General features: G+C 40.4%; 1 long non-coding RNA gene across 1 annotated transcript; it reads left to right on the top strand.

Moving 5' to 3' along the window:
• Positions 1 to 36,891: 36,891 nt before the first annotated feature.
• Positions 36,892 to 65,629, top strand: LOC133634867 (uncharacterized). Its single transcript, XR_009821983.1, has 3 exons — positions 36,892 to 37,085; positions 47,745 to 47,875; positions 64,470 to 65,629. It is a non-coding gene; the product is annotated as an uncharacterized LOC133634867 (long non-coding RNA).
• The last annotated feature ends 6,460 nt before the right edge of the window (positions 65,630 to 72,089 follow it).

Here is a 72,089-nt window from a genome sequence, read left to right as displayed (position 1 = left end):
AAGTAATAATTTCTTATTTTAAGCATGAACAAAAAAATCATGACTTTGACACAATTGTGTCTCATAATTAAAACAGATGACAGCCAAATGGACTTTGCAGTTTTATTTTCAATAAAACAATAGAAAATACTACTCACAGTTGGCATAGTACAGTAAACTAGTTAATAAAGTTAATATTTAAACATTTAACATGTGACATTTCTAACAATTTTGAACAGAAATAGTTCATGCACATTCAGATAAATTCTTCAAAATTACAATAAAAAAATGTTTGTCCGGGGGCCGGGCTGTATAAATGCGCACTAATTGACTGAAAGAGCACGCACTTGGCGCGATGATGTCATGTTATCGATGGAAAAATGCATTTTTAGACCATATGATTTGCCTGAGCGGCTACGAGACCCTGAGAGTAACAAGATGTTGCCTTGTTGCCTTTCCATTAAGAACAATAAATTAGTTTTTAGTATAAGTTTGCTGGTTTCAAGAAATGTAATGCCGAGCGCATATCATTATGTCAAGGTAATGGCACTAGCATTTACTTAATTTAAGAATATTTTTCAACATATTGAGCAAAAAGGTCTCTTTTTTTTTTCTACCAAGAAAAGTGCACTTGTTATTAGTGAGAATATACTTATTTTAAGGTATTTTTGGGTTCATTGAGGTTAGCTAATTTCACTTGTTTTGGAAAGTCTTGACAAGCCACATTTTCTTGTTCTATTGGCAGAAAATGTTGCTTAGTTCAAATAAAATACCCCTACTTTTTGTATTTTTTTTCTTGTTTTTGAACACTGACTTTTTGCAGTGTATAGAGTGTGGAAGCCAACCCAGGTAGATGAATGCATAAACTACTTTGGTGAAGCATGGACTTAAGAAAATTGTAAATATATATATTTTTCATTCAGGTGATTTGAATGGAAGAACGAGTAATAATACAGTAAGTAACATCTTTTACTAATCTTGTCAGGCGCAAAGACAACAATAAGCCAACATCAGCCTGCTTTGCGCGCCTCAGTGAAACACATTGCCTGTCAACACCCAATTAGAGCCGGAGGGGGCAAATTAACACAACAGACAAGAAACTCCAATTAACACTGACACATTGATTTGGTGGTAGGCTGATCATTGTCTTAAAATTAGAATTAATCAACACGATGCCAGTTGCCAAGTCGAAGGTCTGGCTAGAAGCGTGCCATTGTTCACAGGAGGCTAATGTGGGCTGAGCAGAAATGATTAAGATGATTTTTTTTGATTATGGTTTAATTCACACCCCGTGTGTTCCCCACATGCATCTGGCTCAAAGTACGCGTAATGCATTTTTCCACTATTTTACGGCACAATGGGGCCGGCAGCAATAAAAACAAAAATGAGTGGATAATGTCATTACATCCATTTGCAGTTGAGTATTAAAATTAGAATTGAAAATTATTGTTAATGCCATGCCTGTTTTTCTGAGAGGTAGGGAGTACAATGCTCCAATTAAACCACAAACGAGCATACACCTGCATGTTTGTCTAATGCGTCCTGTCACAGTATGAGACTTTTTAATCACTCTTATCTTAACTGATTTCAAAGACCGTCTGGCTCGCCACAGCTCCCTCTCCCTTTGTTCGACATTCGATTAAAATCTTTACACAGTATTTATTAGTGCTGCCAAACAATCCATTTTCAAAATCAGATTGATCTCACTTGTGATTTTTGATTAATCGCAGTAAATTGCTTGCATCAATGTTTGGACACATGCAATTTTATTGTCAGAATGTCATACACAAACACTTGAAGCACGTTTTACTTAAAGGCCTACTGAAACCCACTACTACTGACCACGCAGTCTGATAGTTTATATACCAATGATGAAATCTTAACATTGCAACACATGCCAATACGGCCGGGTTAACTTATAAAGTGCAATTTTAAATTTCCCGCTAAACTTCCGGTTGAAAACGCCTTTGGATGATGACGTATGCGCGGGACGTAGCCAGTGAAACAGGAGTATCGGTAGCCCATTGAAGCCAATACAAAACAGCTCTGTTTTCATTTCATAATTCCACAGTATTCTGGACATCTGCGTTGGTGAATCTTTTGCAACTTGTTTAATGAACAATGGAGACTGCAAAGAAGAAAGTTGTAGGTGGGATCTGTGTATTAGCGGCTGGCTGTAGCAACACAACAAGGAGGACTTACTTGGATAGCAGACGCGCTAGCCAACGCTAGCCGCCAACCGCATCTGTGATCGGGTGAAGTCCTTCGTCGCGCCGTCGATCGCTGGAACGCAGGTGAGCACGGGTGTTGATGAGCAGATGAGGGCTGGCTGGCGTAGGTGGAGCGCTAATGTTTTTGTCATAGCTCTGTGAGGTCTGGTTGCTAAGTTGCTAAGTTAGCTTCAGCGTCGTTAGCAACAACATTGTTAAGCTTTGCCAGGCTGAGAATTATTAACCGTGTAGTTACATGTACATGGTTTAATAGTATTGTACGAAAGCCTATTGTGTGCCTTTAACCAGTTTTGTAATGTTCCTATGCATTTAGGTTGATAGGTCAATCTGTGACGTCATTTCCCCTTTAAAGCACGTCTTTGTCAGAATAGCCGGTTTCAATCAGTGGTGGCAGCCAGCCTTGTGTGCGTTGACGACTAAATGTAAGTTTTGTCACATACTGTTACAGCATTTGAACTGACTGTCGTGCCTTGCTACTTCTGCAAATGTTTGGTGCATTGTATGCTAAGATCAGTTGTTTTTGGGTCGATTGAGAGCTAATTAGTCTCGTTGACGGCGTTTACATTTACGTGTAGTTTATTTAACGTCATTGCAACTGCGATGGCGGAGTTTGGCCTTTAGATGGCGACAGAGACCACATAATCGCCATGTATGACTCTGAAGCTTAGAAACTTGTTGGAAGTTCATACATAGTTAAATGCAGTATATATGTTGTTGTTATGCACACCTTTATATTATATTATGTTATATTATGTATGCATATCCATGTATATTGCTGCATATTAATGAGTATATAATTGGATTGTAATTTTTCCTCTTTTCTTTGTTTGTTTAGACCACACACACACAAAACCACACACATTCACATCTACCTTTCAGCAATAAAGATGATTAAAGGATTCTCTGGCCGGAATCTGTCCATCGTGTCCCAACTCTAAAAGAACTACTATCCCTTCCTTACATTGGTCCTTCGAGCCGGATAGAGTTCCACCATCAGACACTATGGAGTCATCACCTGCTGATCACCAGCCCTCTGTCAGGCCAAAGAGAGACATTCGACTACCACAGCATTTGGCCCTTTACGATGTCACCCTCCTTCCCTCTCAACTGCCTGCTGCCCAAATCTCCTCACTACCAGTAGGACAACACGGTGAAGCAAGGCCAACCAGAGCTAGGAGTGCATCAGGGTACCAGTCATCTGCTTCATCACGTCGATCCTCTCGGCGATCGCATGGGCTTCAACTGCTCCAAAATATTCCGGATGTTCAAACAGCTGCCCTAGAGGAGCGAATTAAAGGTTTGGAGCTTGCTGACCTACAGCAAGAAATAGAGGAGGAAAGGAAAGCTGACTTGGAGGCGAAGAGATTGGATGCACAAGCTAAAGAAGGACAAAGACTACAAGAGGATGCTCACCTTGCCAAGGAGAATATGGCAAGGGAAATGGAACGGCGCAGACGCTTAAAGAAACTGGAGAAAGACTTACACATTGCCCGTATTGTCAAGTCTTTCCTGTCAGAGTCTGAAGATGATGCAATGTCAACAACGTCAGCTCCGCCCGCTGCTGACATGCTTCAGCTCCCATCAATAACTCCAATGAAATTCGCTGCCGCTATCCCGATTACACAGCCATTGACAACAATTCCCATTCCTGTCCAAGGTGCAAAAACTTGTGTCCCGACTTTAGTAGGCCCCACTACAGCTCCTGTCTCTGTCACAGCTCCTGCATCTGTGTCTTTCACAAGTCAACATATGCCAGTCTTTCCCACATCTAGTTATGCATCAACAATGACACATGCAGCCGCAGTGCCACAAACCATGCAAACTTTTGTGCCACAACCACCAGTTCCAGCTGGTGCACCTCCTCCTGCTGGGCAGAATGTTCAATACACATTACCATCTGCTACTCCTACCCCGGCAGCACCACCCTGGTCCTACCCGGGCATCGAGACGCTGATCGCTACATCCTATGGCATTCCCAAACCAGTACTTCCAAGGTTTGAGAGTGGCCGGGAAAGTGATTTCGCCCTACTCAAGATGGCGTTAGAGAACTTGATGAATAGTCATCCTCACCTGAGCGAGCAATATAAATATCAAGTTCTACTGAATCAGCTCAAACTCCCTAACGCTCTGCAGTTAGCCAAGTCATTCATGTATGACCCAAACCCGTACACGGCTGCGCTAGGGGCTCTACAAGACAAATATGGCCAGCCTAGACAACTAGTACAGAGTGAACTAGGAGCTATCCTGAACTCACCAGCCATCAGAGTGGGGGATGCAGAAGCTTTCGACACCTTTGCTCTCTCAGTTCAGACCTTAGTTGGTATGCTGCGGACTTTAGAGGGACCCCTTGGATGCGAGCTCAAATGTGGTTCTCACGTTGACCGCCTCATAAGTAAAATGCCTCCTGCTCACCGAGACGGATTTATGGAATACTGTCTTTGTCGAGGCATTCTACAGCCAGGTACCAACCAAACTTACACCCTGCCCGACCTGGCATCCTGGCTTCAAGTTAAAGCTCAAGCTAAGCGCCTCGCCAGCCGAGTCACTCACCTCTACAACCCGGGGCCTCCTCCTGCCAAGAGGGATTATAATAGTCCATGGCCCAAACAAAGGACAGCATCAATTCTCTTATGTTCTGGTGAAACTGGTAGCAGCCAGAGCACCAATCTGACAAAGTCAAAACCCTTTAAACCTAGTCCTTATTGTCCATTTTGCAACAGTAAGGAACATTACCTCAACTCATGCCTGGACTTCAAGAAACTGAATACCAGTGAGATCAATAAGTGGATCCAAGAAGGTAACAGGTGTTGGAAGTGCGGTCGTGGCCACAAAGCTGCAGCATGTACGCTTAAACGCCCTTGTAACTTATGCAAAGAGACGCACCTCACAGTACTGCATGACACGATCCAAGAGTCATCTCAACAAGTCCTGATGATGAGTAACCAAAAACCCACAGTCTACCTGGAACAGCCTCAAAGCCCTCAAAGAGTTTTGCTGAAAGTTGTTAAAGTGCTCCTACAAAATGGAGACCGCACTCTAGAGACATTTGCTGTGCTCGATGATGGTTCTGAGAGAACACTCATCCTCCCCTATGCAGTAGAGCAACTACAACTTGCTAAGCATCCTGAAACCCTTCACCTGAGAACTGTTCAACAAGAAGTGAAAGTGCTCAATGGTTCGTCAGTCAGCCTTCACGTCTCCCCCATCTTCAAGCCAAGCAAGAAGTATTGGATTAAAAATGCCTTCACAGCTGAGAATCTGAGCCTATCTCAGCACACATATCCAGTAGCGGCCCTCCAAAAACGCTACGAGCACCTCAAAGACCTTCCTTTGCTGCCAATCCATCGAGCGCAACCGCTACTCCTCATAGGTTCTGATATGTCCCAGCTTCTTGCTCCTACAGAGCCGGTGCGAGCAGGCCCATCTGGCGGCCCCATAGCAGTCTGTACCAACCTAGGCTGGTCCCTACAAGGTCCGTCTGTGATTTATGCATTTTCCCATCAGCCTTCCTGTCTGCACGTTACCACTGAATCCCCATATACCGAACTTTTCAAGAATGTGGAACGTCTCTGGCAGATCGATACTCTCCCTTACGTCAGCGAGAAGATTGCATCTCGTTCCAAGCAAGACCAACAAGGTCTCTCTCTTTTACAGACTGACTCTAAGCGTGTACCTGTTGATGGTATCCAGCGCTACGCGACACCCCTGTTACGTCGCCAGCCAAGCACTATGCTATGTGCACCTTCAGATGCTGTAATGCCAAACTTGCGCAGCATTGAACGCAGGTTGGCCAAAGACCCTCACCTTGCAACCTCTTATCGTAGAGAGATGGACAAACTTATCAAAACAGGATACGTTGCTGAGATTCCTTCAGAGGAGGCAGCAAAGAGTACTGAGTCGTGGTACGTACCACATCATATGGTGCACCACAATGGGAAAGACAGAGGGGTCTTCAACTGTTCTTTCTCCTACAATGGCCAGTCTTTGAATGATCATCTCCTCCCTGGACCAACGTTGGGCCCTACTATGATTGGAGTCCTCTTGCGGTTCCGATGTCATGCAATAGCCATAAGCGGGGATATCAAGTCAATGTTTCACCAGATCCGCTTACTTGACCATGATAAACCACTCCTTCGATTCCTGTGGCAGAACATGGAAAGGGAATCTAGAGCGCAGATCCTTGAATGGCAGGTCCTACCTTTCGGAACAACCTGCAGCCCCTGTTGTGCAGTGTACGCCTTACAGCAGCACGTCAGGGACTATGAGCCACCAGACTCTCTGCTCATGCAAGTGGTTGAGCACTCCTTCTATGTGGATAATTGCCTCCACAGTCTGAGTAAGGTTGAAGAAGCCAAAGCTCTCATTGACACTCTGCGTGAACTTCTTAGCAAGGGAGGTTTCGAGATCCGACAGTGGGCTAGCAACATGCCAGAAGTTGTGGCCCATCTACCACCTGATGCACGATCAGCAACTAGTGAGCTGTGGTTATCCAAAGCAAGTGATAACCTCCACGAACCCACTCTTGGACTATGCTGGGATTGTTTGAATGACACTCTGAGTTTCAAGCGTCACACAACAGAATCATCAGCTGCCACTCTTCGAAATGTCTACAGTGTCCTGGCCAAGCTTTATGACCCCCTAGGATTCATTGTACCATTTACCACTCGGTGTAAGGTGCTCATCCAAGATATGTGGAAGTCCAACCTTGGCTGGGACGACCAGATCCAGCCTGCAGATCTCCTTGACAAGTGGTCAACCTGGGAAATGATCCAAGAGCACCGCTGGAATAAGGGCCCGCACTTCCTTTACCTGCCAGAAAATGAGTGGCCCAATTTGCCTACATCCGACCTGGAACCGGATGCCACAGAGCTGAGGAAACCCGCCTTCGTTGGAACTATTTCCTGTGCTTCATCCACTCAGCTTACTGATTTCAGTAAGTTCTCCACATGGAAACAGCTTCTACAAGAGACAGCTAGCTCCCTTCATGGGGCGGCTGTTGCTGGTGCTTCATCCCCACCTTCCGCCGTGGATTTTCTGCAAGAACGTAACAAGTGGAGGAACGATGGCAAGACCCTTTTGGCTGGTCAAGTTGTCTTGATAGTGGATCCTCAACTCCCCCGAGGATCGTGGCCTGTAGGACGGATCACTCAGACACATCCAGGAGCAGATGGACGGGTCTGGACTGCCAGAATACAAGTGAAGAATCGCACCTACCTTCGCCCAGTCGCCCGACTGATCATGCTTCCACCTCTTGATGACGAGGACACTACCTCATAGACTTTCTTCTAGTTTCAACTGCCATACGGACAGTTGGGGGCAGCTGTGTACGAAAGCCTATTGTGTGCCTTTAACCAGTTTTGTAATGTTCCTATGCATTTAGGTTGATAGGTCAATCTGTGACGTCATTTCCCCTTTAAAGCACGTCTTTGTCAGAATAGCCGGTTTCAATCAGTGGTGGCAGCCAGCCTTGTGTGCGTTGACGACTAAATGTAAGTTTTGTCACATACTGTTACAGCATTTGAACTGACTGTCGTGCCTTGCTACTTATGCAAATGTTTGGTGCATTGTATGCTAAGATCAGTTGTTTTTGGGTCGATTGAGAGCTAATTAGTCTCGTTGACGGCGTTTACATTTACGTGTAGTTTATTTAACGTCATTGCAACTGCGATGGCGGAGTTTGGCCTTTAGATGGCGACAGAGACCACATAATCGCCATGTATGGCTCTGAAGCTTAGAAACTTGTTGGAAGTTCATACATAGTTAAATGCAGTATATATGTTGTTGTTATGCACACCTTTATATTATATTATGTTATATTATGTATGCATATCCATGTATATTGCTGCATATTAATGAGTATATAATTGGATTGTAATTTTTCCTCTTTTCTTTGTTTGTTTAGACCACACACACACAAAACCACACACATTCACATCTACCTTTCAGCAATAAAGATGATTAAAGGATTCTCTGGCCGGAATCTGTCCATCGTGTCCCAACTCTAAAAGAACTACTATCCCTTCCTTACAAGTATTGTTGATCTTCTGTCTATCCTTCCAGTCAGGGATTTATTTATTTTGTTTCTATCCGCATTTGAGACGGATGCTATCACGTTAGATCAGTGGCTAAAGAGCTTCGCCGATGTATTGTCGTGGAGATAAAAGTCACTGTGAATGTCCATTTCGCGTTCTCAACTCTCATTTTCAAGAGGATATAGTATCCGAGGTGGTTTAAAATACAAATCCATGATCCACAATAGAAAAAGGATAGAGTGTGGAATCCAATGAGCCAGCTTGTACCTAAGTTACGGTGAGAGCAAAAAAAGATATGTATTGCACTGCATTCTAGTCCGTCACTCTAACGTTCCTCATCCACAAATCTTTCATCGTCACTCAAATTAATGGGGTAATTGTCGCTTTCTCGGTCCGAATCGCTCTAGCTGCGTTGAAAACAATAGGAAAATATGAGGAAGCGAACAACAGACTACGTCACGCTACTTCCGGTAGGGGCAAGGCTTTTTTTTATCAGAGACCAAAAGTTGTGAACTTTATCGTCGTTGTTCTATACTAAATCCTTTCAGCAAAAATATGGCAATATCGCGAATTGATCAAGTATGACACATAGAATGGATCTGCTATCCCCGTTTAAATAAAAACATTTCATTTTAGAAGGCCTTTAAATGCACTTCATTTATTGTTAGAATAATTGTATCTAAGTTATCACAAAAACTTTGTGTTTCAATGAGTTCCCAGCGAGAAGCAAAAACATGTCTTCGAACCTACCAAGAAGAAGGCTTGTAAAACTCCACTGTGTAGGGGAGAAGCAACATGAAGATGTTCTGTTTTCTTTCATGTATTGTAATCAACAGAAATATATTGTTTTAACCCAAGGACTACAAAGCGGAGAGAAGGCAGGATCTGCCCAAGTTCCAAACACCGCTTTTTTTAACTCTTTGACGAACCTCTTTTTTAAAATCTTTTACGAATCTTTCTCTGAACTGTTTTTCGACCTCTTCTGTGAAGTGTTTACGACCTTTTCTTTTGAACTGTTCTGTAACCAAAGGCAACGCTGTTTACGACCCACGTCCCTTTGGAAGCAGCTGTTGCCATGTGGTCAGGGAAAGTCCAAATAAAGGAGGAGGCATACAATCTTTCGCCAGAGCGTGCTGGAGACGGTACAAGAGTCCAGACCAGACGTTTCTCCTCAAATTGAGCCAAATTTAATTCTGTCTGTTCAATTATTTGCTTCTTGTCTTGTTTAATAGATGTCATCAGTGTTTGAACCTGAAATTTATTGCCTCAGAACTTGGTAATATTTTTATCCAATTTCCCGTCTCGGCGGGTTTTGAAATGGGAAGTTAAGTTAAGTTAAAGTACCAATGACTGTCACACACACACTAGGTGTGGTGAAATTATTCTCTGCATTTGACCCATCACCCTTGATCACCCCCTGGGAGGTGAGGGGAGCAGCGAGCAGCAGCGGTGGCCGCGCCCGGGAATGCATTTTGGTGATTCAACCCCCAATTCCAACCCTTGATGCTGAGTGCCAAGCAGGGAGGTAATGGGCCCCATTTTTATAGTCTTTGGTATGACTCGGTTTGCCACTCATCAGAGTCTTCTCACTCATCTTTGCACTGACCTGATCGCTGACCGTATAACAACCTCTGGCAGCTTTCAGGCAACCATCCGCGGTTTAGGTAAAAGAGGATATGCCCTAAAAATAAATGTATTAATCTGTGTTTATACATGATTACTTAATGCATTAGTTAACACATTACATTTGATAAATTATATATATATATATATATATATATATATATATATATATATATATATATATATATATATATATATATATATATATATATATATATATATATATATACACACACATATATATATATATATATATATATATATACACACACACACATATATATATATATATATATATATATATATATATATATATATATATATATATATATATATATATATATATATATATATATATATATGTGTGTGTGTATATAGTTCGGTAGGTTGGAAGTTCAAACCCCAGCCGAGTCATACCAAAGACTATAAAAATGGGACCCATTTCCTCCCTGCTTGGCACTCGGCATCAAGGGTTGGAATTGGGATTTAAATCACAAAAAATGATTCCCGGGCGCTGCCACCGCTGCTGCTCACTGCTCCCCTCACCTCCCAGATGGTGAGGGTGATGGGTCGAATGCAGATGTTAATCTCACCACACCTAGTGTGTGTGCGTGACAATCATTGGTACTTCAACTTTTTAACTGTATTTTAACAAAAAATATTATGGTACATTAAACATATGTTTCCTATTGCAAGTTTGTCCTTAAATAAAACAGTGAACATACAAGACAACTTGTCTTTTAGTAGTAAGTAAGCAAACAAAGGCTCCTATTTTAGCTGCGGACATATGCAGTAACATATTGTGTCATTTTCTATTATATTATTTTGTCAAAACTATTAAGGACAAGCGGTAGGAAATGAATTATTAATCTACTTGTTCATTTCCTGTTAATATCTGCTTACTTGCTTTTTTCACATGTTCTATCTACACTTCTGTTAAAATGTAATAATCACTTATTCTTCTGTTGTTTGGATGCTTTACCACTAATTTAGGTACAGTATCAATCCGATACCAAGTCGTTACAGGATCATACATTGGTCATATTCAAAGTCCTCATGTGTCCAGGGACATATTCCCTGAGTTTGTAAACATAATATACAATTTTAAAAAATGAAAAAAAGTTTGTGTGATGCCAAAAGGGAGACCAGTACTTTTTAGAGGCGGTATAGTACCGAATATGATTCATTAGTATCGCGGTACTATACTAATACTGGTATACCGTACAAAAGAAATATATATATATATATGTGTGTGTGTGTGTGTGTGTGTGTGTGTGTGTGTGTGCATGTGTGTGTGTGTGTGTGTGTGTGTGTGTGTGTGTGTGTGTGTGTGTGTGTGTGTGTGTGTGTATGTGTGTGTTTATGTGCATTGCTTTCTTGTCTATTTTTCCAGTAAGCTTTGTCTCATGTATATTTAATATAACAATGTCGAGTTTCGCCCGGTTTAATTAATTATCGCCTAAGCCACATACGCCTGGCATCCTGTGCTCCTTCCTTGCATTTTCCTTCAAGCTGACGTTTGCACACATTAACATATGGCACTTTGACACAATTACTATGCCTGGCCATGCCTGGCTGCTGCCTGCTCCCGACATTCCATGCATCCTGCGGGCTTGTTCACTGGAAAGATTGGTGGTGGGCAGGTAGGCTGCAAGCAGTTTTGATTTGCAGCGTGAGTTGAAAAAAGATCAAAAGTTGCCGGCTTACCAGGGAAGTTAAAAATTATTATTTTTTTGCTTGAAATAAGAAGAGTGAAGTTGGAAATATCGTAAAAGTAGGGTTGTCAAAAGTATCGATACCAAGCCGTGAACAACACACAAAAAAATACATCGCCACCTGCTTTTTTCAGTATCGTCAGTACGAAAGCTGTCTTTAAAAAAAAAAATCATCAACTGTTTTCAATATATTTACTTAATCGTGGAAGCCTGTCAAGAATGCAGATTTGGCACTCATAAATAATAATGGAAGGATAGTATACACATCTAGAGAATAAGACGTAGCAGAAAGGATCTGTGATTAGGGATGGGTACCAAATCCAGTTTTTTTTTGGCACCGACCGAATCCCACTGTTTCTACCAGGCACCAATTCACCTAGAATCCAACAGTGGCATGGTACGGTACCTGGGTTGCGCGTGACGTCACGCCCGGTTGTCGACTCAGCCAATTCTTCCCAAAAAATGCATTAATTTAAAAAACTTACAACATAAACACTGCAAAAAGTCAATGTTCAAAAACAAGAAAAAAAAAATACAAAAGTTAGGGGCATTTTACTTGAACTAAGAAAAATTATCTGCCAAGAGAACAAGAAAATTTGGCTTGTCAAGACTTTCCAAAACAAGTAAAATTAGCTAACTTCAATGAACCCAAAAATACCTTAAAATAAGTATATTCTCACTAATAACAAGTGCACTTTTCTTGATAGAAAAAACAAATATGAGACCTTGTTTCTCAATATTTTGAAAACTATTGGTAAATTGAGTAAATGCTTGTGCCATTATCTTGACATAATAGTATGCGCTCGGCATTACATTTCTTGCATTTTTCCATCGATAACATGACATAATCGCGCCAAATGCATGCTCTTTCAGTCAATTAGTGCGCAAGGAATACATATATATATTTACAGCCCGGCCCCCAACCACATTTTTTTTATTGTAATTTTGAAGAATTTATCTAAATGTGCATGAACTATTTCTGTTCAAAATTGTTTGAAACGTCACATGTTAAATGTTTAAATATTAACTGTCAGTTTGCTGTACTGTGCCAACTGTACCACTATATGAGTATGTATGTTGTATTGTTTAATTGAAAATAAAACAGCAAAGTCCATTTGGCTGTCATCTGTTTTAATTATGAGACACAATTGTGTCAAAGTCATGATTTTTTATTTCATGCTTGAAATAAGAAATTCTTACTTTAAAAAAGCAGCTTTATACTTGTGAGTGTTGATGACAAAGCTTTGCAACACTTGATATTCTAGTTTCAAGCATGTTTTATTCAATATAGGTCATAAAATCTCAGCAACAAGCTGTAATATCTTACTGAGATCATTTAGGACCAAAACCCTTAAAACAAGTAAAACACTCTAACATAAAATCTGCTTAGTGAGAAGAATTATCTTATCAGACAGAAAATAAGCAAATATCACCCGTATTTGAGATATTCAATCTTACTTAGATTTTAGTTTTTGCAGTGAAGTAAAAAGAAACACGTCAATAATGAATAAACATAATCTGGACAAAATATCACTCCATATTCTCTACTGCTCGCTAGTGTTACCATATCTGAGTTATTGTGTAGAAATATGGCGAAACAACTACAAATGTGCGCTTCATTCACTAACTGTGTTACAAAAAAGATCAATTAAAATAATACATGATGTTGGATATAGAGAACATACAAACCCTTTATTCATTGAATCACAAATATTGAAATGCAACGACTTGGTGCATTTGCAAACAGCTAGAATGATGTACAAAGCAAACAATAACCTGCTACCCAAGAATGTACAACACTTATTCTCAACAAAAGAGGAGAAATATAACCTTAGAGGAAAATCTAATATAAAACATTTGTATGAACATACAACACTTAAAACCTTTAGTATATCTGTATGTGGAATTAAATGATGGATTGGAAATCAAACAAAGCACTAATATGATTACGTTTAAGAAACTGTTCAAACTACAAGTGTTCACAAAGTACAAAGAGGAACAATTACGATGAACATCTTGAATCTTTAAAAAATAAAACATGAGAAGGATTATTTATGTATCTAATATTTGATTACTCATTTGTGGTATATTTATTTATTTATTCATTGTTCTGTTACAACAGAGAAAATGGGACAAAACTTGCTATGATATGAAAGGGGTAAGATTAAATAAGCTCTGCTTCTTTCTACTCCTTTTCAGACGAGCTGTAATGAAACAACGGGAAGTATGTGACGCATAACAATATAATTGTGTGCATGTTCGAAATCAACTGAAACTGAACTAAATTGTTGTTATTGATGAACGTATTCATAAGCACAGTATTGTTTTCATATTCTGTATGCCATTGCTGTTGTTTTTGTATGCAATTTCCTGGCAGCTAATACTACAAATTAAACGCCGTGCAAAAAGATATTGAAGCACAGTGTTTTTGAATACTTGAACATTTGAAACAGTTTTCAATAAAGTAATGGGTTGAGTTTTTTTTTCCTGGTTTGAATTCTGGTATCGTAACAATCCCATATGAGAATATAAGCAGGGGCGGACAGGTGGGTAGGCTCTCATCTCTCCTGAACACCAAATGGCGATTTACAGACTGATTACTTTGAACAGTACATCTTTTCCGAGGCTCATACATCATTCTTCAAGTCTCTGTAGACCCTCAATCATTTCCTGTGACATTTCTACCTCGGGTATTTATTTCCATGGAACCGGACTACATAATGGGAACCTACTCACATGTCAAATATGAATTTGGATTCATTCCCAGCTAGTATTTGTCTGAAGAGTAGAACAAGCCTCCTGTACACGAGCTGTTTGGTTTTTCAGACTGCATTCGCTAGTAAATAATCGGTGTTTCATGCTGTCTGGAGGGAGCACAGCTGAATATTTCCATTTGATCAACCCAAAGTAGCACCCAGTAAAGAGCACACGGTACCTAAAACAAAACGGGTCTTATACTTTGGAAAACATTTCTACTTAAAGCAGCAACATTAATTTAAAGTTGTGTCATTTTAATAGGGCTGAGCGTATCAATCTAGATATGAATAGTATCGATACCAAGATGGGTATTGGTATTTGATCGATACTAGCATAATGATATGGATAATTTTTTGGAATGTGTCTCTTCTATACTTCAAATTACTAGATTTTCCTCCCATATTTATGTGACCGCAGGGTCTCTTGTCTGTCACGCTTTGCCACTCCTCGTCCCTGATCTTATTACCATTGACGTTATTTTTCACAAAAATCTATGGAGGTTATTTCAGGTGTTTTGTTTACTTTGATGTTAACTTGCGTCAAATCGCTGCTTTTTCATTATTTTTTTAATAGTTGTTTTATGTCTTTTACAAATGCGTGTAGTGGGATTTGTATTTATTCGTATAATATTACAATGTATTTCATTATAAAAACATGTTTTGCATCAAATAGTTTTCCTCTGTTATCATTGTCATAGTCAACTAACGAGAGGCAAACTTGAAATATTTTCAACATTTTTTGCCAAAAGTATTGGTATACCATGAATTGATTACGTGGACCCCGACTTAAACAGGTTGAAAAACGTTTTCGGGTGTTACCATTTAGTGGTCAATTGTACGGAATATGTACTGACCTGTGCAATTTACTAATAAAAGTTTCAATCAATCAATCATTATCGGCCATACTAGCCCTGTATTTAATTAGTATCGCATTGACACCAAAATGCCCAGAATCGCTTGCTCCTACATTTTAAATGCAATGCTACTTTTGGACTAACTAACTAACTAATATTTGAGAACTGTTTGTGTTTGCCCATGTCAGTGCTGTAATAATGCAAAACTCTTCAAGTAATACCTGGACATTTTTATTAGAATCCAATTTGCACTAAAAACTATTTTTATACTGTTCAAATTATCAAGAGAGTGTTTGATCCTTCAGTAAATGTGTTCATGTTTATTATATGTTTATCCGGGGTGAGTTTATGTGAGTCAGAGTGTCTAAATGTTGGTTACATTTTGCATCCAAATTAGTGACGATTAAATACAATTAAAATATTATTTTTTTAAATCATATTAATCCCACTTTTGCATTTTGAATGATCACGATTAACCACGGTAAAATACGCTGAACAAACATACGAACGCAACACCTTTGTTTTTGCTCCCATTTTTCATGAGTTGAACTCAAAGATCTAAACTTTTACTATATACACAAAATACCTGTTCCCCTCAAATAGTGTTCACAAATATTTCTAAATTTGTGTTGGTGAGCATTTATTATTTGCCAAGGTAATCCATCCAACTTCACACGTGTGGAATATCAAGATGCTGATTAAACAGCATGATTATCCCACAGGTGGTGCCTTAGGCTGCCCACAATAAAAGGCCTCTCTGGAATGTGCAGTTTTATCACATAGCAAAATGCCACAGATGTCACAAGTTTTGAGGGAGAGTGCAGTCGGCATGCTGACTGCAGCAATGTCCACCAGAGCAGTTGCCCGTGAATTGAACGTTAATTTCTCTACCATAAGCCGTACCAAAGGCGTTTCAGAGAATTTGGCAGTACATCCAACCGGCCTCACAACCGCAGACCACGTGTAACCACACCAGCCCAGGACTTCCACATCCAGCAGGTGCACCTCCATGATCGTCTGTGACCGGCCACCTGGACAGCTGCTTAACGACCGATTCTTGAAAATTATGAATCGATTCAGAATTTTTATAAGTTTTTGTTATTCATTAATGGCTGGTATAAGCTACACTCCAAAACATTACGCACATACTGCACTGAAATGGTTATATTTTTAAGAATTTAAATTCATACATATTTAACACTTCCTTGTGGTCTACCATCTTCAAGCCGCTTTCTGACTGTCTCTTCAGAATGCGCTGTTTTGTGGGCCTCCAGGCCAGGCCCCCTTCAACTGCGTCGCCACTCTGTCAGCCATGTTGTAAGTTTCAGCGCTTCCATATCGACTATACTCACCGACACAAGTTAAAACTATACGCTACTTTCTATAAGAAATGGCAACAGCGGAAGATTTCAGCATGCATGTTCATGTACGAGCCAGTCTGCCCCACAACATAGAGGATAGAGAAAAACAAGGAATATTTCCTGAGTTTATAAACATAATATAAATGTAAAAAGACCGAAAGAAGATGTTGTGATGCCAAAACATATCGACGTAATCATAGTAGTATCGATTAGATACGCTATTGTACTTGGTATCATTACATTGGATGTTAGGTGTGGATTCACCAATGGCGTTTGTTTATGGTGGACCGGTACTTTTCAGAGGCGCTTTAGTACCGAATATGATTCATTAGTTTCGCGGTACTATACTAATACCGGTATACCGTACAACCCTAATACATACTAACATACTGTCATGTCTGTGTTGATCTTGTTTTTGTTTTGCTTGGTTTTTGGACACTTTTTAGTTCTTGTCTTCACTCCCTTGCTTTGTCACCATAGCAACCATTAGTTTCACCTGGTTCACATTGTCATGTCACGCACCTGTTCACGGTTAGTCACGCACCTGTTTTCACTTATCATGTCACTATATAAGCTTTTCTGTTTCTGTTGTTCATCCTGGCGACATCACACCTTCTCCACACAAATTTATGCTCTGCACCTGTTTACCATAGTTCTTGTTTCTTCTCATGCCAAGTAAGTTTTGATTTAATGTTTATAGTTTTTATGCCCAAGTGCATGTCTTTTGTTTCATAGCCAAGTTTGTTACCTCCTCTGTGAGCGCCTTTTGTTTATTCCTTTTTATTGTCCTTATATTAAATTATGTACTCACCTCCAAGCCGTGTCCAGTCAAGTTGCTTTGCACCTCGGAAAAACAATCCACGCCAAGGACCAAGTCGTGACACATACATATATACATACATTATACCTGTATATATATACATTATATATAAACATACATTATATAAATATATATATAAATATAAATATTTATATATATATTTATATATATAAATATATATATATATATTTTTTTTACCCCAGTAGTTTACAAATGGCAGACTGGCGCAAAGCTCCTCGGGGAAACTTCTACCATATATGGAGATATCTGCTAACGTAACTCAGGAAGTCTCAAATTCCGAATGGCTTGTTTGGGGAAAATTTTGAAAACGGCAAAATTGTTTTATAAATATCTTCGCCATGCCTCCATGCTTTGATTTCACATTTTTGGGACTTATGGGGAACTCAACTACACAAAAACAGGTACCAACAGGTAAGAAAAGTTATTTTTCCATAATAGGACCCCTTTAAAGTACAAATGGCAGGTCAGAGTACATTTTCTTTAGGATTGAAATTCAACTTCAACTCTTGTTCTTGACTTGTGTCATTAAAAGAAGAAATGGTGCAATGGTCACTTTTTCCCGCCACGCTGGCTGAAGAGCCTCCAGGCACCCGAGTTCAAAGCTCCCTTGACGTGACACACAGGGACCTCCTGAACCAGACAGCCCAGAGAACGCCTGTAAAGACCGTCACACAAGAGGCAAGTGTGTAGCCAGAGACAGTCTGCTCTCAAAGAACAGGAGACGGAGAAAAGCTGTGCTTGTGCAGAGAGGACTGGAAGCAACATGGCGTCCAGAAGGGACACGCTCTTCGCTCCCTCCCAGCAGGACCACCTGATGCTGCAGCGTTTGGAGAGCCGCCAGGTCCAGATTAAAGCAAAACCCTTGAAGTTGAAGCAGCAGAGGCTTGACTTTCACGTAGTAGAGGGAGGAACTCTCCGTCTCTGCCGCTGATGAATGCCTCCAAGCAGCTGTGGCGAATCGACCGCGGCAAGAATTTATCAACCGCAATCTGGAGAAGTTTATGACCAGATATGGGGAATCCGTCTCGAGAGGTTTTAGAATAGGAAAATATGGAGATTTGCCACCTGTGTGAATTATGATACCCCATCAGAAATGAACATTATCTATCGATTCCAAGTATGTTGCAAAATTTCAACAACCCATTTTTACTCCAGTATATCTTCTCAAGGTGTTGTGGTAGCCTGGAGCTGCATGAGTGCTGTTGGCATTGCAACACTACGGTTCATTAAAGGACCAATAGCGTCAAGATGACCGAAAAGTCACTAACACATTCTCTTTATGTATGTTTTGCTCATGAATCTAAATCTGGGAGTCATTTCCCATAACATCAGTTAGTTTTTGCCTGCGCTTGTTACGCCCCCCTTCCTTTGTCGGACTCAATATGGCGCCCCCTCTTGGGCCCTGTTTACACTGCATGTTATGTAGACCACAAGGAAGTGTTTTCCATTTAGAAAAAAAAAATAATAATATGACTCCTTTAACCTCTTAAGGCCCAAGCTGTTTGTTTACATGCTTTTTTTTATTTCTCTTTGCTATTTGGGCTTATTGGACCCTAATTAGATTAAAAACTAAGAATCATCTTTTGATATGATGTACTTAGTCCATAAGTACACAAACGTGTACTCCATGTTTAGTGAATACTTGCCAACCTTGAGACCTCCGATTCCGGGAGGTGGGGTGTGGGGGGTGTGGTGGGGCGTGGTCGGGGGTTGGGCGGGGGTGTGGTTGGGGGCGTGGGGCGTGGTTAAGAGGGGAGGAGTATATTTACAGCTAGAATTCACCAACTCGAGTATTTCATATATATATATGTGTGTATGAAATACTTGACTTTCAGTGAATTCTACCTATATATATATATATATATATATATATATATATATATATATATATATATATATATATATATATATATATATATATATATATATATATATATATATATTTATTTTATTATACATATACATAAAATAAATACTTAAATTTAAGTGTTCCGGAGGCTATCCAGTAGATGGAAGTATTGTCCTGTTTAAGAGTGTCACAACATTGCTGTTTACGGCAGACAAACTGCTTTACGGTAGACGAAAACGTGACAGCTGTTGTTATGTGTTGTTACCGCGCTGGGAGGACGTTAATGAAACTGCCTAGCAATAAAAGAAACCAAGAACTCGCCCTCGATCATTCTACAGTTATAACGTGATTGGGCAGGCACGCTGTTTATATCGTGGGAAAGCGGACGTGAAAACAGACTGTCGCTGCTGTCCCCACTCAGGTCCGCATTGAGCTGGAGGGGGCGTGGCCTCCAGCTCCGGCTGAATTCCGGGAGTTTATCGGGAGAAAATGTCTTCCAGGAGGTTATCGGGAGAGGCGCTGAATTCCGGGAGTCTTGGGTTGGCAAGTATGGTTTAGTGACATGCTAATTCTTATTTTTACACTTTTTTTTTCCAAATTCCATTGTATGTTATACTCTTCTGACACCACCAGATGGCAGTATAAGTGTCCACATAAGCGGCCATAAGACCCCAATTCAGTAGTGTACACCATTTTGGAAATAAGAGCTAAAAGGTGCTGTCCACGCATGTGGCCACTAAGCCTTTAGAGGTTTTAATGCGCCCTATAATCCGGTGCACCATTTATGTATGAAAGAAAGATCAAAAATAGACCATTCATCGGCAGTGCACCTTATAATCTAGTGCGCCCTATGGTCCGGAAAATACGGACTTATAGTCTTCTGTAGGTGACGTCAGCAGGCTGATGCAGGCCCTCCCACATTTTGGAGCTAAAAGTGGACATTCTAAAATGTTCTGCAACTCGTTAGAAAACAAGCCTAAAATCACTACTGTGTCTATTTTGGATGGAATTTTACCCGTAGATCTATTTTTTTTTTAGGTCTAGAACTATGAAATAAGTGCTAATGTTGTCCCCATTAGTGTCTCTTTAACATTAATACCAACATGTACTGTGACATTCTAAAGCCCAGCATTTCATCTCATTACCTAGAAAATTAAGGTCGTGTTATGATAAGAGTGGTAAAATGTTTTGACTTTGTGTAACTGACTGTTAGAATAATCATGTATATATTATCACACAACTTTATGCTTAAGGGCATAAAGCTGTATTTTTCTATCTGTGCAAAGCTGGCAATCCAAAAGATTGCAAGTCGTCTCGTATCAGTGTTGTGTCCAGACTCGGCCTGCTGACTGCCAAGGCCGAACATCGAGTACTGGGACGCAGACAAAGCAAAGACGGGGCGATATCACCAGCGTCAACACATTTGCATTTTATTAATAGTCATATATTGTGTCTAACTGGAGCTGTTGAGATTACCCCCCTTCCCTCAGCGACAGCTTCAGTGATGTAACCAGGGACCTCCCAAATAAATAGAGGAAGCACGTGGGCTGTACTTTTAGAACATAGTTTGGATCTGTAACTAGAGTACAACCCAAAACATCTCTCCTCAATTGAGCAAAATGTAACTCTGTCTCTGCATGATTCCTTGCTTCTCGTCTGTTTAATAGATGTCATCAGTGTTTGAACGTGACACTGACTCAACTAACAAAAACACTAAAGCACAACTGCATATATTTGAATATTATATTCACAAACCTGTGTAGATTTTCACGGAAATAGTTAGATGAGATAGAGCGTTATTGATGCCATGGGTGTGTACCCTCAGGGAAATTAAGGTTCCAATAACACTGTATGCGGAACACTGGCAATATAGCAGCTCATCACGCAGACTAGACAGGTAATAGATATAATAGCATAATAAAGAATGAATGAAAAAAATGTATGCATAATAATAGTAATCAAAGCAAAAAGTGGTATTATTGCGCATTGTTTCTATGCCACTTCTGTCTTCCACCCCATCCTCCTAGTGAGGAGTTACACAAGTCAATGGCACGGGGGGGAAAATAAGTTTTTAAAGGCCTACCGAAATGATTATTTTTTTATTTAAACGGGGATAGCAGATCAATTCTATGTGTCATACTTGATCATTTTGCGATATTGCCATATTTTTGCTGAAAGGATTTAGTAGAGAACATGGACGATAAAGTTCGCAACTTTTGGTCGCTGATAAAAAAAGCCTTGCCTGTACCGGAAGTAGCGTGACGTCGCAGGTTGAAGGGCTCTTTACATTTCCCCATTGTTTACAATGCAGCAAGAGCGATTCGGACCGAGAAAGCAACGATTACCCCATTATTTTGAGCGAGGATGAAAGATTCGTGGATGAGGAACGTGAGAGTGAAGGACTAGAGTGCAATGCAGGACGCATCTTTTTTCGCTTTGACCATAACTTAGGTAAAAGGGCTCATTGGATTCCACACTTTCTCCTTTTTCTATTGTGGATCACGGATTTGAATTTGAAACCACCTCGGATACTATATCTTCTTGAAAATGAGAGTCGAGAACGCAAAATCGACATTCACAGTGACTTTTTTCCCTGCGACAATACATGGGCGAAGCACTTTAGCTACGGAGCTAACGTGATAGCATCATGCTTAAATGCAGATAGAAACAAAATAAATAAGCCCCTGACTGGAAGGATAAACAGCAGATCAACAATACTACTATCAGGAGACACCGAACCAAACACTGGACCTGTAACTACACGGTTAATGCCGCCTGTCGAAGCCTAGCAATGCTGTTGCTAACAACGCCATTGAAGCTAACTTAGCTACGGGACCTCGTAGTAAAAACATTAGCGCTCCACCTACGCCAGCCCTCATCCGCTCATCAACACCCTTGCTCACCTGCGTTCCAGCGATCGACGGCGCGACAAAGGACTTCAACCGATCATCGATGCGGTCGGCGGCTAGCGTCGAATAGCGCGTCTGCTATCCAAGTCAAAGTCCTCCTGGTTGTGTTGCTGCAGCCAGCCACTAATACACCGATCCCACCTACAGCTTTCTTCTTTGCAGTCTCCATTGTTCATTAAACAAATTGCAAAAGATTCACCAACACAGATGTCCAGAATACTGTGGAATTTTTGCGATGAAAATAGAGCTTTTTGTATTGGGATACAATGTGTCCGAATACTTCCGTTTCAACCATCGACGTCACGCGCAAACGTCCTCATACATAGACGTTTTCAACCGGAAGTTTCGCGGGAAATTTAAAATTGCACTTTATAAGTTAACCTGGCCGTATTGGCATGTGTTGCGATGTTAAGATTTCATCATTGATATATAAACTATCAGACTGCGTAGTCGGTAGTAGTGGCTTTCAGTAGGCCTTTAAGGTGTTGCTGGGGAGGAGCATCAGGATGTTTTTAATTAAGCAGTTTGTGGTATTATCAGTGTGGTTTAGAATAATATATAATAATGTAATTATTTTATTTTTTTTGCCAAGATAGCGCCGCTGTAGTGGGTGCTGGTGGCAGGAGCTCTGTGCTCTTGTTTCACCCGTTTGTGTTCTTGATGTTTCCTTCTTGGTTTTTGTGCCTTTTGGTTCGGGACCCTGTGTGACACTTTCGTGACTTCAGCTGTGCTTTTTTGTTAACTTCTGGATCAGCTGCTGGGTCTCTGCCACACCAGAGTCCGTTTGGTGGGACCTAGAGGAGATGCGGATGAAGAGACAGGGCTGCGGAGCTTGGACGGACAAGCTTCACAGTGTCTTGGCTGAATGAGCAGGTATCGGACACCTCGGTCTCCTTGGACGTATCCTCGCTCATCCATGCGGACTGGACACTGGCCGAGAGTTAGTGGGCGGCCGAGGGTGGAGTCGGCTCTCTTGGTTGCTTTGTTGGGTCTACTCCTGTCTCTGGCCATGCTCCCCCGCACCCCAGCAGACGATGGCGTGGAACACCACAGAGGCCACCACAGTGTAGATGTTGGGTTTTTTTGTTGTTGTTTTTGTCATGTCTGTGGGATCATGTTTTGTATTAAGTCATGTCCTGTTTGGTTTTGGTCACTTAGTTCCTGCTTTTTCACTCCCTTGTTTTGTCACCATAGCAACTATTAGTTTCACCTGTTTCACATTTTGAGCCTGGCGACATTAACTCTTTTTACCTCTGTCATTTTCATGCCCTGCTTATTCCATCGTTTATGCTTCCTGCCATGCCACGTAAGTTTTTGTTCTGCTCATGTCACAGTAAGTGTTTATTTGTTTCACGTCCATAGTTCTTGCCCAAGGGCTAGTTTTGTTTTCTTAGCCAAGTTTGTACTTCCGCCTTGTGCGCGCCTTTTGTTTCTTTTGTTAGTTTAAAAATAAAAGATGTATTTACCTCCAAGTCAAGTCCAGTCTAGTTGTTTTGCATCCCGGGAAAGCAATCCGCGCAGTAATTTGCGCCGCCATAGTCCACATACTGACAGTTTTACTTTTGTGGCTGTGTGTGGCTGCTCTTTTAATGTATTTAATGTCCTTTGTAGAGATGTCCGATAATGGCTTTTTTGCCGATATCCGATATTCCGATATTGTTCAACTCTTAATTACCGATTCCGATATCAACCGATATCGATATACACTACCGTTCAAAAGTTTGGGGTCACATTAAAATGTCCTTATTTTTCAATGAAGATAACTTTAAACTAGTCTTAACTTTAAAGAAGTACACTCTATACATTGCTAATGTGGTAAATTACTATTCTAGCTGCAAATGTCTGGTTTTTGGTGCAATATCTACATAGATGTATAGAGGCCCATTTCCAGCAACTATCACTCCATTGTTCTAATGGTACAATGTGTTTGCTCATTGGCTCAGAAGGCTAATTGATGATTAGAAAACCCTGGTGCAATCATGTTCACACATCTGAAAACAGTTTAGCTCGTTACAGAAGCTACAAAACTGACCTTCCTTTGAGCAGATTGAGTTTCTGGAGCATCACATTTGTGGGGTCAATTAAACGCTCAAAATGGCCACAAAAAGAGATCTTGCATCTGAAACGCGACAGTCTATTCTTGTTCTTAGAAATGAAGGATATTTCACAAAATTGTTTGGGTGACCCCAAACTTTTGAACGGTAGTGTATACAGTCGTGGAATTAACACATTATTATGCCTAATTTTGTTGTGATGCCCTAATGGATGCATTAAACAATGTAACAAAGTTTTCCAAAATAAATCAACTCAAGTTATAGAAAAAAATGCCAACATGGCACTGCCATATTTATTATTGAAGTCACAAAGTGCATTATTTTTTTTATCATGCCTCAAAACAGCAGCTTGGAATTTGGGACATGCTCTCCCTGAGAGAGCATGAGGAGGTTGAGGTGGGCAGGGTTTGGGGGGGCCGGGTCTAGGGTAGGGGCTAGCGGGGGGGGTGTATATTGTAGCGTCCCGGAAGAGTTAGTGCTGCAAGGGGTTCTGGGTATTTGTTCTGTTGTGTTTATGTTGTGATACGGTGCGGATGTTCTCCCGAAATGTGTTTGTCATTCTTCTTTGGTGTGGGTTCACAGTGTGGCACATATTTGTAACAGTGTTCAAGTTGTTTATACGGACACCCTCAGTGTGACCTGTTTGGCTGTTGACCAAGTATGCTGGCATTCACTTGTGTGTGTGAAAAGCCGCAGATATTATGTGATTGGGCCGGCACGTAAAGGCAGTGCCTTTAAGGTTTATTGGCGCTCTGTACTTCTCCCTACGTCCGTGTACCACTCCGTACAGCGGCGTTCTAAAAAGTCATACATTTTACTTTTTAAACCGATACCGATCATTTCCGATATTACATTTTAAAGCATTTATCGGCCGATAATATCGGTAGTCCGATATTATCGGACATCTCTAGTCCTTTGTGTTCTTTGATGTTTCCCTCTTACACACATGTTTATGTGTGTTATGGCTATGAGGTTTTTTTTTCTTCTTTGGCATCAGACTGTTTTTCTTTTTTTCTCAAGCGTTTACCTGTTTCTCACCTTTTTTTTGTAAGGGGCACCAGAAGGTGGCAGACCCGTCAGCGATCCTGTTCTGTCTCCCTGTAATGTTTGTCTGATCTTGAATAGGATTGTGCTGAAAATCTTAATTTCCCCTCGGGGATCTTTTCTGTTCACTTCATATCCCAATTTTCTTTGTTTCGCTCAATATTTTGATATTTCTCAGTATAATTTCTGTTTCCCTCGGTTTTCATACCTGTAATTTATTTCCTTTCAACATGTTTCATTCCCTCCGAAGTGCTCATCAGCTCCAGTCATAGGTGGATTAATGACCGGGCCTACCGGGCCCAGGCCCAGGGGGCCAGAGGCCCCAAGGGGCCAGGCCAACTTGGCCCCGCGGCCGCGACCCAAGCAAAACTACTTTTGCAAAAATAATAATCTTAAGCCCCAAGGGGCCAGGCCAACTTGGCCCCGCGGCCATGATCCATAGAGGGTAAGAGGCCCCAAGGGGCCAGGTCAACTTGGCCCCGCGGCCGCGACCCACAGAGGGCCAGAGGCCCCAAGGGGCCAGGCCAACATGGCCCCGCGGCCATGATCCATAGACGGTCAGAGGCCCCAAGGGGCCAGGCCAACTTGGCCCCGCGGCCACGATCCATAGAGGGTCAGAGGCCCCAGGGGGCCAGGTCAACTTGGCCCCGCGGCCACGATCCATAGACGGTCAGAGGCCCCAAGGGGCCAGGCCAACTTGGCCCCGCGGCCACGACCCACAGAAGGCCAGAGGCCCCAAAGGGCCAGGCCAACTTGGCCCCGCGGCCGCGAGCCACAGAAGGCCAGAGGCCCCAAGGGGCCAGGTCAACTTGGCCCCGCGGCCACGATCCATAGAGGGTAAGAGGCCCCAAGGGGCCAGGTCAACTTGGCCCCGCGGCCGCGACCCACAGAGGGCCTGAGGTCCTAAGGGGTCAGGCCAACTTGGCCCCGCGGCCATGATCCATAGAGGGCCAGAGGCCCCGAGGGGTCAGGCCAACTTGGCCCCGATCCATAGAGGGTCAGAGGCCCCAAGGGGCCAGGCCAACTTGGCCCCGCGGCCACGACCCACAGAGGCCCCAAGGGGCCAGGCAAAATTGGCCCCGCGGCCATGATCCACAGAGGGCCAGAGGCTCTCAATCATTATTATCAAAGCTAATTCTCAAATCGGATGGATCACACAACCTCACTCACATATTCTTTATCAATTATTAAAGGTTGTTTCTGAATTTTGATCACAGAACTTAATGCAAATATTCTTGATTGATTGACAAAGCTCATTCTCAAATTTTGATTACACAACCTTACTCTGACAAATTATCATTATCAAAAAGCTCTATCTCGAATTTGGATCACAGAATCTCACTCAAGTATTCTTAGCTGTGCCCCTCCCCCATCAAGTCTTTCATAAACCGGTCTGTTCTTTTAGAATCTCCTCATTTGGTATTTTGAACTCGTGAGAGACTGCTCAAAATTTGGTTTCCTTTCCCTCAGTTCAGACTCAGAGATAATTTGAAATCATTCAACAAGAAGTTTAACGCGCGCACACACACACACACACACACTTGAGTTGAGCATTACTTGGAAATTCTTATATTTTCCATTTTGCTGTTATTATCAGCATCTTCCCATTTTGTCCTTTTCTTTCGAGAAAGTTTACAGTCTGACATTTGTCACTGCTGTCAGTTAATAACTTTTTGGTCTTTGACCCATTTTGTCATTTTCTCGATTCGATCGTCACTGACCACTCTCTCCTGTCTGGCAGACATCGTTGCTGCCATCATAGCTAGCAAGCTGCCTGCAGCGGGTCATCCCTATGTTCCCCGTCCCTATGTTACCCGGGTCCTATGTTCCCCTCTACCGGGGAACTAAGGACCCTTTTTAAAAAAAAGGGTTCTATGTTCCCCGCTGCGGGGAACGTACAACACTTTTTCCAGAAAAGGGTTCTATGTTCCCGCTGCTTCCAATGCGCGACTAAGTAAGACGCACGCAGACACGCATGACAGAGACGCGTTTAAGTTGTCGAAGGAAGGAAGTTCGCGTTTGAGTTGCTCTATCTGCTGCCGCACGCCCTGTGACAGGTTAGGTTTAGGGATGGTTTTGGTCAGGGCACAATTTCGCCAAAAAAGTGCTCCACAACGCCCTGTGACAGGTTAGGTTTAGGGATAGTTTTGGTCAGGGCACAATTTCGCCAAAAAAAAGTGCTCCACAACGCCCTGTGACAGGTTAGGTTTAGGGATGGTTTTGGTCAGGGCACAATTTCGCAATTTCGCCAGATACAATGCAGGGAACATAGGACCCTTTTTTAGAAAAAGGGTCCTAAGTTCCCCGGTCGCATACAAAGACCCAGGAACAACCGGGGAACATAGGACCCGGGGAACATAGGACCCGGGGAACATAGGCACGCTCCCGCCTGCAGATAGCAACATTTTGGTGTCCTTTGGGAAAATATTTAGAAAGAAGACAAAAGTACACACAGTTGTACAACTATTATCTTTATGATCTTTTTTTTGTTAGTTTCTCTGTTACTGTGTGTGGCCAATTAAGCGACTTTTGGCCATACCTGGCTGGTGACATTTAGCGACTTTCTGGTTGATGTTAAGATTAATAATAGCAACAGTTCTCTTCATCTTAATGCAATTTATTGTGTCTGTCTCTCCACATTTTGCCATTAGGTACTTTGAGCTCTTGTTGGTCAGTCACTCTAAGGTACATTGTTGCTGCCATCATAGCTAGCAAGCTGCCTGCAGATAGCGACATTTTGGTGTCCTTTGAGAAATATTAAGAAAGAAGACAAAAGTACAAGACATTGTACGATTACTATCTTTTTAAAATTATTTGTTTCACTGTGTGATTGACCGACTTTGCCGCTAGATTTCGCGTCTTTTGGCCATACCTGGCTAGCGACTAAAAACATCATTTAGCGACTTTTTGGTTGTGAAGATAAGTGGTAAAAGCAGATCTTCCTGTTGGTCTTCCCACATTTTGCCATTTGGTACTTTGCACTCTTCTTGGTCACTCCAAGGCATTTGTCCCTGCCTTCAGCTAGTCACTTGGCTCTTTTGGAATATATTTCACTGTAATTGGCTCTCTCTCTCTCTTTCTCCTCAGTACAAATCAGCCTGTTCCCTTGCCATTCATCACTGACCACTCTGCTCTCCTGTCTGTCAGACATTATTGCTGCTTGCAGATAGCTTGGGGTCCTTAGAGAAAATATCAGAAGAGAAAAGTACACAATTATCTTAATTATCTTTTTTATTCAGTCAGTCCTTCAGTGAGTCCCAGTGTGTTGGCGATTAAGCAACGTTGGCATTCAATTAGCGACTTTTGGCCATACATGGCTGGCGACTCAAAAAACTAGAAAAAAAGTACAAAAAGTTGTACAATTAATATCTTTATTATCCTTAATTCCCCTGAATCCTAGAGTGTGTTGCAATTAAGCAACTTTGCTGCTAGGTTTAGCGACTCTTGTTTTGGGCATACCTGGCTAGCGACTACAAACATTATTCAGCAACTTTTTGGCTGTTAAGATTAACGTTAATAAATTAAATCCTAATACAATTTATTGTGTTGGTCTCGCCATCTTGCTATTAGGTACTTTGAATTCTTGTTGGTCTCTGCTAAGGTATCTGGCTGTTGTCTTTGCCTTCAGTTAGTCACTTGGCTCTGGAATATATTTAACTGTACTTGGCTCTCTCTTTCTCCTCAGTACAAATCAGTCTGTTCCCTTGCCATTTAGACATTTTCTTGATTGGATCATCACTGACCACTCTGCTCTCCTGCTGTCTATCAGACATTGTTGCTCCCATCATAGCTAGCAAGCTGCCTTGGTGTCCTTTGTGAAAATATTTAGATAGAAGACTAAAGTGCACAAAGGTGTACAATTATTATCTTTTCAAAATATTTGTTTCACTGTCAGTGTGATTGACCGACTTTGCCGCTAGATTTCGCGTCTTTTGGCCATACCTGGCTAGCGACTGAAAACATCATTTAGCAACTTTTTGGTTGTGAAGATAAGAGGTAAAAGCAGATCTGCCTGTTGGTCTTTCCACATTTTGCCATTTGGTACTTTGCACTCTTGTTGGTCACTCCAAGGCATTTGTCCCTGCCTTCAGCTAGTCACTTGGCTCTTTTGGAATATATTTCACTGTAATTGGCTCTCTCTCTCTTTCTCCTCAGTACAAATCAGTCTGTTCCCTTGCCATTTAGACATTTTCTTGATTCGATCATCACTGACCACTCTGCTCTCCTGCTGTCTATCAGACGAATCAGTTGATTCTCTGCTCTCAATTGTCTATGCTAGTAAGCTGTTATTCTCTGCTTTGGAGTGTTGATGCTGGGTTGCTAGTTTTCTAAATCACCTCACACACTTGAAGGAAGCAGCACCGATCATAAACACACAAACAAACTCACACACACACACACACACACACACACACACACACACACACACACACACACACATAGTTGGTTTATCTGTTGTGATAGGCAAAGAGCCAATGTGCAAAGAAAGAAGGGAAATATGGATCATAAACGTTTAAGTGGAGGAGCTAGAAAAAAAATTCAGCAAGAAAAGAAAAAAAAGGAATCAGTTTTACTTGAGAGTGTTCCAAATATCTCCAGCTTCTTCAGTACAAAGACATCTGCTGAAAGCAATTCTATAAATGCTACTGCAAATTCAGCTAAGGTTAGCAATGCACCTGAGCTAGCATGTAGCTCCCAAGATCCTGAGACCACTACAAGTGTAGACACTGAACCAAATGCTTCTGATGCTTATGATTCAACCAATTCAGCAGTAGCCAGTTGCTCGGATGAATGTGAGGTCACTGCACCTCTGGACAGCATAGAAAATGAGCTGAATCTTTCTTCAACACCATCTACAGTGACAACTCTACCTAGTGATCCCGCTAAATGGGCTGAGACCCTCACTGAGTCAATGAAGGAAGTTCTTATTCAAAGAGGTGCAAAATCATTTCACAACCGTCACAGCCATTATCCAGCTTCTGTGAGGAACAGTGGGCTAGGAGGCAAAACCCGATGCCTAAACAATGAACATTTTACTTCACACTTGCCCAATGGACAACGAGTACAAAGAGAGTGGCTGATGTACTCTCCCTCTACTGGTAATGTTTACTGCTTTGCATGCAAACTGTTTTCCCCAAAAACGCATTCTTTTGTGACAGGCTATTGTGATTGGAAACACTCAGAAAGATTTGGTGAACATGAGCGAAGTGCTGAGCACATAACCTGCATGCAAGCAGTCTTGAACCGCGCCAAAGGTGCCACAGTTGATGCAGACCTGTTCAAACAGTTTCAGGCAGAGAGCAGCTATTGGAGGCAGGTGTTACAAAGAGTTGTTGCAGTCATTAAATTCCTTGCAGAAAGGGGCCTTGCATTTAGGGGTAAAAATGAATCGTTAGGGTCTCCTCTCAATGGGAACTACCTTGGTATTCTGGAGGTCCTGGCTGAATTTGATCCCTTTCTAAAGGATCACATCAGAAAGTTTGGGCAGATGGGTCGAGGTAATACCTCATATCTGTCCTCCACCATTTGTGAGGAATTCATTGAATTGATGGGTGCAAAAACCAAACAGGCTATAGCAGATGAACTGCAAGCAAGCAAATACTACTCTATCATTGTGGATTCAACCCCAGATTTATCTCATGTGGACCAATTGACATTCATATTCCGTTTTGTTAGCAAAGAGGGCAGTGTTGTTGAACGCTTTGTGGGTTTTGAGCCCATTACTAGCCATACAGGTGAAAGTTTGGCTAACTGTGTCATGTCTGTGTTGGAAAATCTAGGGTTAGAGCTGTCAAATTGCAGGGGGCAGGCTTATGATAATGCCAGCAACATGTCAGGGAGGTATAATGGGTTGCAGGCTCACTTAAAGAAAAGCAACCCATTAATACACTATATTCCATGTGCAGCTCACTCTTTGAATTTGGTGGGAGTCAACAGCATTGACAGATGTGGAAATGAAGTCTCTAAGTATTTTGACTTGATTCAGTCTATTTACAACTTCACAACTGCATCCACACACCGATGGGACAGGGTATTTGGCAATTCCAACATAGATCTCACACTTAAAGCTTTATCCAACACGCGTTGGAGTTGCCGTGCAGAATCTACCAAAGCACTGTGGCAGAACTACAGTAAAATAAAAGCAGCACTACAGGTTATTTCCACTGATGACACAGAGAAACGAGACACACAAACTGAAGCTGACAGTCTAGTGCGGAAGCTGGATTCACTTGAGATGGCCTTCATGGCAGGCTTTTGGGACACTGTTCTGTCCAGATTTCAGGCCACAAGTCTGCAACTTCAAAAAGCAGACATGGACCTTGGTACAGCAGTTAGATTGCTGGAATCTCTGCGCACCTTTGTTCTCTCCCAAAGAGATCTATTTGATCATTTTGAGCAGAAAGCCTTAAACATGTTGGGTGGCACCCCATCTTACAGGGCTGAACGGACGAGGAAACGTAAAAAGTTTGCTGATGAATCAGCATCCCCAGATGTTGTGCTTGAGGGAAGGCAACTGTTTCAAATAGAGACATTTATTGCCTCTATTGATCAACTGAGTTCAAGCCTTAATCACCGTCTGGAGGCCTACAAACATCTGAACAATTTGTTCAGTGTCCTTTTCTCTTTGGATACAGAGTCCAATGCTTCAGTCCTTCACAAGGCCAAGATTCTCACTGAATCATACCCATCTGACCTCAATGAAAGTCTTGGACAGGAGCTTATACAGTTCAAATCTTTTATACAGCTCAACAACACTGATGAGGAGAGGACCCCTTCAGGACTGCTCAAAACAATAATACATTTTGGACTACAGCCTACGTTTCCTAATACATACATTGCGCTACAGATTTTTCTCACTCTACCGGTCAGTAACTGTGAGGGAGAACGCTCATTCTCTCTTTTGTCAAGAGTAAAAAATGAGCTGCGCACAAGAATGACTCAGAAAAGATTAAATGCGTTATCTCTAATGGCAATTGAGAGTGAGCTGACAAGAGAGTTGGACTTCAATGATGTGGTGGATGATTTTGCAAAATTGAAAGCACGAAAGAAACCCCTTGCTTAAAGGTGCACTGTGTAAGATTTTTAGGTTATTTCCAGAATTCACCCATTCACTAATGTTAGGCTACCTGTTTTCATGAATACTTACCACCACCATAAAATTCTAAGTATCCATTATGACTTGGAGAATTGCACTTTTGCCATTTCTGGGAAGTGTCACCTGGATTGTGAAGATAGGATTGACTTTAGGCAGAAGCTTGGTGCTTTCTCTGGCAAACTGAACCTCAAGCTTCATTCTCTGCAGCTTTGCATTCTTGTGCAGACTTTCATCCACAAGGAACTTTTCAACTTCCCCACTATCGTGAAGGGGCCATCAAAAGATTTCAGTGTGTCCAGCATGTCTAGTCTCTTACTCTCCTTTCTTTGAGCCATCTCTTGTTTCTCATCTGCCCTACTCTCGAATTTTGCCTTCATGAATTTACTCCAGTTGAGTTCAACCTCCCTTTTTGCTTGTGCTGCTGCCTTGAAACCTCTGAAGCTCCTGGCTCTTCTGTAAAATTATTGACCTATTGACTGCGTTCAGTGTGCCCAACTTCTTCAGTTTGTAGTCCACCTTGCCACATTGTCTCTCCATCCCAATGTTGTGCACAGGGGTGCCATCAATGTTACTAGCCTGTTCACTGACAGGGTCCATTGGGAAGGTCTCCTCATCCATCCTCTGCCTGGCCAGGACAGTCTTCAGATGGGGCAGCATGAGATCTGTCAGCTGCTTCACTTCATCCAAGTATTCGGCAGCCACGTCTGACACTGAGTTCAGGACATGTCCAGTGCCTGTCCAGCCACTATAGCATTCTTGGAAATGGGCTATCTTGACCTGCATGCAGCCCTTGTACCATGAACTGGCCTACACCTTTCTTTGTGGTGCTCTCCGATGCATGTTATCATTTTACCTTTCTCCTTCTCCTCAAGCTTAACCACAAATAGATACAGACTTTGAGCCTCAATTTGCTGCACAGCTGCCGTTATGCCAATGTGTTTTCCTAAGATATTATTTTATTTTTAATGATAGAAGGGAGAAAAAGGGGGCAAAAATCATGTCGGATTTAGTTTTTTGGGTGGGTTGGGGGGTTTATTTCATGATAGCTACCAACTTCCAATACATAATATCTCTCAAATGACCCAATGCACCATCACTGAAGTGGGCGTAATCATTTTCAAAAATGTTTATTTTTAGGCCATTTATCCCCTCCCCCTGTGTCTGTGTGAAACCTGTGCTTGTCAGTGTCTGTGTGGTATACCTAATAGTGTGTGTGCAGTATGTGCACTCTTCTGTACAGTACAGTGTGCATGTCTGTTCACAGTATACAGTATTTCTTGCATAGTGCGTGCGTGTGTGTGCGCCCACACGCGCGGGGGGTTGAGGGGCCAAGACCATGTCAGGCCCAGGGGGCCAAAATTTCTTAATCCGCCCCTGGCTCCAGTGTGTGTAGTATGAGTCTATATACGCTGCTGCTGCTGCAAAAGGATCAACTGTGAATATTTCTCTCTGCTGCGAAACTCTATTCTGTTTGATTTGACAGAAACTGGTGTTGACCAGGTTGACCTAGCTCCCTCGGAAAGGCATGAATGCCTTCCTCCATTTTGCCACTGCCTGGCGTGCCTAGTCACACCCGGCGTTGCACGACGTCTCCTCAGCCATTTTGCTGCTCCCAAAAACATTGGAAACATATTTTATTCATGCGGCCAAAAGATGTTCTACGTGTAATATCGACACGGCATGCAGACCACTGACAAGCAATCTGGCATTTACCTCAGAGCACTGCGTTGTAAAGGTCGAACACACAGAAAGGGTCCAGGGGTCTCATGTGTGTCACGGGGGAAGTCATCCCAATCACAGGTTCCTAATTTAGAAGTGTTATGCAGTAGGAAGGGGATTTATATGGCTCCGTTTGTTGCGGTTTACCTGACACATGAAACGTGACAAATTTGGGGGGGAGGGTGCACTATCCATTTTAGCCGCCAGACAGTAGTAGATTGTTTGAATGTCTTAAAATATGTTTCGTGGCAATTCCAACTTTGACCACAGTCTCAGTTGCTATGTAGAGTTGGGCTTTCCATCATTTTCAGCAGACTGCATTGCAAAATGATTACCCCCGGTCCCCCTTCCTCTCAGAAATTGGGCCATATTAATCCCTTCCCTACTGTAAATAAGCGTTGATGCTTGACTAGTGGTGGCTAGTCAGACTAAGGCTCAGTGGCCTTGTGGGTAGAGTGTCCGCCCTGAGACTGGAAGGTCGTGAGTTCAAACCCCGGCCGAGTTCTACCAATGAATATAAAAATGGGACCCATTACCTGCCTGCTTGGCACTCAGCATCAAAAGTTGGAATGATTCCTGAGCGAGGCCACCACTGCTGCTCACTGCTCCTCTCACCTCCCAACAAGGGAATGGCTCAAATGCAGAGGGTAATTTCACCACACCTAGTGTGTGTGACAATCATTGGAACTTTAACTTGAACTTTTAAGGTAATGTAACTACTTCTGTAACACAACACATTTGTCACTCTTTAAATTTTTTTGAACCAACAGCAAACTTCCTTTACCATGGAATTCCCTTAATTTGGAAGTATTCCACTATTTTTCATCAATTTAATGTAACAATAACCATTATTTTTATCTTTATACCAAATGTGGCTGTAATGCTTGCATGCTAACACTTAGCATGTTAACTCTTAGCAACATAGTGCCAAGTAACAATATCCAAGACTTATATTTTCATACCTACAAACCTGTCTAAAATGCTAGCATGCTAACACTTAGCAACATAGTGCCAAGTAACAATATCCAAGACTTATATTTTCATACCTACAAACTTGTCTGAAATGCTAGCACGCTAACACTTAGCAAGATAGCGCAAAAAACAATATTCAAGACTTGTATTTTCATACTTACAATTTTGTCTAAAATGCTAGCATGCTAATACTTAGCGAGATAGCGCATGGTAACAATATTCAAGACTTGTATTTTCATGCGTACAAACTTGTCTAAAATGATAGCATGCTAACACTTAGCAAGATAGCGCAAAATAACAATATTCAAGACTTGTATTTTCATAACTTCAAATTTGTCTAAAATTCTAGCATGCTAATACTTAGCAAGATAGCGCAAAGTAACAACATCCAAGATTTGCATTTTCATACCTACACATTTGTCAAAATGATAGCATGCTAACACTTAGTAATACAGCGCAAAGTAACAATATTCAAGACTTATATTTTCATACCTACAAATTTGTCTAAAATGCTAGCATGCTAAGAGTTAGCAAGATAGCGCAAAAAAACAATATTCAAGACATGTATTTTCATACTTACAATTTTGTCTAAAATGCTAGCATGCTAATACTTAGCAAGATAGCGCAAAGTAACAATATTCAAGACTTGTATTTTCATACCTACACATTTGTCTAAAATGCTAGCATGCTAACATTTAGTAAGATAGCGCAAAAAAACAATATTCAAGACATGTATTTTCATACTTACAATTTTGTCTAAAATGCCAGCATGCTAATACTTAGCAAGATAGCGCAAAGTAACAATATTCAAGACTTATATTTTCATACCTACAAATTTGTCTAAAATGCTAGCATGCTAATACTTAGCAAGATAGCGCAAAAAAAAATATTTTTAAGACTTCTATTTTCATACATACAATTTTGTCTAAAATGCTAGCATGCTAACACTTAGCAAGATAGCGCAAAGTAACAATATTCAAGACTTGTATTTTCATACCTATAAATGTGTCTAAAATGCTAGCATGCTAGCACTTAGCAAGATAGCGCAAAAAACAATATTCAAGACTTGTATTTTCATACTTACAATTTTGTCTAAAATGGTAGCATGCTAATACTTAGCAAGATAGCCCAAAGAAAAAATATTCAAGATTTGTATTTTCATAACTACAAATTTGTCTAAAATGCTAGCATGCTAACACTTACCAGGATATCGCAAAAAATCAATATTCAAGACTTGAATTTCCATACTTACAATTTTGTCTAAAATGCTAGCTTGCTAATACTTAGCAAGATAGCGCAAAGTAACAACATCCAATATTTGTATTTTCATACCTACACATTTGTCAAAATGATAGCATGCTAACATTTAGCAAGATAGCGCAAAAAAAACAATATTCAAGCCTTGTATTTTCATACTTACATTTGTGTCTAAAATGCTAACATGCGAATACTTAGCAAGACTACTATAGCCAATATTTGTTTACATACCTAAAAATGTGTCTAAAATGCTAGAACGCTAACAGTGAGCGCATAGTAACAATAGTCAAAACTTGTATTTTCATTACTACATTTTTTTCAAAAATTCTAGCATGTTAACACTTAGCAAGATAGCGCCAAGTAACAATATCCATGACTTTTGTTTTCATACCTCAAAAATGACTAACACTTAGCATGGTAACACTTATTTTATTTTTAATACCTAGAGATAGGGATGTGTACTTTTCACATGTTTGTTCTTTTGTTGTGTGTTTATGTGTTACTTGTCACGGTTTGTCACACCAGGTCGTGCCTTGTTTTAAGTTTCTTGGTCATTTTCTGGGTGTAATTTTGGTTCCTGTCTTCCGCTCTTGTTTTGTAGTTTTTCCACTTCCTGTTTTCCCCTTTCCTGCTGCAGCTTTACGCCTGCCTTTGAGCACTTTTCTCCCCACACCTGTTTTCCGTTTGTCATTAGCATTAAGTTGAGCTTGTGACAGTTTTTGTTGTTGGGACATTATTCCCAATTCACTGGTCACTATTGATGATTCCTTCCCTGCGGAGCTCAAGTACGCACGTAAGTGTTTTTTGCTGTGTTCCAGCATTTTATTTTGTTAACCTCGTAGTCTGTCCGTTCAGAGCACTTCTCTGTTGCTCTCGCTTTTGGTGTTGCTACCACCTTGTTTGTCTGCATTTTAAAATCACCACAACCTCCGTTGTTTCACACGACACATTGCTTGACATTAATAAATGTTGATTGTTTAATAATGTATATTAGACCGACCATACGTCCTCTTTTCCCCGGACATGTCCTCTTTTGCGTGGCTGTATGGGCGGAGTTTCTTAAATGCCTCAAATGTCCGGCATTTTGAGTTAGGGTTGCTTGTATTTTCAATGTACGTTCAGGGTTAAGAAGGGGTTAAAAACAAAACAAATTGTGAAGGTGTGCGCATGCAGCAACATTCGTGAGGGAGGGGCAGAGACAGAGAGAGCGAGAGAGTTATGATAAACGCGCATGCATCGCCAGGCTCTGCTTTTTATCCATAGATTTATCAGATTTAATTTTTTATTATCTATAACAGGGGTGTCAAAAGTGTGCCCCGGAGGCCATTTGCGGCCCACAGCTAATGTTTTAAAGGCCCACGGCACATTCTAAAAATACTATTAAAATTAACAAAAGCGAAATAAAAAAGCTTAAAGGCCTACTGAAACCCACTACTACCGACCACGCAGTCTGATAGTTTATACATCAATGATGAAATCTTAACATTATAACACATGCCAATACGGCCGGGTTAACTTATAAAGTGACATTTTAAATTGGCCGCTAAACTTCCGGTTCGAAACGCCTCTGTGGATGACGTATGCGCGTGACGTAGCCCGGGGAACACAGGTATGCCTTCCACATTGAAGCCAATACGAAAAAGCTCTGTTTTCATTTCATAATTCCACAGTATTCTGGACATCTGTGTTCGTGAATCTGTTGCAATCATGTTCATTGCATTATGGAGAAAGAAGCTGAGCAAGTAAAGAAGAAAGTTGTCGGTGCGAAATGGACGTATTTTTCGAACGTAGTCAGCAACAACAGTACACAGCCGGCGCGTCTTTGTTTACATTCCCGAAAGATGCAGTCAAGATGGAAGAACTCGGATAACAGAGACTCTAACCAGGAGGACTTTTGACTTCGATACACAGACGCCTGTAGAGAACTGGGACAACACAGACTCTTACCAGGATTACTTTGATTTGGATGACAAAGACGCAGACGTGCTACTGTGAGTATGCAGCTTTGGCTTCTAAACATTTGATCGCTTGACCGTATGTGCGCAACTTTTTTTTGCGTATGTACGTAACTTTTTAAAAATATATGAGCTTTATGAACCTTGGGTTAGGTGAACGGTCTTTTGGGCTGAGTGATTGTGTGTGTTGATCAGGTGTTTGAATTGTATTGGCGTGTTCTATATGGAGCTAGGAGCTAGCATAGGAGCTAGGAGCTAGCATAACAAACACGCAGGTGTTTTTATGCAGGATTAATTTGTGGCATATTAAATATAAGCCTGGTTGTGTTGTGGCTAATAGAGTAAATATATGTCTTGTGTTTATTTACTGTTTTAGTCATTCCCAGCTGAATACCAGGTACCGTGAGTATGCAGCCTTGGCTGCTAAACATTTGATAGCTTGACCGTACGTGCGCGTCACGTACGTAACTTTTTAAAAATATATGAGCTTTATGAACTTTGGGTTTGGTGAACGGTCTTTTGGGCTGAGTGATTGTGTGTGTTGATCAGGTGTTTGAATTGTATTGGCGTGTTCTATGGAGCTAGGAGCTAGCAGAGGAGCTAGGAGCTAGCATAACAAACACGCAGGTGTTATTATGCAGGATTAATTTGTGGCATATTAAATATAAGCCTGGTTGTGTTGTGGCTAATAGAGTATATATATGTCTTGTGTTTATTTACTGTTGTAGTCATTCCCAGCTGAATATCAGGTCACCCCCGGCTCTCACAGCATCTTCCCTATCTGAATAGCTTCAACTCCCCACTAGTCCTTCACTTGCACTTTACTCATCCACAAATCTTTCATCCTCGCTCAAATTAATGGGGAAATTGTCGCTTTCTCGGTCCGAATCTCTCTCACTTCATGCGGCCATCATTGTAAACAATAGGGAACTTTGCGTATATGTTCAACTGACTACGTCACGCTACTTCCGGTAGGGGCAAGCCTTTTTTTTTATTAGATACCAAAAGTTGCAATCTTTATCGTCGTTGTTCTATACTAAATCCTTTCAGCAAAAATATTGCAATATCGCGAAATGATCAAGTATGACACATAGAATAGATCTGCTATCCCCGTTTAAATAAAAAAAAATCATTTCAGTAGGCCTTTAAAGGTGAAATGTAATTTAGAAAAAGTTGCAATGTTGACTAATAAAACAAAGCTGTCATTGCTCAAAACATAATATTGAATCAAAATCAATGTTATTATGAATTATTGACCATCCAAGGTTCTGATTACTTCACATCTAATATTCTACTTTGAAAACTATTTTTGGTGGAAGATTTTGCATATTTTGTGTGTTTGCCATTAAAAACATAGTTTTGTATGACAAAAAAGGGCGGAAAACAAACAAACAAACAAAAAAACAACATGAAAAAAACTAAAACATTTTGAAATGAGGGCTAGATCTGAAGTTGATGTAGACTCCAGAGATTTAAGCGTTAAATATAAAATGTATGTATGCCCTGGCACACCATTATCATCATTTCATAACCTAAGCAAAACACTTTTTACACTTTTATAATGAAATAAATACACCTACAACTTATTAAATAAAACATAGAAACAACTACCAGTAGCGGTAAAGTTTAGATCCATGAAGGAAAGAAGAAAGTGAATGAATGTTTATAACTGAATACATTTACATATGCATACACAATTGTTTTCTTTTTTCTTTTCTTTTTTTAATGAATTAACGTTTATGACAACCTTTTTCCAAAACACAATATAGAATATGAGATATAACAGGATAATGCATACAATTATAATTTTTTTTCAAAACGCTTACACAAAAGTGGAACCCCAAAAATTTACTGTTAGAGTTAGAGTTTGAGTTTATTTCGAACATGCAAGCATACAACATGATACATCACAATTTCCAGTTTCTCTTTTCAACATGTTCGAAAAGGAGTAGGAAGAAGCAGAGCTTATTTAATCCTACCCCTTTTCTTTACATAACAGTTGCTGAAACTTTTTTATTCACTTCCTGTTCTCAATTTATTCACAATAAACTCCATAGGTAATCACAATAAAAATAAATAAATAAATAATAGTAAGAATTTAATAATAATAATTGGTGAAGAAAGTCATATTTCATATGGTGAGATAAGTAAGATTACTTTAAGAATGAATGAATGAATGGATGAAATAAATTGAAAATGTTTGTCATGGTTCTTCTTCTTTGTACTTTGTAAACACTTTGAGTTTGAAGAGTTTCTTGAAGTGGATCATATTAGTACATTGTTTGATTGCTTTGCTTAATCCATTCCATAATTTAATTCCACATACTGATATACTGAAGGTCTTAAGTGTTGTACGTGCAAACAAATGTTTTAAATTACGTTTTTCTCTAAGATTATATTTCTCCTCTTTTTTTTTTTAGAAGAATTGTTGTATATTCTTGGGTAGCAGGTTATAGTTTGCTTTGTGCATAATTTTAGCTATTTGCAAATTCACTATGTTGTGGAATTTCAGTATTTTTGATTCAATAAATAAAGGATTTGTATGTTCTCTATATCCAACATTATGTATTATTCTAACTGATCTTTTTTGTAACATCGTTAATGAATGAAGTGTACTTTTGTAATTATTTCCCCATATTTCTACACAGTAGCTCAGATATGGTAACACTAGTGAGCAGTAGAGAATATGAAGTGATTTTTGGTCTAGAACATGTTTTGCTTTATTCATTATTGACGTGTTTCTTGCTACTTTATGTTGTATATTTTTTACGTGAGATTTCCAGTTCAATTTATCATCAATCATTATACCTAGAAATTTGGTTTCATTTACTCTTTCAATTTCTATTCCGTCTATTTGTATTTGTGTTTGACTTTCTCTTCTACTATTACCAAATAGCATTATTTTAGTTTTACTAAGATTCAACGATAGTCTGTTTTTGTCAAACCATCTTTTTAATTTGTTAATTTCTTCTGTTATTATTTGTATTATCTCCTGTGTGTTCTCTCCTGAACAAAACGCTGTTATATCATCCGCAAATAATACTAACTTTAAATCTTTTGTAACTTTACAAATGTCATTTATATAGAGATTGAATAATTTAGGTCCTAATATTGATCCCTGAGGTACACCACAGGATATATTTAGCGTTGTAGACATGTGTTCGCCTAGCTTCACGTATTGTTTCCTGTTCGTTAGATAACTTCTTATCCAGTTTAAGACTAACCCTCTGATGCCATATCGTTCTAGTTTTTTGATTAAAATATTGTGATTAATTGTGTCAAATGCTTTAGTTAGATCCATAAAAACTGCTGCTGCACATTTTTTACTGTCTATTGCATTGGTAATTTCTTCTGTAATTTCAATTAATCAATCAATCAATCAATCAATCAGCTTTATTTGTCCATTCTTACATGTACAAGACACATAAGAACTGAAATTACATTTTCGGCACAATCCCGCTAAGAGCAGACATACGTTACAGGGAGACAAGACGGGACCGCCAACGGATCAGCCACTTAGAGCGCTCCTTAAAAAGGTGGGAAAAAGGTGACAATGGGGAAGGCGGGAAGAGTAAAAAAAAATATCAGTCTGAGGCTGGACCCTCAGGAATGGTCCAGACTGAGTCCGAGGAAAAAAACCTCACATAGCATGGCACACATAAACATGGTACATGTAATCACAACAACTCGCAACAGAGTCATCCAACAGGGCTTTGGAGGCCGGCAGCTGCTGTTGAGCGCTACTCAGCCCCCACAACCCCGGAGGAATTAAGCAGTGGTGAAGGCGTTGATTTGGGGAGGGGTGTGTGCGTGCATGTATGCCCAATTAACTTGGGTGAGATGTTGGAATTGTCTTTATGGGCCGAGGCCGGCCCCAAGAGTTCAAGAGTTCAAGAGTCCGACCCAGGTGCTTTTGAAAAAAAGGGAAAGGTCAAAAGCGTCTATCTTTGAGGAGTCCTCAGGGGAGTGTTTTCAAACAGCCTGTTCCTCAAGGCCATTCGAGGGAGTCAAATCGTAGATTAAGATGTTGTTTTTTCTTCGAGCAGTCAAAACAATGACATTCCTGCTCTGTATGCTGGCTCTGACAATTCCAATTTATTCTTTCTCTACTTCATCAAGATGGAATCTACCTTGCGATTCGCAATCGCTCCAGTCTGTGATCCCACAGCACGACCCAATCCTTCCATTGCGTTGAACAGCCTGTTGGCCCCTTGAGTGGCTGCCATCGTCTTCCGAATTTGACGATACACCAGAGCAATGCCCAGCCCAATCAGCAAATGCCCTGCGATCACAGCTCCAAATAGGTAGATGTCTTCCACGTCCTCGATGGAAAGGACTGAGAGGCACATGATTCTCCAAGTATTCCAGGAATCTCTCACGTACCCCGCAGCAATGGTTCCATCAGGGCAGCCAGGCTCCCCCGAACCTCTTTTCCTTGTCGAAAAGACTGTGTCAATTGCGTCGAGAGTCCAGTTGATCAAATTCATTTTGATGTTTAGATTTGAGGACAGCTCAAGAAAAGAGGCTTCAAAAAGTTAAGACAAGACAAGGACACAAGAAAGCAAGCGGGAAGGAGGAGGAGCAGGGAAAAATGCGACCACCCTCACCAAGAGGCAAGACAGAAAAAAAAAAAAAAAAAAAAAAAAAAAAAAAAAATTAAAGCCATTGAAGTTGAGACATTAGCTCTGTATCCATATTGGTTCTCTTCGAGTATTCTATTTTTATTTATGAAACTCTCTAATCTGTTATTAAACAGTTTTTCAATGATTTTAGAAAATTGTGGAAGTAAAGAAACAGGTCTATAATTTGTAAATTTATGTTTATCTCCAGTCTTATAAATTGGTGCAAATTGTGGCACCCCATTTTGAAAATTCCTAGCGCCAACACTGCTGTCAACAGAGGAGAAAAAATGCTTTATTTAAATAAATATATTATTTATAAAGCAAGTTCGCGTATCATTGGCAAATTTTCACCTAATCCCAGCCTTGGCGTGCTGCCCGCCTTGGCACGCATATATGTGTCCTATTTTTGGGATTTCACAATATGGTCAGCCTAATGTACAAACCCCGTTTCCATATGAGTTGGGAAATTGTGTTAGATGTAAATATAAACGGAATACAATGATTTGCAAATCATTTTCAACACAAATTCAGTTGAATATGCTACAAAGACAACATATTTGATGATTCAAAATGATAAACTTTTTTGTTTTGCAAATAATCATTAACTTTAGAATTTGATGCCAGCATTACGTGACAAAGAAGTTGGGAAAAGTGGCAATAAATACTGATAAAGTTGAGGAATGCTCATCAAACACTTATTTGGAACATCCCACAGGTGAACAGGCAAATTGGGAACAGGTGGGTGCCATGATTGGGTATAAAAGTAGATTCCATGAAATGCTCAGTCATTCACAAACAAGGATGGGGCAAGGATCACCACTTTGCCAACAAATGCGTGAGCAAATTGTTGAACAGTTTAAGAAAAACCTTTCTCAGCCAGCTATTGCAAGGAATTTAGGGATTTCACCATCTACGGTCCGTAATATCATCAAAGGGTTCAGAGAATTTGGAGAAATCACTGCACGTAAGCAGCTAAGCCCGTGGCCTTCGATCCCTCAGGCTGTACTGCATCAACAAGCGACATCAGTGTGTAAAGGATATCACCACATGGGCTCAGGAACACTTCAGAAACCCACTGTCAGTATCTACAGTTGGTCGCTACATCTGTAAGTGTAAGTTAAAACTCTCCTATGCAAGGCGAAAACCGTTTATCAACAACACCCAGAAACGCCGTCGCTTCGCTGGACCTGAGCTCATCTAAGATGGACTGATACAAAGTGGAAAAGTGTTCTGTGGTCTGACGAGTCCACATTTCAAATTGTTTTTGGAAACTGTGGACGTCGTGTCCTCCGGACCAAAGTGGAAAAGAACCATCCGGATTGTTATAGGCGCAAAGTTGAAAAGCCAGCATGTGTGATGGTATGGGGGTGTATTAGTGCCCAAGACATGGGTAACTTACACATCTGTGAAGGCGCCATTAAGGCTGAAAGGTACATAAAGGTTTTGGAGCAACATATGTTGCCATCCAAGCAACGTTACCATGGACGCCCGTGCTTATTTCAGCAAGACAATGCCAAGCCACGTGTTACATCAACGTGGCTTCATAGTAAAAGACTGCGGGTACTAGACTGGCCTGCCTGTAGTCCAGACCTGTCTCCCATTGAAGATGTGTGGTGCATTATGAAGCCTAAAATACCACAAAGGAGACCCCCGGACTGTTGAACAACTTAAGCTGTACATCAAGCAAGAATGGGCAAGAATTCCACCTGAGAAGCTTAAAAAATGTGTCTTCTCAGTTCCCAAACATTTACTGAGTGTTGTTAAAAGGAAAGGCCATGTAACACAGTGGTGAACATGCCCTTTCCCAACTACTTTGGCACGTGTTGCAGCCATGCAATTCTAAATTAAATATTATTTGCAAAAAATAAATAAAGTTTATGAGTTTGAACATCAAATATGTTGTCTTTGTAGTGCATTCAATTGAATATAGGTTGAACAGGATTTGCAAATCATTGTATTTCGTTTATATTTACATCCAACACAATTTCCCAACTCATATGGAAACGGGGTTTATATATATATATATTTTATTCAACACTTAGCTGATTAATGTAACTGTTCTGTCCAGTTGTCATATCCCGAACATGCTAGTCTGCTCGTAAAACCAACAATGTCACGACCCGACGACGACAACGGTGAGTTGGACCGGTACTTTTCAGAGGCGGTATCGTACCGAAAATGATTCATTAGTATCGCAGTACTATACTAATACTGGTATACTGTACAACCCTATGGTGGACAAATTGAGACTTAAAAAGGAGTGGCATAAAACACGTCTTAGAAATTCTGAGAAAGTTGTACATGTAAACAAACGAAGGTGAGTTCAAGGACCGGCAAAATTAGTAGGACAAAACGGCGCTCGCCAAATCAGTGAAGCATGTTTAATACAAACAGTGGGATTTCTAACAATTAGGGAGGTTAATTTTTTTTTTTTTTTTGTCATAAAGAAATACAATCATGTGTGCTTATGTACTGTATCCCTGCAGACTGTATTGATTTATATTGATATATAATGTATGTATTGTGTTTTTTATGTTGATTTAATATAAAAAAAAATATATTATTTTATTTTTATTTTTTTAAATTTCTTGTACCGGTCCGTGGACCGATTGGTACCGGGCCGCGGCCGCACAAGAATTAAAAATATACATTTGTGTTTGGGGATCACTGACAAATAGTACGCGGGTTGTCTAACGTCAGCACCGGAAGTTGTAAAATCTGCAGTTCACCTGGCGGGTTTTTTTTGGGGGATGAATAGGGAAGTCCTCCTTTAGCTGCCGTCTTGTTTTACCTGTGAATGTTGACTTTTGTGTGCACATTGAATCAACAAAAAAATCCTGACTTTGTAGCAATGTTCACGGACTCTTGTATTTGGCTCTCTATCAGATGCAATGGCTTTCTGTATTGGGACCATGATTTCGGTCCTAACTTGTTCACCGGTCCTCATATGGAAGGCACTTTTCCTGGTTGGTGTCTCCACACACACACACACACACACACACACACAGAGGCTTCTACAGACGAGTGCACTTGGGGTGCATGTCAGCACAGGTGCAAACAAATGGTCACTACCTTGTGGCCTCATGATAAGGGACAGGTAAAGTTGCAAACACATGAATTTTTTCTTTTTTTCTTTTTGCAATTAAAGTGGGCCTTGTGGCTATCTTTCCGCTGAGTGGCCAAGCCAAATATCAGGGCACGATGCGGTGCTGCTTTGCTCCCCTAGTGGAACTAATTAGATGTTCCCAAAGGACAACCCTGTCATCACATTGTTCTGCCCACAATGCAGCCTCCATGGCTCTTAGAGGGGAGCAGCGGGCAAAACATTTCTGGAAACAAGTTTATGAAAACGCCATTTTATGAACGGCAACACGTTTTAGCACAACCTTGCGAGAGCAGCCATTATCACCTGATGCTTTGAAAGCATGATTGTCCATCCATCTACTTATCCATTTTCTATCACTTATCTTATTCAAGGATGCCAATTTTGTGCAAACGGCAGACTACACCCTCGACTGGTTGCAATAGGGATGTATGCATTGCGGTTTTACGCCGATAATCCATGAGCGGTATCGGCCGATTCCAATACAGATCACACGTGTTCACTGTAAACTTTTCAGTGTATTTATGGTGAGTGCTATTGACACTTTTTAAAAGGGAACTTCACTTTTTTATGGCATTTTGCCAGTCGTTTACAATCATTATGAAAGCCACGACGTTGGATGCTCAGTTCCGTTCAGTTTCAGTTTATTTCTAACGTGCATACGATACAATGCAATGCATCACACATTTGCGGTTGTTTCATTACAGCATGTCCGAAAAGGACTAACAAGAAGCAGAGTTTATTTAATCCTACCCCTTTTCATGCCATAGCAATTTTATCCCATTTCCTTGCTCTCTCTAACAGAACAGTGAACAAATAAATAATGAATGAATAATATACCATAGTATGCAAACAAATATTAAATACATAAATAATATTTGTCTAAATAAAAATAAAATAAAAAAAGGGTTTAAGGTGTTCATCATAATTCTTGTTCTGTGTACTTTGTGAACACTTGTAGTTTGAACAGTCTCTTAAAGTGAATCATATTAGTGCTTTTTTATTTCTGTGGTTAATCCTTTCCATAATTGAATTCCACATACTAATAAACTAAAGGTTTTAAGTGTTGTACGAGCATACAAATGTTTTAAATTAGATTTTCTTCTAAGGTTATATTTCTCCTTTTCTTGAGAATAATTGTTGTACATTCTTGGGTAGCAGGATATAGTTTGCTTTTGTGCATAATTTTAGCTGTTTGCATTTATACCAAATCGTTGAATTTCAATAAATGTGATTTAGTAAATAAAGGGTTTGTATGTTCTCTATATCCAACATTATGTAATATTGTAATTGATCGTTTTGTAACATTGTTAGTGAATGAAGCGCACATTTGTAGTTTCCGTACATTTCTAAACAGTAACTTAGATGCTGTTTTTTTTTTTTTTTTTTGCATTCTAGATATTAAATAAATGCGATCAAAAGTCTGCTTACAATGCAGTCTGTGGGAGCCGTGCAAATTCCGCCTACAAAGCCCTCAAAAATCATCCAAACACCTCCATTGAGGTTTTATATACATGATGTGAATATATATGTAATGTAGTAACAGACAGATTTATAATAATGTTTAATATTTATGTATTTTGCTCATTTTAAGTGGCACATTGAGTTTAAAAAACGCATCACAATGTTTGCTTTTTTTTTTTCTTCATCGCTGATTATTACTCACTGCAGACGTCATGAGAGCCAACAAACATAGTAAAACATCACTTACTGTACTAGGTCTGCTGTCATTATGATGCCGACTGATAGGATGTTTATATATTCCCATTTAGATGAAGACCGTCTCATAATCGTCACAAAGAAATGGGCGTCTTTTCGTGTTGTCTTTGCCAGTTTCGGGTCCTAAATGGCTGTCAAAGTGTACCAACTTGTCGGAATACCCACTCAGACGTCTTCTGTCCAGGTGAGATGCCTGGTTTATGATCTAGAATACATGTACAGGGAGCAATGAGGGAAGAAAGCAGCAGAGCACCTGATGATGTAAACATAGGGACACACGTTAGTGATCACGGCGCTGCTATAAATAGTTTGTCTGAGCTAGCGCTTATAATAACAATATCACTAATACTTGGTTAATGTTCAAATCACAAAATGTAAAAGGAATATTTTTGGCAGTTTTTGAATGGTTATTTATTGGGTTTTATGGGCGAAATAGAGTAAGTCCCATTGGCTCTGCTGTCAGCTGACTTTTATTTACTTTTATTTACAAGTTAGAATATATATTGAAGCGTCCCGGAAGAGTTAGTGTTGCAAGGGGTTCTGGGTACTTGTTCTGTTGTGTTTATGTTGTGTTACGGTTTCGGATGTTCTCCCGAAATGTGTTTGTCATTCTTGTTTGGTGTGGGTTCACAGTGTGGCGCATATTTGTAACAGTGTTAAAGTTGTTTATACAGCTACCCTCAGTGTGACCTGTATGGCTGTTGACCAAGTATGCGTGGCATTTACTTGTGTGTGTGAAAAGCCGCAGGTATTATGTGATTGGGCCGGCACGCAAAGGCAGTGCCTTTAAGGTTTATTGGCGCTCTGTACTTCTCCCTACGTCCGTGTACCACTCCGTACAGCTGCGTTTTAAAAAGTCATAAATTTTACTTTTTGAAACCGATACCGATAATTTCTGATATTTCATTTTAAAGCATGTATCTGCCGAAAATATCGGCAGTCCGATATTATCGGACATCTCTAGTTGCCAGCAATGTAAACAGTGGATTTGAATGAGGAACTAATCTGTTTAAATTTGAATAAAGGTTTATGAATGTTGCAAATTTACTTAATATAGAAGACATTTGACATACTGAATTTGTATTTTGCGTACCGTAATAGCCCAAAGCTTTGTATTATTGTTTAATGTCAGTGGTTTTGAAAATTAAAAATATCAACCTTGCCCCCGCATGCTTTCAATTTACAGTGTGTGGATTTTTTTGGAAAAAGTTTGGAAACCCCTGCTTTAGTCTCTTATTAATCAACTTGTTACTTTATTGTTAATTGCAGCTTACTTTCCATTGTAACATTCTTAAATCTACACTGTTTAAACTTTACTAAGCGCTTATTTCTTGGTGTTTTATCACATTAGCTTAGCAGCTAGCTTAGCTTTTAGCGTTCCTGCTCCTGACTTGTTTTCGCTGTGTAAAATGTTCAGCCTGATACTTGATAATGACACTTAAAAATACTAAGAAATGCAGTTTATTTGCCGCAATAGATAGATAGATAATACATTATTGATTCCTTCAGGAGAGTTCCCTCAGGAACATTTTAATTCCAGCAGCAGTGTACAGAATTGAGATAAAATTGAAAAAGTAAAAAGTAAATGTCGGTATGAATGGAAATACAATTGAAAATCTAACAATAAGAATAAAAATTAAAAGCAACAATAAGAATAAAAATATAACAGTAAAAATAAGAATATAAGAAGAGAAAATAGGCAGTAGTGACCATGTTATACAATGGAGGCGATCCTTATGGATTTAAGGGAACGGCTCCACACTGTGTATGTAGACCAGGCCTGGGCAATTATTTTGACTCGGGGGCCACATTTAGAGAAAAAAATGTGTCTGGGGGCCGGTATATCTATTTTTAGGAACACTAATACAAAACCTCACAATAACGTCTGATTGAATGCTAAAAACGTTATGACAGACCGCCTTAAAAAACGTAATGGAATTTTAAATTTTTCTACGAAGGATAAAACACTGAATATTGACAAAATATGAACGTCACACCCCCTTTCGATCGACACATTTTACAATCAAGTGAAACGCAACAAACAGTGAAATATGAACGCGAAGGGTACAAAATAAACCCACCTACAATCTGATATATCTGATATATCACTAAGCTTTAGAACTTTGTTGTGAAAATCTCCTTCCGCGTCTGTGGAAACGCTCCCCACCCACACTGCTTGGTGCCTCGTCTGAGCTGCTATGACGTAGATTACCATAGTAACTAATTAGATGACCATAGTAACTAATTAGATGACCATAGAAACTAATTATTCTACAATAGTAAATAATTAGATTACCATAGTAACTGGTATATCATCCATAAGGGCAGATTCCAACCATTGAAATACTTAGAATAGTTGAAGACTTACGGTCGTTAGAAAACATGACTGCACATCATAATGGCAGCTACACTTTACATCTTAAAGATCTAAAAAAATTATTTGGGAATGTCCGGTGGGCCAGATTGAAAAGCTTAACGGGCCACATGTGGCCCCCGGCCCTTAATTTGCCCAGGTCTGATGTAGACGATAGGGATGATGATTTTACAACAACTCATGATTCTATTCCGACTCTTGGGTTGAATATTTAGTTCAGAATGAATCAATATTATTTGGTATAAAAATATTTGGTATGAAATAAAAATGGCCTAAAATGTATTTTTTAGAATTATAAACTGATTTAGATTCGGAATAAATACGAATCACAATTCGGATGTAAATCCATTTTTTCAGCACCTCTAATGGAGACAGTTGCTAGCCGCTTTTCAGCCGCCTGGGGACTAAAAATAAATAGTGTCAACCAGAGGGGCTTGTGATTGGTATGAAAATACATAAATTAGTGTACTTTTTCTCGAAAATCGTCCGATACTGATCAGTGGACGATCGATCGGCACATCCTTAGTTTTCAGTAATGACAGGAGTAAAATGTGTTGTTTTTGGTATGTGTTTATGTGTAGCTCAGCACTGATAAATGATTCAGAGGAACTATGAGCCTTTCAAAATAATAAGTTCAGTATTCTCAATGCTTTCCTTGCATAAAGTGACAGCCGTGAACTCTGGGGGAACTTTATTTACATCCAGCTTCATCTTACTGCCACACAGTACAGTTGTCAAGCGCTCCAACACCAACCGCACATTTCCGGCCTTCACAGTAATCCTGTGTGACTGCACTGAACTCAATAGTGGTCTCAGAAAAGTAGCTTACAATGGCATTGTGTCTAAGTGTGAGTACAGTGGTACCTTGAGATACAACTTTAATTATTTCTGTGACACAAACTCATATTGAAATAATCGAAATCAATTTAAACCATGATTGGCCCCCAAAACACTACAATTATAACATGCCTTTTAAAAAGAAAAACATTTTAGATGAGGAATATTTTATGAAAAACAATACAATAGAATAGTTGTTTTATAAAGTAATGCAATAAAGATGGACAACCTTTACATTTACATTACATGTATATTTATGTGTATGTATATACCTGTGTGTGTTATTATTGTGTATATTATTATCATTATTAGTGTTGTAACCAAATACCAATATTTTGGTACCGGTACTAAAATTATTTTGATACTTTTTGGTAATTTTCTAAATAAAGGGGACCACAAAACAATTGCATTATTGTCTTTATTTTAACAAAAAATATTAGGGTAAATTAAACATATATTTCTTATTGCAGTTAAGTCCTTAAATACAATAGTGAACATACTAGACAACTTTTATTTTATTCGTAAGTAAACAAACAAAGGCGCCTAATTGGTCTGCTGACGTATGCAGTAACATATTGTATCATTTATCATTCTATTATTTTGTCAAAATTATTAAGGACAAGTGGGAGAAAACTTAATATCTGCTTACTTTCTCTTTTAACATGTTCTTTCTACACTTCTGTTCAAATGTAATAATCACTTCTTCTTCTGTTTGATACTTTACATTAGTTTTTGATGATACCACAAATTTGGGTATCAATCCGATACCAAGTCGTTACAGGATCATACAATAGTGAACATACTAGACAACTTTTATTTTATTCGTAAGTAAACAAACAAAGGCGCCTAATTGGTCTGCTGACGTATGCAGTAACATATTGTATCATTTATCATTCTATTGTTTTGTCAAAATTATTAAGGACAAGTGGTAGAAAACTGTTAATATCTGCTTACTTTCTCTTTTAACATGTTCTGTCTACACTTCTGTTCAAATGTAATAATCACTTCTTCTTCTGTTTGATACTTTACATTAGTTTTTGATGATACCACAAATTTGGGTATCAATCCGATACCAAGTCGTTACAGGATCATACATTGGTCATATTCAAAGTCCTCATGTGTCCAGGGACATATTTCCTGAGTTTATAAACATAATATGAATTAAAAAAAACAAAAGATGTTGTGATGCCAAAAAATATCGACGTAACCATAGTAGTATCGACTCGATACATGCCTGTACTTGGTATCATTATAGTGTGTGTTAGGTGTAGATCCACCAATGGCGTTTGTTTACATTTTGACACTGGTGAGCTACGGTGTGTAGTGAAGCATGTTTAGCTATTCCTCGTCCTGCAGGGATGATACTTGTAAGAAACTTTATTTGTCGCCATGGAGGCGAGGATTAGTGATTTAGAAGTAGCTAAAACACTGCCGACGGCGGATGGACGTTAGCCGCCAGCTAGCTAGCCATGTCTTAAAGCACCTCTTCCTGAGGGCACGTTTCAGTGTTATAACTTCACATTTATCTTAAATTTTTAAGCCAAAATGCGTCCATTCTCCCTTTTCTGTCTACACACTGTGTCTGCTTGTAAGTACTCCGTGATTGTGTGCTGCCGAACATGCTCCTCTGCTCGTAAACCAGCAATGACTTTGACACAGGTGCGTGGGTGCGGTACAAGTACGTTTCAGAGGCCGTTTAGAACTGAAAATGATTCATTAGTTTGGACAAAAATGTAAAAAAGTATAGTCTTTGAAGTTATTAGGTGTGTTTATAAGAGTTTTCTTAAAAGGAAGATCTCCACACTGAGCCGTGCTACTCCTCTGCAGACAAAGCAAGATAAGATAGATAATAAACTATTCATTAATTCCACACAAACTCATTAATTCATATTAATTTCAATGTTTACTGAGGTCTCACATGCAGTTCATTATTTGAAGTGTTTCCCATTAGCTTAGCATAATCGGATGTTCCCCTGCAATGCTCATGCTGCGACTCGAATGTTGGCTGAAACAAAGCGCCGTGAAGCGGGAGGACACACAATGGGCCTATTATTCCTTCAGACATTGTTATTTGCCGAGCAAGGAGTGGAGTCTGAGCTTCTGAAGTGATGGGTAGGCTCCGGTCTATTGTTAGTCGTTTCCTCATTATATGGCCACAAAAATGCTCGTGCTTTATGGCCTCATTAGAGGCAGAGGGTGCATTTTTGACGTTTTTGGCGTTGGATCTGATTCCTGTGCTACGCTGGCCATGAGTTCAGCTGATGCGGGAGTGATATGCGTCAAGAAAAGTGTGTTTTTGTCGGCGAATAGGGGAATGTCCACCAGTGAGTCAGCGGTCTGTATGGAGAGAACATGTGCATTCAGCTCAGCAGTCCTGTCAGAGTGGTCGTCTATACTGTCGCCGTCAGCACACCGATACAATTGTCCTTGATACACATTTTTCAAAGTTGTCGAGTGTGTCGTGCGCTACCTTCTAAGTGCTGTGAGTTCTGATAGGCTGTCTCTCTTCCTGCATTCTTGGTATGTCGATCTAAAGAACTGATAGGATGTTGATGCCAGGGTCAGATGCCTTTTATCCGCACTGCAACAACATAATTCCCCCACTGTAGGATGAGTAAAGTCTATCCTATCTTATCTTAAAACCCTCTGGACCTACACTATATTGCCAAAAGTATTTGGCCACCTGCCTTTACTCACATATGAACTTGAAGTGCCATCCCATGGAATTGTCCAAAATGTTTTGGTATCCTGGAGCATTCAAAGTTCCTTTTCTACTGGAACTAAGGGGCCAAGCCCAACTCCTGAAAAACCAACCCCACACCATAATACCTCCTCCACCAAATTTCACACTCGGCACAATGCAGTCCGAAATGTAGAGTTCTCCTGGCGACCTCCAAACCCAGACTGGTCCATCAGATTGCCAGATGGAAAAGTGTGATAAAACAGTCCAGAGAAGGCGTCTCCACTGCTCTAGAGTCCAGTGGCGACGTGCTTTACGCCACTGTATCCCACGCTTTGCATTGGACTTGGTGATGTATGGCTTAGAAATCCATTCCATGAAGCTCTCTGTGTACTGTACGTGGGCTAATCGGAAAGTCACATGAAGTTTGGAGCTCTGTAGCAACTGACTGTGCAGAAAGTCTTTGCACTATGCGCTTCAGCATCTGCTGACCCCTCTCTGTCAGTTTACGTGGCCTACCACTTGGTGGCTGACTTGCTGTTGTTCCCAAACTCTTCACTTTTCCTATAATAAAGTTGACTTTGGAATATTTAGGAGCAAAGACATTTCACGACTGGATTTGTTGCACAGGTGGCATCCTATGACAGTTCCACGCTGGAAATCACTGAGACCGGCCCATTCTTTCACAAATGTTTGTAGAAACAGTCTCCATGCCTAAGTGCTTGATTTTATACACAGGGCCAAGTGATTAGGACACCTGATTCTCATCATTTGGATGGGTGGAAAAATACTTTTGGCAATATAGTGTTTCTATGCTTCAGATTAAGGGACATTTTGGGGTATTTTCTGTCCAAATGTGACTGTCTCCCATTGCACAAAGAGTGACGAAGCTGGTCTCCATGGCTTAAAGGCTCCCAGGAGGCAGAGACCCAGCAGCTGGTCTCCATGGCCAAAAGGTTCCCAGGAGGCAGATCCAGAAGTTCACAGAAGAGCACCGCAGAAGTCACGAAAGTGCCACCCCTTGTCGCACAGTCCCAAAGGGTCCCGAACCATCCATCCATCCATCCATTTTCTACCACTTATTCCCTTCGGGGTCGCGGGGGCGCTGGAACCTATCTCAGCTACAATCGGGACAAGTCGCCACCTCATCGCAGGGCGGGGTCCCGAACCAAAAGGCAAAAAAATTAAACTTAAAAACCACATGAAAACAAGAGTAAAACATCAGGAACATAAAATGATGACACAAGAGCACAGAGCTCCTGCCAACAGCAGCCACTACAGTGGCGTCATCTTGGAAAATGTTTTATCACAGTGGTATGCTAAAATGTGCTCACAATTTTCAAAAAGTACTTATGGTCAGGAGCTATAGCATGGGCAGCTGTGGCGACGTGACACCAAGATACAGCGGATGACAGGCAAATGGTGAGTAAAAAAATATATTCTTTAATATAACAAAAGAAAACACACTCAAGAGAGAGTGGGAGAAAAAAACAAATATAAATGGAAAAACAACAAAAGAAGGCGAGTGCAAACATGATTGCATAAGACACGGAACATTTTGTAGATGATCAATACAGTAGGGAAGGGATTAATTTGGCCCCTAGGTGGATCTCGCATGAGAAGAAAAGGGGTTAATCATTTTGCAATGCAGTCTGCTGAAAATAATGGATAGCGCCACTCTACATATCAACTGACGCAATGGTCAAAGTTGAAATTGCCACAAAACACATTTTAAAGATATTCAACACTCTGCTGACATCTGACGGCTAAAGTGGATGGCGCACCTCCCAATTTGTCACGTTTCATGCGTCAGGTAAACCGTGACAAATGGGGTCATATGAATCCCCATCCGGCTGTGGGCAGAGCAGTACGGTGCATACCCAAAGACGTGCAAATGAAAATGAACCGGTGCTTAAATAGGAGACTGATTGGCAGCCGGTTGCAGGTTTGTCCCGGTTGGAGGTGTGGACGCCTATGCATGGAACGAGGATGTAAATTTATAAAGTAAGAGCACAGGACTGGAACTAAAAAAAAAACACACACAGAGGAAAGTTCTAAACAGTCACAAGGGTGTAGCAGGATGCCCCCCCCCCTCCCCAAACAAAACGGATTACAGGTGTGAACAGGAAAGAAGAAAAATAAAACATAATATATATAATAATACAAATAATACTAACACAGACATTTATAAACGTGTTAGCATATTAGCTAATGCTAACTGTTCTAGCTTGATTACATTACTATAGCGTGAAAACAGTCCAATAGACATCACACATGGGAATGTTTAGTTGGTAAGTTTTACAACTAAAACAATTCTAACAAACAATGCTTGGAGTAACGAATTAAGAATCCATATGAGTAGAACGCTATGGACGGCTAGTGGATGGAGCGGCACTTGCACTTCCTGTTGATTGGTCAGTGAGCGATAGTAGAAACAATAACACACATGTTCTGTGTCTTTGCTTGTTTTATTTCTAACTATTTGCATTACTGTCAGCGAAGAAGAATCCATAAATTCGCCACACTGCTTTATAAGCCGCCGGGTTCAAAGCGTAGGAATTCACGGTAAATACATAAATAACCAATAAAGTTCTGATGTATAAATAGTTGTTTACAAGTTGTGATTCACATAATGAGATAAGATTGTCTCGTTTTCCTAGCGCCTTCCTGCTCCATTACTGCTAAGAAAATAATCGCAAATTGTTAATGATGCCCCAAATTGTGAAACACCAGAAGTATAAATTATGTGAATATTATGCCACGCATTATAGTCACCCTTAATGTGCAAAATAACAATCTGACTAACACCTTTCCAACTTAACAATGTTAAAGACTCCAAATGGGACTGCAAGCAAAGCCAATCGAGTACCAGCGTCTTTAACAATGAAATATTGATATTTTCCCCCATGATTGCTCTTTTATTGAATGGTAGAAAATGTGTTTAAAAGGGTAATTATATTATTGAACTTGTAACTTTTTTTCCATCACTACCAGGTGCAGACATTCTCTGGAAGTTGTCTGTTACAGCTCGGTCTTATTCCATTGGCCATTGACACATTATTATGCATTACTGCACAAGAGCAGCGTGATTGAAATTAATCTTTTAGGCATCCACATAAATCACTTTTGACAAATTGTATCATGTTTCACAGAAGCATACAGCAATTTAACAATATACAATTTAGAAATACAATTTTTTCCAACATTACAAATTGGGAATGTAAGACCGTGATTTTCACACATTTTTGGGGGGTTGAAATTCAAACTTGGGTTTTCACTCGCCCCTGTCACCCTAACACATTACCTCCTCTGAAATGTTGGAATATTCCAACACTCACTCATGATTCCGCATCATTTCTTTTGCAGGTTAACGTAAGATCCCAAATAAGTTATCTTAATCATACTGAGAGACGTTGTAGTCATTATGAACTGGGGTGGCGTACATGAGCTTGCAGGCGCATGTTTCCACCACACCATTTTCATCTGACCACAGAACCTTCCTCCAGAAGGTCTTATCTTTGTCCATGTGATGTCAGATGAAACAAAAATTGAACTGTATTGCCACAATACCCAGCTAAATGTTTGGAGGAGAAAAGGTGAGGCCTTTAATCCCAGGAACACCATACTTACCGTCAAGCATGGTGGTGGTAGTACTATGCTCTGGGCCTGTTTTGCTGCCAATGGAACCGGTGCTTTAAATGGGACAATGAAAAATGAGGATTACCTCCAAATTCTTCAGGACAACCTAAAATCATCAGCCCGGAGGTTGGGTCTTGGGCACAGTTGGGTGTTCCAACAGGACAATGACCCCAAACACACGTCAAAAGTGGTAAAGGAATGGCTAAATCAGGCTAGAATTAAGGTTTTAGAATGGTCTTCCCAAAGTCCTGACTTAACCCATGTGTAATGTTCATATTGTTGTTACTCAGCCAGCGTTTGTGGGTCTGATAAACCCGTTGCATTTTGTGGCTTTTAATGTTTTTCAATCAAACACTTTTATGTTAAAATACTGAACAGATGTTTATTGGGATAAGGTAAACATCTGTTCAGTATTTTAGCATAAAAGTGTTTGATTGTGAGGCATTAAAAGCCATAAAATGCAACGGGTCCATCAGACCCACAAACGCTGGCTGAGTAACAACAATATGAACGTTGCACGAAAAATTTCTCTGCCAGTTTCTGCATCCCACAGGGATTCTTTTTTTGTGTTTCTGCACCTGCGGTTCCCACACAAGGTTGCAACATTGTTTGTCAACACTGTCTGCTCTCATTTTCTCGCACATTTGACCCTCTGATGTTCTGTGTACCTACACTCTGTCCTCCTCCTGTCTAGGCCTGCTGTGTGTGTGTGTGTGTGTGTGTGTGTGTGTGTGTGTGTGCGTGTGTGTGTGTGTGTGTGTGTGTGTGTGTGTGTGTGTGTGTGTGTGTGTGTGTGTGTGTGTGTGTGTGTGTGTGTGTGTGTGTGTGTGTGTGTGTGTGTGTGTGTGTGTGTGTGTGGTACACAGAACATCAATTTCCACACTTCTATTACCCGGACATCTTATATGTAATAGAAATGTGTAGGGGGGATGTATGGTGTGTGGTCATTAAATATGTATTCTGATATATGTTCTTCACAGAAAATGAGCCAAAGTCAGTGAGTCTCAGTTTGAAAAATTAATTAATTGTATCATTTTTCTTTTAATAAAAAATGTTAACGGGTCCCACAGACCGGAACACCACACAAGGGTTAAATGTGTGGACAATGCTGAAGAAACAAGTCCATGTCAGAAAACCAACACCTTTAGCTGAACTGCACCAATTTTGTCAAGAGGAGTGGTCAAAAATTCAACCAGAAGCTTGTGGATGGCTACCAAAAGCTCCTTATTGCAGTGAAACTTGCCAAGGGACATGTAACCAAATATTAACATTGCTGTATGTACTGTATACTTTTGACCCAGCAGATTTGGTCACATTTTCAGTAGACCCATAATAAATTCATAAAAGAACCAAACTTCATGAATGTTTTTTTGTGACCAACAAGTATGTGCTCCAATCACACGATCACCAAAAAAAAAGAGTTGTAGAAAGTATTGGAAACTCAAGACAGCCATGACATTTTTTTGTTTACAAGTGTATGTAAACTTTTGATCGCGACTGTATATTTTAATGCTCTGCTGAATGAAAGAATGAATGATAGTGACTAGCTAGATAGAGGATTAAAATAGTTGCAAATGATGTAAACAGCTGTACATTAATACTTCAAGGCTCTCCCAATGTCAAATAAATGTGTCGTTGTACCCAAATATGGAAAATGCAACTTTGCATGCAGTCAATGGGTCATCATTAGAGATAATGTTATTCTCAAAGCTCCAAAGTCTAATGCACCATTTTGAGCACATGAAAGTATTTTTTTATGTTTCTGACCATTTGGACTTGTGTGTGAGGATTTATATCCATGGCTTTAATCAATACTCTACTTTGAAAATAACGGTGTCCCCAGCTCCCTTTGGGCTTCACTGTTGCAGCTCATTGTTTTACTATCTCGCATACCACAATCTCATTGTATCATTGTTTAACCTTACTTTTTACCTTTTGGCCGAAAAATGTGTAATAGCTCTCAGTATTGAAATCAAGCAGCCCATTAACAGAATTGTTTCCCCTTTTAGGATTTGAATACAACTTGTATAGGACAACCGTATTTTTCGGACTATAAGTCGCAGTTTTTTTTATAGTTTGGTGCGACTTATACTCAGGAGAGACTTATGTGTGAAATTATTAACACATTACCGTAAAACATCAAATAATATTATTTAGCGCATTCACGTAAGAGACTAGACGTATAAGATTTCATGGGATTTAGGGATTAGGAGTGACCGATTGTTTGGTAAACGTATAGCATGTTTTATATGTTATAGTTATTTGAATGACTCTTGCCATAATATGTTAATATGTTACGTTAACATACCAGGCACATTCTCAGTTGGTTATTTATGCGTCATATAACGTACACTTATTCAGCCTGTTGGGTTTTATCAAATAAATTTCCCAAAAAAAGTGCGACTTATATGTTTTTTCCCTTCTTTATTATGCATTTTCGGCCGGTGCAACTTATACTCTGAAAAATACGGTACAGGAAGAAAGGGATTCATATGACCCCATTGGTCATATGGATCTCGCGTGAGAGGAAGGGGGTCGGTAATCATTTTGCAATGTAGTCTGCTGAAAATGATTGAAAATGCCACTCTACCTAGTAGAGATGCGTGGTTTGCGGACACAACCGCGGACTCCGCGGATAATCCGCGGGTCGGGCGGATGCATGACGAAAAAAATTGATTTTAAATAGATTCGGGCGGGTGGCGGTTGAACCAATTCAGAAAAAAAAATACATACCGTATTTTTCGGACTATTAGTCGCAGTTTTTTTCATAGTTTGGCCATGGGTGCGACATATACTCCGGAGCGACTTATGTGTGAAATTATTAACACATTATTGTAAAATATCAAATAATATTATTTATCTCATTCGCGTCAGCGACGAAGCAAATGGCAGCCATCGTCACACACACGCCAACCAATAAGAATTCGGCGGGGGCGGGTCATGGCAGAGATGCATTGTGGGTTTTGGAATGCTAACTGCTATATGCTATACGCTACTGCCGGAGCTATTAAAATGGACCACATCAACATTGGCGGTAACTTATAAAAACTGAGAAGGACTGAACTAAAATGGCACCGAAAAGGAAATCATATACTGCAGATTACAAGCTGGACGTAGTGAAATATGCAGCAGAAAGAAAGGACGCTGGGGGGGGAGGGAGGTTTTTGTAGAGGGGAAGAAATTTGGCGTGACAGCTGCAGCAGTGCCTGATGAATAATTGCCTGTTTCAAAGAGTGCTGCTCGTTTTTCGTATGTGGGTAACAACATTTAACTATGCATTTGTTGGCACACATTGAATGTTTCTGCTGCATTGGATCAGTCTCCTTTCTGCCTTGCATAGTCTATATTAGATATATAACAACGGGTAGGTGGCGGGCGGTTGTGGTTTTGATAAAATGTTAGTTCGGGTGGATGACGACTTTTGTGATACGGTTGCGGATTAAATAATTGCCTATCCGCGCATCTCTACAACCTAGTAATTGACACTGTGGTCAAAGTTGGAATTGCCACAAAACACAATTTAGGATATTCAACACTCTACTGCCATCTGGGGGCTAAAATGGATAGTGCACCCCCCCCCCCCCCCCCCCCCAAATTTGTCACGTTTCATGTGTCGGGTAAACCGCAACAAATGGGGCCATATGAATCCCTTTCCTACTGTAAATAATAGCGGTGTATCGATTCCTTTTAAGAACGATTTAACTCAATTCAGAATTTGTGGTCGCTGATACGATTCAGGACAGATCTTTTCTTAGTATTATAGTGAAGTGAATTAATTAAGTCATTATGTTCGACATATGGTGACTGTTCATATTCATCTTGGAGAAAGCAACCCACCAAGTTAAGTAAATAGTGGTATTTCAGTTTGAGCACATAAGATAAGGCCCCTTCGTTTGACATTCGCAGGTGGATTGGATCACTTCTCTTAGGAAAAGAGGCCCTAATTGGGACTTCAGAATGCAAAACTGACAACCATATCCTTGAGCAGGGACTACCTGTCTAGCTCAACACCAGCATTTGAGTTATGACTTAAAGCAGTTGTTTTCCAGACACTTACACACGAACATGTCCTTTTATGGTCAGGATGTGCTCTCCTGGCTTACACATACACACAGAGACAGGAATGAGGCTTCTCCATGGGAAGAGTCCTCCATTTTTCCCCTGACCTCCTAGGAACTGCAGTCCTGTGTAATGACGCTCGCTTGTAACAAAGCAACTTTTGGTTCAGTAAAGCGTCTCTGACTTCTCTTTTGATCCAGCTACACTGCTGTGACATCCTTCTGTCCGGATGAGGATGACAAGACCAGAAATACACTTCAATATGATCCAAAGCGATTCAGTGAGTTCAAATCGGTTCAGTAACTTTTTAGCAGCTGATGTGCTGCATGTCAAAACGTCCCACCCTCATCTTGGAGTGTGTATCAGATACCGGACCGATGGTGGTCTATTTAACCTGCGGCGTCTGAAGGCCCGATCAAAGACATCTGAGATGAACATCTCTGAACTCCGGTATGCTGATGACAGCTGTGCCCCAGCCTCCTCCCCTGCTGAACTACAAGAGACTACTGATTATTTGAGAGTGCAGGACTGGAGGTCAATGTTGGAAAGACAAAAATCCTGGCGCAATTCCACCCTGCACATCCTCTCCAGCCTTCTGTGGCACCCATCCATGGCAACTTGGTAGAGCAGGTTCCCAGATTTTTCTACCTCAGGTCTATGATTAACAACTCTAATGACCCTAGCGAAGATGTCAAAAACAGGATTTGCCCAGCCCATCAAGCCTTTGGAAAGCTCTAACTTTGTCTTCTCACAATATGGCCTGTCCACGCAGACCAAGATCCGTGTCTACAGGGCTGTTGTGATTCCAACCCTTCTACATGAGTCAGGGAGTTGGACTCTCTATCGCAGGGGTCACCAACCTTTTTGAAAGCAAGGGCTACTTCTTGGGTAGTGATTAATGCGAAGGGCTACCAGTTTGATACACACTTAAATAAATTGCCAGAAATAGCCAATTTGCTCAATTTACCTTTAACTCTATGTTATTATTAATAATTAATGATATTTACACTTAATTGAACGGTTTAAAAGAGGAGAAAACACGAAAAAAATGACAATTAAATTTTGAAACATTGTTTATCTTCAATTTCGACTCTTTAAAATTCAAAATTCAACCGAAAAAAAGAAGAGAAAAACTTAAAAGAATTTATGGAACATCATTAGTAATTTTTCCTGATTAAGATTAATTTTAGAATTTTGATGACATGTTTTAAATAGGTTAAAATCCAATCTACACTTTGTTAGAATATATAACAAATTGGACCAAGCTATATTTCTAACAAAGACAAATCATTATTTCTTCTAGATTTTCCAGAACAAAAATTTTAAAAGAAATTCAAAAGACTTTGAAATAAGATTTAAATTTGATTCCACAGATTTTCTAAATTTGCCAGAATAATTTTTTTGAATTTTAATCATAATAAGTTTGAAGAAATATTTCACAAATATTCTTTGTCGAAAAAACAGAAGCTAAAATGAAGAATTAATTTAAAATGTATTTATTATTCTTTACAATAAAAAATAAAAAAATTACTTGAACATTGATTTAAATTGTCAGGAAAGAAGAGGAAGGAATTTAAAAGGTAAAAAGGTATATGTGTTTAAAAATCCTAAAATCATTTTTAAGGTTGTATTTCGTCTCTAAAATTGTCTTTCTGAAAGTTATAAGGAGCAAAGTAAAAAAAATAAGGAATTTATTTAAACAAGTGAAGACCAAGTCTTGAAAATATTTTCTTGGATTTTCAAATTCTATTTGAGTTTTGTCTCTCTTAGAATTAAAAATGTCGGGCAAAGCGAGACCAGCTTGCTAGTAAATAAATACAATTTAACTGGTTAGTGCTGCTATTTGAGCTATTTTAAGAACAGGCCATGCAGCGGGCTACTCATCTGGTCCTTACGGGCTACCTGGTGCCCGCGGGCACCGCGTTGGTGACCCCTGCTCTATCGGATATATATCAGGATCCTGTAGAGGTTTCACCAGCAATTGCCTGGGAAGATCGCTTCACCAACAATCTCTCTAGGTCCTCCTCAGACAAGCCTTCCATCATTGTCTCCAGTCATCCCGGTTCTCCATACATCTGGCCAACTCGTTGGTGATTTGTGCTCCCACATCATTCTTGAGTACATCCACATAGGTTACAGTGGGACATCCTCGTGACCGGTGCCCATGTGTTTGCTCCCACAGTATCAGTTTGCTGGTTGGCAGTTCCTGGTGTCTTTGGCAGTGTCCTGCTTGTCTCAATCTCCTGGCTGCTAATTTGTAGCTCACCCTTCCAGCATACAAATTATCGTTGGTAACATGTCCGACTTTGAATATGACCAATGTATGATCCTGTAACTATTGGTATCGGATTGATACCCAAATTAGTGGTATCATCCAAAACTAATGTAAAGCATCCAAACAACAGAAGAATAAATTATTACATTTTAACAAAAGTGTAGATAAAACCTGTTGAAAGAGAAAGTAAGCAGATATTAACAGTAAATGAACAAGTAGATTAATAATTAATTTTCTACCACTTGTCCTACATAATGTTGACAAAATAATAGAATGATAAATGACACAATATGTTACTGCATATGTCAGCAGACTAAATAGGAGCCGTTGTTTGCTTACTTACTACTAAAAGACAAGTTGTCTTTTAGTTTAGTATGTTCACTATTTTATTTAAGGACACACTTGCAATAAGAAACATGTGTTTAATGTACCCTAAGATTTTTTATTAAAATAAATGTTTTATTAAAACCCCCCGCGACCCCGGAAGGGACAAGTGGTAGAAAATGGATGGATGGATAAAGCCAATAGTGCAACTTTTGTGGTTCCATTTAAGTTAGAAAAGTATCAAAGTATCAAAATAATTTTGGTAGTGGTACCAAAATATTGGTATCGGGACTAAACTAACAGACTTATCACGTAATTTATATTGTGCATACATGTTCTTTACCCTAATTGTGGAAATCTTTGAAGTCTGGTATGGTCAGTGATCAAGTCAATGCATACACCAGTGCAAAGATGAGTTACAGGTGTGCTCGCTGGCAAATGTCACTCTAAAGTAAACCCTGACTGGACTTTATATAAAACTGTTACAATGTTTTTTAGCAAATAAATGTTGTGCATTCATGTGAAACATTTTATCAAATGTTCCTCCAAGCTCTAACTTTATCTTCTCACAATATGGCCTGTCCACGCAGACCAAGATCCGTGTCTACAGGGCTGTTGTGATTCCAACCCTTCTACATGAGTCAGGGAGTTGGACTCTCTATCGGATATATATCAGGATCCTGTAGAGGTTTCACCAGCAAGAGTTGCGGGCAATCTTGGTAATTGCCTGGGAAGATCGCTTCACCAACAATCTCCCTAGGTCGTCCTCAGACGAGCCTTCCATCGTTGTCTCCAGTCATCCCGGTTCTCCGTACATCTGGCCAGCTCGTTGGTGCTTTGTACTCCCGCATCATTCTTGAGTACATCCACATATGTTACAGTGGGACGTCCTCGTGACCGGTGCCCATGTGTTGGCTCCCACAGTACCAGTTTGCTGGCTGGCAGCTCCTGGTGTCTTTGGCAGTGTCCTGCTTGTCTCATTCTCCTGGCTGCTATTTTGTCGCTCACCCATCCAGCATACAAATTCTTGTTGGTAACATGCGTACTCTTTCTGATGTTGAGCACTACACGTAGCATTCTGGTGTAGCACCCGTCTAGAGACTTCTGCAGTGTTGGCTTCAGGGTCCAGCATTCACTTGCCATATAGGAGAACAGATTCCACAGTCGCGTAGAAGAAGCTGAGTTTGATTTGTCGGTCGAACAATGATGTTCTAACATGTGCCGGCCTCCCGAGCATGGAAGCGATCATCGCCAAGAACCAGCTGTGTTTCTTCTGTCATTTAAACCATAATGAGGAATCGTCCCTCCCCAAACAGATCCTGTTTGGTGAACTGGCCCATGGTTCTAGACTGCTAGGGGGACACAAGATACGGCAGAAAGACCAGTTTAAACAACTACTAAAACAGAGCAGGATTCCTGTGGACAACTGGTAGACCCTGGCAGTGGACCGCACAATCGCCACCGATGCTCAGAAACTTGAGACCGAGCGAGCACGAGCAGCAGAGAAGAAGCGCCCACTGAGACAGCAACGTCTTTTGCTACCCTGTCCACCTCCAACACTTCCGTGCCAAGACTGCCCCCGGCTTTTCCACACACATCTTGGACTCCACAGTCACCAGCAGGCACACAGGCAGAGAGTCCAGCAAGCTCAGCTAGTCCAGAAGGAGAAGAAATGAATAATGGAGAATGGATCCTCGTTTTTGAGGCTGCCATGATGAACTTTTTAGCAAAAATATCAAATAATCAAGCCGCGTGACGGTGAAATAAATATATTGAACGCTGCGGGTGAAGTTTCCTATATTCCTGATATTTCTTGTGTAAAAACATAATTATGGACAGAAACAAGCAAGTAAACAACAATTTATAGCCATCACATTCTCATGTTATTTTAATAAAGTGCAACCAATTAGTGAATTAACAAGAGGAAACCTTTTCTGCTGTCATTTTCAATATTGAAACAATTTGCAATCAAACTGAAGTAACCAACATTTTAACAGTAGATGTACCTGCTAAATAAAGTTCCCCGACCTGATCATACAGTTTTTGTTCTGGGCCCCGGCGTCGTCAATGACGGACAGCGTCCCAGGTGTGCAGAAACATGTATGCCCCCTCATCACTGTTGATGGTGTTGATCCCTCGCTTCCTAATGTCACACACACACTAGGTGTGGCAAAATTATTCTCTGCATTTGACCCATCACCATTGATCACCCCCCTGGGAGGTGCGATGAGCAGTGAGCGGCAGCTGTGGCCGCGCCCGGGAATCATTTTTGGTGATTTAACCCCCAATTCAATCAATCAATCAATCAATGTTTATTTATATAGCCCTAAATCACAAGTGTCTCAAAGGGCTGTACAAGCCACAACGACATCCTCGGTACAGAGCCCACATACGGGCAAGGAAAAACTCACCCCAGTGGGACGTCGGTGAATGACTATGAGAAACCTTGGAGAGGGCCGCATATGTGGGTAACCCCCCCCCCTCTAGGGGAGACCGAAAGCAACGGATGTCGAGTGGGTCTGACATAACATTGTGAAAGTCCAGTCCACAGTGGATCCAACACATCAGCGGGAGTCCAGTCCACAGCGGGGCCAACAGGAAACCATCCCGAGCGGAGACGGGTCAGCAGCGCAGAGATGTCCCCAACCGATGCACAGGCTAGTGGTCCACCCGGGGTCCCGACTCTGGACAGCCAGCACTTCATCCATGGCCACCAGACCTATGCAACTCCCCATCGCAAGGGACAGGGGAGAAGAGGAGAGAAGAAAAGAAACGGCAGATCAACTGGTCTAAAAAAGGGGGGGTCTATTTAAAGGCTAGATTATACAAATGAGTTTTAAGATGGGACTTAAATGCTTCTACTGAGGTAGCATCTCTAACTGTTACCGGGAGGGCATTCCAGAGTACGGGAGCCCGAATAGAAAACGCTCTATAGCCCGCAGACTTTTTTTTGGCTCTGGGAATCACTAATAAGCCGGAGTTCTTTGAATGCAGATTTCTTGTCGGGACATATGGTACAATACAATCGGCGAGATAGGCTGGAGCTAAACCGTGTAATATTTTATACGTAAGTAGTAAAACCTTAAAGTCGCATCTTAAGTGCACAGGAAGCCAGTGCAAGTGAGCCAGTATAGGCGTAATATGATCAAACTTTCTTGTTTTTGTCAAAAGCCTTGCAGCCGCATTTTGTACCAACTGTAATCTTTTAATGCTAGACATAGGGAGGCCCGAAAATAATACGTTACAGTAATCGAGACGAGACGTAACGAACGCATGAATAATGATCTCAGCGTCGCTAGTGGACAAGATGGAACAAATTTTAGCGATATTACGGAGATGAAAGAAGGCCGTTTTAGTAACACTCTTAATGTGTGACTCAAACGAGAGAGTTGGGTCGAAGATAATACCCAGATTCGTTACAGAGTCTCCTTGTTTAATTGTTTGGTTGTCAAATGTTAAGGTGGTATTATTAAATAGATGTTGGTGTCTAGCAGGACCGATAATCAGCATTTCCGTTTTCTTAGCGTTGAGTTGCAAAAAGTTAGCGGACATCCATTGTTTAATTTCATTAAGACACGCCTCCAGCTGACTACAGTCCGGCGTGTTGGTCAGCTTTAGGGGCATGTAGAGTTGAGTGTCATCAGCATAACAGTGAAAGCTAACACCGTACTTGCGTATAATATCGCCTAGTGGCAGCATGCAAATACTAAAGAGTGCAGGGCCAAGAACCGAACCCTGGGGAACTCCGCACGTTACCTTGACATAGTCCGAGGTCACATTGTTATGGGAGACGCACTGCATCCTGTCAGTAAGATAAGAGTTAAACCAAGACAAGGCTAAGTCTGACATACCAATACGTGTTTTGATACGCTCTAATAAAATATTCCAATCCTTGATGCTGAGTGAGGCAGGTAACGGGGCCCATTTTTATAGTCTTTGGTATGACTTGGACGGGGTTTGAACTCACGACCTACCGATCTCAGGGCGGACACTCTAACCCCAAGGCCACCGGTAAAATGACACCAGTTGTGTGTAGTGTGACACACTTCATGTTGTTGTGATGCGAAAGTCGGACTTGCTCCGCTGTTACTTCCGTTTTGTCGGTCGTGTCTTTTGTGGCTTAAAGTTGTGTTGCAGCTTTAAATTGTTGCGTATTTGTTGTGGCTTTTGCAATAGTATTGTAGCTGAAAATGTTTTGTGTTGTCTTGTGACATTTGCGTTTTTTGTAGCATTTTTGTTTTGATGAAATCACAGATAGGAAAAATTGACTCAATGTTTAACAACCTTACTTTTAAAAGTGCTAAACTTCACGTAAAGTCTGCTGTATTTAAATCCAATGTTTGACTTTTTCTAGTATCAGAATCAGAAATACTTTAATAATCCCCGAGGGGAAATTAAGATTTTCAGCACAATCCCATTCAAGGGCAGACAAACATTACAGGGAGACAGAACAGGATCGCTGACAGGTCTGCCAACAAAAAAAATATTCAGTCTAAGCCTGGGCCCCTGACTGTCCAAACTGAGGCGAAGGGGAAAAAAATGCATAGTCATAACACACATAAACATGTGTGTAAAAGGGAAACATCAAAGAAAACAAAGGACATTAAAGACATTAAAAGAGCAGAGCTGATGCAACCAGCCACGTTACCCGGCTCGCAAAGATTGCAATAAATCCGTTAGAAGAAGACAGCCTGCCGTTTCCTTAAACTTGGACACACACGTCTATACCGTTGGCCATTCGGAGCCAGTAATTTCCAGAATTTATCTCATCCTGTGAGAAGCCTCCATTTTACTAATGATTTCCAATGTTTCAAAAATGTGTAGAATAAAAATTAAAAGACAACATTTCTGTCAACGAAGATTTGCGTCAGCCTTTGATAGTAGGCTAATATAGCTAATATAGACACATCATGTTTTGCCTTCATTAGAACACTTCTATCAGACTTTTAAAGTCATTTTTATAGTAGGCTAATATAGACACTTACATCATGGGTTGCCTTCATTATAACACTTATATAAGACTTTTAAAGTAATTTTGATAGTAGGCTAATATAGGTAATATAGACACTTACATCATGTGTTGCCTTCATTATAACACTTATATCAGACTTTTAAAGTAAATTTGATAGTAGGCTAATATGGGTAATATAGACACTTACATCATGTGTTGCCTTCATTATAACACTTATATAAGACTTTTAAAGTAATGTTTATAGTAGGCTAATATAGCTTATATAAACACTTACATCATGTGTCGCCTTCATTATAACACTTATATAAGACTTTTAAAGTCATTTTGATAGTAGGCTAATATAGCTTATATAGACACTTACATCATGTGTTGCCTTCATTATAACACTTATGTAAGACTTTTAAAGTAATTTTGATAGTAGGCTAATATAGGTAATATAGACACTTACATCATGTGTTGCCTTCATTATAACACTTATATCAGACTTTTAAAGTAATTTTGATAGTAGGCTAATATAGGTAATATAGACACTTACATCATGTGTTGCCTTTATTATCAAACTTATATAAGACTTTTAAAGTCATTTTGATAGTAGGCTAATATAGACACTTACATCATGTGTTGCCTTCATTATAACGCTTATATCAGACTTTTAAAGTAATTTTGATAGTAGGCTAATATAGATACTTACATCATGTGTTGCCATCATTATAACGCTTACATCAGACGTTTAAAGTAATTTTGATAGTAGGCTAATATAGGTAATATAGACACTTGCATCATGTGTTGCCGTCATTATAACACTTATATAAGACTTTTAATTTTTTGCGGCTCCAGACAATTTTTTTATTTTATTTTTTTTTTGGTCCAATATGGCTCTTTCAACATTTTGGGTTGTTCACGAGTGAGGGAAGAGTGGATCGTGGGATCGACAGGCGGATCGGTGCGGCGTCTTCAGTAATGCGGACGCTGTATCGATCCGTTGTGGTGAAGAAGGAGCTGAGCCGGAAGGCAAAGCTCTCAATTTACAGGTCGATCTACGTTCCCATCCTCACCTATGGTCATGAGCTTTGGGTTATGACCGAAAGGACAAGATCACGGGTACAAGCGGCCGAAATGAGTTTCCTCCGCCGGGTGGCGGGGCTCTCCCTTAGAGATAGGGTGAGAAGCTCTGCCATCCGGGGGAGCTCAAAGTAAAGCCGCTGCTCTTCCACATCGAGAGGAGCCAGATGAGGTGGTTCGGGCATCTGGTCAGGATGCCACCCGAACGCCTCCCTAGGGAGGTGTTTAGGGCACGTCCGACCGGTAGGAGGCCACGGGGAAGACCCAGGACACGTTGGGAAGACTATGTCTCCCGGCTGGCCTGGGAACGCCTCGGGATCCCCCGGGAGGAGCTGGACGAAGTGGCAGGGGAGAGGGAAGTCTGGGCTTCCCTGCTTAAGCTGCTGCCCCCGCGACCCGACCTCAGATAAGCGGAAGAAGATGGATGGATGGATGGATGCCCCTGCATTAGATGACGCAATTTTTTTTTCCTCCTGGATTTAGTTTTGATACACGAGTAGTAATAAAGAACACACGCCCCCTCAGTGGGTGTTTGCTCACACTTGGTAAAGTGGTCATTTGTAACCGTGATTTATTACCCAGTATGTTCGCATTAACAGCATGGGTTAAATTAACCACAATGCAAATGAAGGTAGAAACAAAAGTGCTTTGCAAAGCTGCCCATCAGCGCCGGTTGCCAAGAGAATAATTTGTATTTATGACTTGTTCTTTGCTGAAGTTTAGCTTGGAAATGTCAAGAGTGGCCTTGTCCAATTAAAGAGCAGTCTCCTACATCCTCTGTTAATTCTCATTCCAGGCGTTGGCTGTCTGAATAGGCTGACAAATTACATTTTGTTCCCTCTGATTCTTTCCTTTCCTCTTCTTTAGGTGCTCTCTCACTCCCCCCCAAATGGCCACAAGTCCCCGTCTCCTTGTCTCTCATCATTTTAAATGAATGATGAATGTGCATTGAACATTTGACACATTTAAAAGGGCTTATTTGAAACTTTTCATCACCCGATTAACCAGATATAAAGCGGTTATGCCAGGGGAGCCCAAAGTGAGACCCGGAGGCCAAATGGAGGCTTCCAAATGTAATACATATTCATACTGACCTTTTAAACTCACTATGGGTGTCCTGATCCGATATTGACATCACATATCGGTCCAATCAGCACAAAGTATCAGACTAATCTTTCCGATATTAGATTAAACTTTCCAATATTAGTTTTACTACAAGCAGTCCTGCAGTGTGTTTACTTTGATTGAAGGTCCGTAATATCATCGCTTACGTGCAGTTATTTCAAATTTTAAGTACCGGTTCAGGGACTGTGAAAACACCGGCACTGATTTTCAAGTACCAATTTGGTACTATTACAACCCCATGGCATGGACTCACATGCAGACTTGGATGTTCATTCAGTTGCTTAACTTTTTAGGATATAACTAATAACAGATATAACACAGAACTATAGTCATTTCAAATGGCAACTTTCTGGCATTGTGAAACACTGAACAAATTGAAGAATATACACTACCGTTCAAAAGTTTGGGGTCACCCAAACAATTTTGTGGAATAGCCTTAATTTCTAAGAACAAGAATAGACTGTCGAATTTCAGATGAAAGTTCTCTTTTTCTGGCCATTTTGAGCGTTTAATTGACCCCACAAATGTGATGCTCCAGAAACTCAATCTGCTCAAAGGAAGGTCAGTTTTGTAGCTTCTGTAACGAGCTAAACTGTTTTCAGATGTGTGAACATGATTGCACAAGGGTTTTCTAATCATCAATTAGCCTTCTGAGCCAATGAGCAAACACATTGTACCATTAGAACACTGGAGTGATAGTTGCTGGAAATGGGCCTCTATACACCTATGTAGATATTGCACCAAAAACCAGACATTTGCAGCTAGAATAGACATTTACCACATTAGCAATGTATAGAGTGTATTTATATAAAGTTAAGACTAGTTTAAAGTTATCTTCATTGAAAAGTACAGTGCTTTTCCTTCAAAAATAAGGACATTTCAATGTGACCCCAAACTTGAACGGTAGTGTAAATTGTGGTAGTCAGTAACAGTTTCATTTTTAGACCAAGCAGAGTAAAACTATGAACTCACTAAATTCTGAGGAAATTATGGCATCATCCTGTTTTTAATTTCCACAGCAAACACCAGCATCAGACTAAATGTGTTCATT

This window comes from Entelurus aequoreus, linkage group LG19, assembly GCF_033978785.1.
Source record: "Entelurus aequoreus isolate RoL-2023_Sb linkage group LG19, RoL_Eaeq_v1.1, whole genome shotgun sequence".
Classification (NCBI taxonomy): domain Eukaryota; kingdom Metazoa; phylum Chordata; class Actinopteri; order Syngnathiformes; family Syngnathidae; genus Entelurus; species Entelurus aequoreus.
The sequence above is the reverse complement of the archived record's forward strand: the minus strand, read 5'-3'. Positions and strand labels throughout refer to the sequence as shown.